Below are 72089 nucleotides of genomic sequence, written 5' to 3' on the forward strand. Positions count from 1 at the left end.
CAAGAGTTGGATGCTTAACTGACTGAGACACCCAGGCGGCCCTATATTGCTTCTTTATTAACACTTTAAGTAAGATCTAGTGGAGGCTTTTATAGCCACTATTATTTCAAAATAGTGATGAGTATAAATGATATTTTGAGATATTTGTAACAACCAAATGTGCTGTAAAAATATATGTGCTTTCTATTGGTAACAAAATCACAGGTGTTGCTCTAAGTACTGTAATTTGTGCTTGTATTCAAAATGGACAAAAATGCTAAAGTTTAGTTAGAGACTAGGGAAACTAAAAATATAATTTTCCCCTTCTAAGTTCAAAGACCTCCTGAATTTTATGCAGGGCCTCTTATTTATGAATCCCTCCCTTAGAGTAAAAGCTCTTTCAGGTGTGGCAGACTGCCTGTTCCTGAGAAGGTGGCAGCAGTGTTCCCACGCCTACAATGCTCTTTCAGTATATGACTTTGGCATTCCCCCATCAAGAGGTAGACTCTTTCTCCATTCCCTTGAGTCTGCCTGTGACAGCTTTGACCAACCGAATATGTTAGAAGTGATGCTATACCAGTCTGAGCATGGGCCTTAAATGATCTGTCAGCTTCTACTTTATTCCTCATAGAAGCAAGACACCATGTAAGAAGTGCAATTAACCTAGACCACCATGCTGTAAAAAACCTAACTAAGCTCTATGAAGAGGACCTGGAGGATGAAATGCCATATGGAGAGAAAAGGTCACCAAGGAACACTGAAGTACTGGACACTTGGGTGAAGAAGCCATATTGAAAGTGGATCCTTCAGTCTTAGCCATCTTACTTGATGCCATGTGGATCAGAGGTGAGTTTCTCCCCTGAACTGTTCCAGAATCCCTGACCTATAAAATTGTGGGCAAAATAAAATGGCTGTTTCAAGCCACTGAAATTTGGGGAAGGTCATTAGAGAGTAACAGAACTGAGGACCATGACCATGTTCCACATGTCTTTTGTATCCTTCACATTAATTCGCAAATTAACAGGCAGAGAAGGGGAACTCTGGAATTCTTGACATAATGAGGTTTGCATGGCATTTTGTTGTCATTAAAGAACTATGGGGAGTAACATCATAGAATCAAAGTATATTGTCCAATAAATGCCCTATGATTCTTTTTTTTAAAGATTTATTTATAGGGGTGCCTGGTTGGTACAGTCAGTTGATCATCTACCTTCAGCTCAGGTCATGATCCCAGGGTCCTGGGATCGAGCCCCGTGTCGGGCTCCCTGCTCAGTGGGGGAGTCTGCTTCTCCCTCTGCCTCTGTCCCTTCCCTTAGCCCATGCTCATGCTCTCTCTTGCTCTCAATAAATAAATAAAATCTTTTAAAAAATATTTATTTATTTACTTCAGAAAGAGAGAGAGAGGGATAGAGCATGTGAGTGCACGAGTGGGGGGAGGGGCAGAGGGAGAGAATTTTCAAGCAGTCTCCCCTCTGAGAGAGGAGCCCACCACAGGACCCATGAGATTATGACCTCCACAGAAACCAAGAGTCAGATGCTTAACCCACTGAGCCACCCAGTCTCCCCTGGCCTATGATTCTTAAGGTACCCAGCCTGCTTCCCAAGATCTCAGATTAGCCCAGGACCCTGAGATCATGATGTGAGCTGAAATCAAGAGTTGGTGACTTAACCAACTGAGCCCCCAGATGCCCCCAAATGGATCTCTCTTGAAATATTTTCAGTGACTGCTGAATTATTTAAGTGGTTCCTAAAATACATATGTGCCGCATGTGATTTTAGATAGTGAGCAAATCAACTCTTTATGGTTATAGTAGTTTATATTTGGCTTGTATATTAGAATATTTATGGCAAACATTTCTGGGTTCACACATAGTATCGTATAATATTTTAAAAGGGGTCAATTAAAAGCTACATTAGGCCGTGAATGCTATACCTATGGCCCAAATGGTGAAGATGAAGCTAAAATGCTTGAAATTGGCATGTAGAGGTTGCAAATACAAAGGAGAGAGGAATACAGAAATGGAGTCATTTAAGTGCACCTGGATGGCTCAGTGGGTTAAGCTTCTGACTCTTGATTTCAGCTCAAGTCATGATCTCAGGGTTGTGAGATTGAGGCCCGAGTCAGGCTCCGAGCTGGACATGTGGAGCCACCTTAAGACCTCTCTCCCTCTCCCTCTGCCCCTCCCCACCCTCTCTTTCTAAAAAAAAAAAAAAAAAGAAAAAAGAAATAGAGTCACTTATTCACAGTCACTTGACCAGCATCCAGGGCTAGCAGTTCTTTGCATTAATTTATTTTATGTTAGACCGCTCTAAAATAGGCAACACTATTTAGAGTCTATATCTGCCTTCCAAAAGGACAATGTATCTTTAATGGGGCAGCAGTAATATTTTCATTTCAGCGTGTTTCCCCAAAAAGGATCATTAATTATGGTCTACAAAACACTGGTCTCCAAAGTTATTGTGTTAATTTGGTAAAAGTAAATTCTCATCAGGTTGACTAACTATTGTCATGTGCTCTGGTTCATGTGCTCTGGTTTCTGGAAACTTGCCCTTATTTATTTATTTATTTATTTATTTGGTGTCAAGGTTTAGCACTCTTTGAGGGGCTTATAATGGCCTTGCAATACTAATCAGCTGTTCAGTTGTGAAGATACGATTTGGCAGTGTTTTTGCAGCCTGGAAATGAGGGGGAGATCTAACAACTCGGAGTTCTCAGCACTAATTTTTTGTTAAGTGGAGCTAAGGGAGAGCTGAGTTATTAACACGTATCTGATTATTTCATCAACATATTAGATCGTTAACTTGAATATCTTAGCCCCAAAATGTCATTCATAAAATCGTGAGAGTATCTGATCTTATCTTCATATCCTATTGCACTTTAAGGTCATGTCTATGTGATTGTGGCAGGTCAGATTGAATCAGGAGAATAACATATTTTGTGAGTATAGATAGAGCTCCTTCCTAAATCTTTCAGGGATTTTGAAATGGCCAGATAGGAATGTTATTATCCTAAATAAAGTTAAAAAAATTAAAAAACACCCAACTCAATTTCATTAAAAGACATCAAGTTTGAAATTACTAAAATAAAACGACATTCTACTTGAATGGGACTCACATATCATCTTAGCGGTCATTTTCTTTAGGCATTAACATCGCACAAGTGAGACATTTTGGACAGAAGAAACACAACAAAAATAAAATAAGAATGTGATGTGATTTTCTGAGAATCTTACCTGAGTACTTTTCCTCAAAGGAAGGTAGTATGGTTTAGCAGTTTAAAAACGTGCTGTCTAGAAGAGGACATCTTGGGCTCAGATCCCATCCTTGCCACATTCCAGCTCTGTGACAGTAGGCAGATCACTTAGCTTCAGTCTCCCCATCTGTAAAATGGGCATGATATTACTATTGTACCTACCTCACAGGACTAGCACATAGTAAGTGCCATATAAGTGTTCGTTAAACGAATGTACAAAATTTCTTTTTTGACCACAGGAATGTTTCAGGAATGTTTCATCAATTACTTTAGTGAAACTAGGGTGTTCCCAGTTCACAAATTCCCATTCATACGGGTACTTTTCCACATTTTAACAAAGAGTAACTTCTTAGGAATTGCATATATATAAAGGTAAAATGTTTAAATTATGAAAATAACAGCTTCTTAATGTCTTATGTTTGGAAACTTCATTGCATTAAAAGCATTATAAATGCTTTTCTCATCTCCATTTGTCCCCGTCAGTCTTTTGGAAAACCAAGGGAGGTAATTTTGTACATGATGAATGATATGAACTGAATGTCACCCTCGAGAGGCCAGGAATATGATCTGTGTAGAAAGGAAAAAGAAGATGAACAAAGTGACTGTTTGAGTAACTTGGTAGCCTACTCTACCCAGGATTTCCATGCTGTGAGAAAGGACCATTCATGATTTTCTGCGGACTCACTGGAGAGAGAACACAAACGCTGCCTGGAAAAGCTGCTTCACCGTCTGATCGTGGGGTTGACTAGATCCTGCCTGAAATCACCAAGTTACTGAAGGGCCCCCATTCACCAGCAGTCTGTTCAATTTTGGAGACATTGTCATGTCTGCTTCATTGAGGTCATTGAAGCCTGGGCACAGAGGAGGTAATTCACATCTATAATTATAAGAAAGAAGTTAACCTATAGCAAGAGATTAAAGAAAGAAAGCTATTTACCACCTATATTCAATATTAGTCTACTTGAAATTATTCTATCATTAACAAGATAACAGATCTTTAGAAAACCACTCATTTGCTTGTTTTTGGTTTGTTTGCAGTATCTACCTTCCCACTGAATTGGTAATAACTTAAGCTGGCCTCACTGTGGAATCTTCATGTTTTAATGACTTTTATTTTCTATGCATTCTATTACAGTTCACCTTGTGCTAAAATCTAGTTGCTTTGAGGGCGCCTGGGTGGCTCAGTTGGTTAAGCAACTGCCTTCGGCTCAGGTCATGATCCTGGAGTCCCTGGATCGAGTCCCTGGATCGAGTCCCGCATCGGGCTCCCTGCTCGGCAGGGAGCCTTCTTCTCCCTCTGACCCTCCCCCCTCTCAGGTACTCTCTGTCTCTCTCATTCTCTCTGTCTCAGATAAATAAATAAAATCTTAAAAAAAAAAAAATCTAGTTGCTTTGATTTTTCCGGAGAACATTAAGAATATTATATTCTCTCAGAAATAAATCCCCAACCAAAGTAATATTTTTAATAAGATCTCGAGTTTTCTTATTCTTCCACCAAATGAAACTTTTCATCATTTTAATAATAGTTGTCATTTCAAGATGTGGTATAAGAAGATTGGGGGAAAAAAAAACCCTGCTTTCAAGATTATACAGAGAGTTAATGAAAAATGACATCTCATGGTTATTTCTTTTAACTTTATAAAACTCAAAATCATAAATTTTTAGCTGGGAATGATAAATTCCTGTCTTTTCATTCAATATTTTATTTAACAAACCCTTATATGGTGTTTACTATGTGCCAGGCACTGTTTCTGGTGCTTTACAAATATTAACCTGTTTATTCCTATAACAATTCTCTGAGGTAGGTACTATAATTATTCCCATTTACAGATGAGGAAACTGAGGCATGGAAATGTTAAATAACTTGCCCAGGATCATATGGCTAGTAAGTGGCAGAGCATGGATTTGAACCCACGCAATTTGGCTCCACTACCTTATTCTCTTTTGTTCCCCATGTTTGATAATGCTTTTGAATAATATTCTCCTTGAGTCACTTCACGAAAAATAGTACCTTTTTTTCATTTTTAAATTTTATTGTTATTATTTTTTTAGAGGGGGGTAGGAGCAGAGAGGGAGAGAGAGAATCTTAAGCAGGCTCCACACCCAGCTCGGAACCTGACACCAGGCTTGATCTCAGGACCCTGAGATCACGACCCCAGCCAAAATCAAAAGTTGGCCACCCAACCAACTGAGCCACCCACACGCCCCAAGAATAGTAACATTTAACACATAAGTACTTGACAAAAATTTGGTTTAAAAGACTTGGCTCCTCTTCTATAAAATTTTAAAATAATTTGATTATAGGTAGATCAGACATATATGTGAATAGACATTGCCAAAAAAAAGGAAAAAATACACTTATAAAGATTGAAGAAGGGACATATGTGTTTTATTTTCCCCCATCTATCTTATTCAAGTATGATTTACTTTGTACAACGTATGTAAGGGGAATGGAAGATAGACAGGAAACGGTGGTACTAACAAGTACCACCAAGTTCTTTTAGAAGATACAACAACAAAGAGTTACATATTAAAGTTTGGCTTTAGGGGCACCTGGGTGGCTCAGTCAGTTAAGCATTTGCCTTTGGCTCAGGCCATGAGCTCAGGGTCCTGGGATCCAGCCTCCTGTCGGCCTCCCTCCCTACTTAGCGGGGAGTCTGCTTCTACCCCACTCCCCTCCCACTTTCCCCTCTTCCTCTCCCCTCCCTCTGTCTCCTCCCCAACTTCCCTCTTCCCTCTCCCCTCCTCCTCCCTCCTGCTTGTGCTCGCTATCTCAAATAATAAAATAAAATCTTTAAAAAAATAAAAAAAATAAAGTTTGGCTTTAAATTTTCTTTGGTATGTTACTTAACTTAGCTTTGGTATTGGTATATTACTTACTTAGCTTTGGTAAGGTTACTATTTGCCCCAGGTTTTTTCAGGGAAGTTACTGTTTCAAATATTTTATTGCATTGTAAGTTTATTTTTCCTATGCTTGGGCCTGGGAATATGATCACTGTAAACATATTTCTATTCATTTAATAACACAGTCAGTTATTTTGGGAACCACAAATTGTGAATGGCTGACCTTTTTGAAGAGCCATCACTCTTTGTTCTTAAAACCACAATTTTAATAGGCCTTAATTCTTTAATTTTCTCTATTCTTCAGGTGAGACTTACTAAAACTACATTTCAAAATGTGAGCTTGTTTCCAACTTCTTCTATGATTCTTTTTTTGAAAATACATTTTTGATGTCTACTTAATTAAGGCAGTTTATACCTCTGAGTTACTTCACAGACTCTTATTTTTTTTTGGACTCCATCCCAGGACCCTGAGATCATGACCTGAGTTGAATGAGCCACCCAGATGCCCTACTTCACAGACTCTTGATGGAGTAGATAAACCTAAGTAGCAGGTAAGTGTTCTGCTCAGCCTGAGGGCTTTACTGCATAGTTTAGAGCAGGGTTTCTCAAAGCAAGGTCGGGAACAGCCTATAGCAGAATCAGATGTGATAACTGCTAAAAAGGCAAATTTCTAGGTTTACTAAATCAGAATTTCTGGGATTGAGGACTGGGAATCTGAATTTTTAACAAGCATACTTGTAGATTCTTTTTAAAAAAATATTTTTAAAAAGATTTTTTATTTATTCATTTGAGTGAGAGAGTGCACGCTCCTAAGAGAGAGAGAGAAAGCACGAGCAGGGCAGAAGGGCAGAGGGAGAGGAAGAAGCAGACTCCCCGCTGAGCAGGGAACCCAATGCGGGGCTGGATTCCAGGACCCTGAAATCATGACTTGAGCCGAAGGCAGCCACTTAACCAACTGAGCCACCCAGGCGCCCGCATCCTTGTAGATTCTTATGCACACTGAAGTTTTGAGAACTACTGGTTTAGTTATAGTTTGGCAATGTCTCTGTAATCAATGAATTTGAGGTGGGGCTTCATGAAACCCCTCCAGCTTGAAACTGATCAAAAGGTGATACAGTTAGCACCAAAAGTAATATCGGTTCGGTAAATCAACAAGTATTTATAGAGAATGCAGTTTGAATCAAACCAATGTATATTCTTGAACAAGGGTGCGAAAGGAATCTTAAGAATACAGGCGTACTTCATTTTATTGTGCTTCATAGATACTCTATTTTTTAAAAATTGAAAGTCTGTGGCAACCCTGCATTGAACAAATCTATTGGTGCCATCTTTCCAACATCGGTTGCTTACTTTGTGTCTCTGTGTCACATTTTGGTAATTCTTTTTTTTTTTTTTTAAAGATTTTATTTATTTATTTGACATAGACACAGCGAAAGAGGGAACACAAGCAGGGAGAGTGGGAGAGGGAGAAGCAGGTTCCCCGCCGAGCAGGGAGCCCGAGGCGGGGCTCCATCCCAGGACCCTGGGATCATGACCTGAGCCGAAGGCAGACGCCCAACGACTGAGCCACTCAGGCGCCCCACACATTTTGGTAATTCTTGCAATATTTTGAACTTTTTCATTATTATATTTGTTATGGTGATCTGTGATCAGTGGTTATGACTTGCTGAAAGCTCAGATGATGGTTAGCATTTTTCAGCAATCAAGTGTTCTTTAAGGTATGTACATTTTTTTTAGACATAATGCTCCTGCACATTTAATAGACTACAGTACAGTATAAATATACCCTTTTTTTTTTTTTGAGAGAGAGAGAGCATGAGCAGGGAGGTGCAAAGGGAGAGAGAGAATCTTTTTTTTTTTTTTTTAAAGATTTTATTTATTCATTTGAGACACAGAGATACAGAGAGAGAGAGAGCATGAGCAGTGGGAGAGGCAGAGGGAGAGGGAGAAGCAGACTCCCGGCTGAGCCAGGAGCCCGATGTGGGGCTCGATCCCAGGACTCTGGGATCATGACCTGAGCTGAAGGCAGACGCTTAACCATCTGAGCCACCCAGGCGCCCCGAGAGAGAGAATCTTAAGTAGGCTCCACATTCAGCAGTCTGAGCCCAATGCGGCGCTCTATCTCACAACCCTGAGATCATGACCTGAGCTGAAATCAATAGTCAGATTCTCAATAAAATGAGCCACCCAGGTGCCCCAAATATAACTTTTATATACACTGGGAAACCAAAAATTTCAATTGACTCATTTAATGCAGTATTTGCTTTATTACAGTAACCGGAACTGAACCCCAATATCTCTGAGGTATGCCTGCATATGAATATGTGTTGATTAAGACTTGGAATTAGGCAGATGTCTTGTACCCCCAACAGCCCGCTCCCATGAGACTTGGCCTCTCCAGACACTTGCCCTCTTCCAGTTCTGGTCCTTGTTACTGTACATACCTCGTCAGCCTGCCTTGGGAACCCTGAGCCCTCCGGGCCTGTGGACCCCAGCCAGTCCAGAATCACCTGCATGGCCTCTAGGGTGGAGGGAGCACACCGTGCAAAATTCTTTCTGAGGGAGGCAATTTAGACTGCCCACAGGCAGTCCCCATTTGGACTGGCTGCCGGATAAGGTCTATACCAATAATCGAGGCTCCCGGGTATGTCTTAGTGAAGGATACCCCGGCTGCTCGCCAGACCCCATTCTGGAAAGGCAGTCCAGATTCCTCCAGCTTTAACTTGAGGGAGAATATGTGCACTTGTGTAGGTTAAGATTGGAATTCGGAAGATGCCGGATACCTGGAACAGCCTCTTCTTTTGACCCAGCCTACCCCTACACCTGCCCTCTTCCAGTTCGCTGGCTCCCCAGAACTGTGTGGTGTGTGCAGGCCCAAACCACACCTTGTCAGCTGGCCTTAGCCTGTGGGGCACTCCAGGCCTGTGGAGCTCCAGAATGAGCCTACAGGGAGGAGGGAGGCCAACTCCCCCAAAGCTTTCTGAGTCTGCAGCTTTAAACTGGCAACAGCCCCAGTTTGGACTAGCTGTTCGATGGGGTATTGGCTTCTCCATCCAGCAAGTGTCTCTTACTGGAGGATATCCTGTGCACCCCAACTCTGGCAAGGCAGTCCAGATTTCTCCAGCTTGGCCTTCAGGGAGAAAATGCACATTTGTGTCAGTTACGGCTTGGGTTAGGCAGATGCACGTACTCCTGTGGTCCTGCCTCTCCCTATAGGTGCTCTGTTCTAGGTCCCTGGCTCCACTGGAACATATCTTGTCAGCTGTCTCCAGGCCTGCAGAGTTTCAATCAGTCCTGAACCAGCTGCAGAACCCCCGGGGTGGAGGGAATCCACCTCCCAAAACTCTTTCTGAGACAGTAACTTTAAGCTGGTGACATCAGTCCCCATTTGGAGCAGTTGCCTATGGGGTCCTGTGTTCGTTCACCAGTCATCAAGGCTCCCAGGTTTCTCGTATTGGGGGATACCCTGGCAGCCCACCAGGCCCCTTCTTGGTAAGACAGTCCAGACTTCTACAGCGACCTTCAGGGGGAATATGTACGTTTTGTGCAAAATTAACTGGAAGGACGAGGAGGCCATGTGGTTTAAAACCAGACATATACTGAAGGGTAAAATTTGGTGACAGCACTACAAAGGAAGGGCCAAGTCCTTGAGGCACCGTGAAGGAAAAATAATATAAGCTAGTAAAAACAGAAAACCCACTTAAAGAAATTATGTATCTGTGAGCTTTATGAAGGCAGGGTCTACAAATAATTTAGTACTGTATTCCTTATATCAAATAATGGCACAATGGTACTTAACCTTTCCTTGAGCTAGATTCTCTTTGAAAAATATGAGAGAGGGATGCCTGGGTGGCTCAGTCGGTTAAGCATCTGCCTTCGGCTCAGGTCATGATCCTGGGGTCCTGGGATGGAGGCCCCGCATCAGGTTCCCTGCTCAACGGGGAGTCTGCTTCTCCCTCTGCCTGCCACTCCCCTGCTTGTGCTCTCTCTCTCTGACAAATAAATAAAATCTTAAAAAAAAAAAAAAGAAAAATATGAGAGAAACTAGGTACCCTACTTCATTCTAAGAGTGGGCACTTAGCAAATGTTGGTGAGATTAAATTAAATTGTGTACATAGCGTTATGTCTTTTTTTCTTTTTCCTTCACTGAATGGCATGGCTAACTTTCTTAACTTTGATGGACACAGTTATAGACCTCTTTGCTAGAAAAACAAACTCAGGGTTTCCTGTTTAGGGAAAAAAAAAAAAAGACCTATTGCACCTAACTTCCCTTCCTCCCAATGTTTTCCTGCAGTAATATAAAAGATGTTAAAAATAAGAATGAAATCTTAACAGTGCTACAGAGAGTGGCAGTGGCAGATCAGATATCTTGTGAAATTCTTCAAAGATAAGCAGATAAGATTGAACTGATGAAGAAGTCAAAATGGGGAAACTGTAGTCAGACCCGCAAGAGATGAACGTGATTCATTCTGAGGGAGCCACAGATAAGGTTGGAGCTTCGCTCATCACATTGTAAGTAATATTCCAAGCAAACGAGAATCTTAATGCAGTTATTCAAGAAGATATTTGTTGGGAAAACAGATATACATGACTAAAAGGGAAATTAAGACCAGCCATCCCTACTAATCCATAGAATTCTTCATTTGTGGATTATGATTCCTGAATATTTGAGAAAAACCCAGAGCATGAAAGAGAAAGTCCAAGATTAATAAATTAAAACTGAGCCCTGAGAAACAGAGGTAATTTAGGGAGCAGAGGAGAACTTGAAAAAAATTCCAAGTAGGATTTTTTTTAAGATTTTATTTATTTATTTGAGAGAAAGCATGCACAAGCGGGGGTGGGGGGCGGGTGGAGGGGCAGAGGGAGAGGGAGAAGCAGGCTTCCTGCTAAGCAGGGAGCCCAACATGGGGATTGATCCCAGGATCCTGAGATCATGACCTGAGCCGAAGGCAGATGCCCAACCAACTGAGCCACCCAGGCGCCCCCCAAGTAGGATTCTTAAGGATTCAAGAATAGATTACATTCATAAAATAAGTGGCCATTATGAAAAAGGAGCAATCAATAAATAGGAACGTATTCTTAGAAATAAAAAAAGAACAGAGTTGCTGAAGACTAAATTAGTGTTCTGGAAAATAAAATTTCCTAGGATGTAGAGAAATATTAAAAAGCTGGAAAACAGGTGAGAGAAGTTGAGCATGGAGGATAAATCCAGGAATTTCAAGTTCAAGAATACAATTTTCTTGAGTCAAAGACAAGTATAAGCCAGATTTAATTAGACAGGAAACAGATACACATGCCTATATACATTCTAGTGAAATTTCAGAATTCCATGGATAAAAAGAATATCTTAAAAAGATTTAGAGAAAAAAAAGAAGAGAAAGAAACAACACCAGATTACTTACTTTGGATGAGAATAATACCAATCAGACTTCTCATCAGCAGTCCTGTATGTTAGAAGACAACAGAATACTACATTCACATTCTGGGGCAAAATGGTTTTCAACCTGAGAATGTATACCTTGCTGACTGATAGGTAAGTGGAAGGGCAAAATACACACATATTTGGACATGTCAGAATCAGAAAGCTTAGTGCTCAAGTATCCTTTAAAAAATTACTTCAAGAGGGGCACCTGGGTGGCTCAGTCGTTAAGCGTTTGCCTTAGGCTCAGGTCATGATCCCAGGGTCCTGGGATCGAGCCCCGCATCGGGCTCCCTGCTCGGCGGGAAGCCTGCTTCTCCCTCTCCCACTCCCCCTGCTTATGTTCCTGCTCTTGCTGTCTCTCTCTCTGTCGAATAAATAAATAAAATCTTTAAAAAAAAAAAAAGAAAAAAATTACTTCAAGAAAATGAAAAAAAAATAGTACAAGAAAGAGGACACCATGCATTATAAGAGCAGTGAAAAATGTGAAATTTCAGAAAATCTAGGTATAAGTATAGCTCATAAAATTCATGCTAGTCACTAGAAGAACTAAAACCAGATATTGTTGACAGGATTGCCTCTGATGAATGGAAGTGGGTAGAAAGAACTTTTACCTTGTATTTTATACCCTTCTGTATTAATGATTTTATTTTTGTTTTAAATACAATTTCTTGTAACAAAAAATTTGATAAAAAATTTAAAAGGCACTCCTCCCCCAATCTAACAGTACTTATATTCTAAGTGTGTTGTCAGATTCCTTCTTTAGAAATTTTATAAGAAGATGAACTAGTTCATTTAGTATTGGATGGTTTTGGAACAAGTCTGGGGTGCTGCTGTTAAGACAGGTCTGCAAATAAAACATTTCAGAAAAATCCTTGATCAATTCAGCACACATACAAAAACAGTCAGATGTATACATATAAGAAAGATGACTTTCTTTTCTTCACAATAACCGGAAAGTGAATCTTGCAAATTAAAAAAAAACTAAAAAAAAAAAAACAATCCAAAACTTTCTGTTTCAAAAAGTTTGTCATCTTGTGGTCTAAAGTGTAATTGTCTAATATGGTAGCCACTGGTCACATACGGCTGTTGAAACTTGACATGTATCTAGTTCAAACTGAGATGTGCTGTAAGGGTAAAATACACATCAGATTTCAAATACTTTAAAAAAAAAAACTGAAAAATATCTCAATAATTTTTAAAAGACTAATTACATGTTGAAGTGTTTTTTTTTTTTTCAGAGCACTGGGTTAAATAAATTTTATTAGAATTAATTTTATGTTTATTTTAAAACCCATATGTGGTCCTTATTTGTGGCTTGCATTGTGTTTCTATTATTCAGCCCTGGTCTAAAGCATCAATATGTAGCACACATCCATTACTACTCAAAGGGGGTTTCTATAAAGAGAGTTTTGAAGGAGAAAACTCACATTTTGGCTTTCACTTGCCAAGAAACTCCCCTGGCAATGAAGAAAGGATCAATGCTAGCAATATTAGAACAAGACAGAGTGAGAACAGGAAGTTGGGAGAATAGGGAACATGACTGAATTCAGGGAGAAGAAATGCCATTTCTAATATAAAAAAGTTTGTTGGTTGAATGACTTCCAATAAAATGTTTGCTTCTAAGGCTTGTACTCTTTTAATACCATAAATTATTCTTTTTATAATCATATTCTCTTAATAATTTCTTTATGCAATGCCATTCTAGCTAGGAATTCTCTACCTACAATTTCCTTAGAACTTTACTACATGTATATTGATATTTTTTATGTTAGGTCATTTTCCTACATTGATGTGGTAATTACTACATTATTCTAATCCTGTACAAAGGCCTCTATACTGATTCAAATTGCCCAAAGTGGGCAATACATTGCAGAGCAGAAGTTATCTCATTCCTAGTAGTTATCTTTCAAACAATATTTATCCTCGCGTCAACAGAGCTTCTCTGACCCATCTGAAAAGATCACTTTTATCAGTAGAGGGAATTTGCATATTTTTCTGCAAAAGATGGATGATTAGCTTATTTCCTGAGGAATGTTACAGTGCATTTGTGTTCTCTTCTTTGTCACTATGGATCATTTCTCACTTGTGATTTTTATTCTGTCATGGACTATGAAAAACAATTACAGTGTTTACCAACAGAGCAGCTCTGTGGAAGGTAAAAGAAACAATTAAGTTGGGAGTGAGAGCTTTCTTTACAATAATCAAGAGATGGTAAAGGAAGAGAAATGGGGGATATTAAAAAAAAATCCAGGGGCTCCTGGGTGGCTCCGTCGTTAGGCGTCTGCCTTTTGCTGGGGTCGTGGTCCTGGGGTCCTGGGATGGAGCCCCGCATTGCATCGGGCTCCCTGCTCAGCGGGAAGCCTGCTTCTCCCTCTCCCACTCCCCCTGCTTGTGTTCCCTCTCTCGCTGTGTCTCTGTGTCAAATAAATAAATAAAATCTTAAAAAAAATTCCAGAAACAATAGAAAGTAGGGGTCCTTTTAGCCATTGCCAGTATTAAAAGATGATATCAGGGAAAGGTTGTGAATGCTTTTACATTCTATCAACCCTGTATAAGGCTGTTGTTGGGGTCAAACACCTTAATAATCACATTAGGTATGGACAATTTAGCATTTAGGTCAGTGATTAGCAAATAGGTCCTCTATCAATGTTAAGTAAGTAAGAAAATCCATGACTTATGGTTCTATTTTCTACTATTTTCAAATCTCATGACTTATTAGCATAAGATGTTATGGTCTCGTTACTAAAATGGCTGGCTACTTTACAGAGAGAGTAATTTGTCCTTTGTTCTTGCTGCTATAGATGTTTTTCCCCTTCTCAGGTTGAGAATGAAGCCAGATCTTGCATTTCTTTGCCTACGTGCCTTTTGTGTTGCAGGAGGAAGCAGCAGTTGCCAGGCAAGAGAACACAACTTCCTCCTTCGCAGGCTTTTTTTTTTTTTTTTGCAATAGCCTTGGCTCAGGGAGAATTATATAGAAAGTGATAGAGGTAAGTGCTTGAAGTTTACAGGAGAAAGCTGTGGAATCCAAGGGGAGAGGAAGATTCCTGAGACTAAGAGATGGGGCAGGGTTCTAGGAGGGTTTCTGGTTTATAGGCATCACCCCAGGAAGGGGACTGGACAATGTCAGGATGGTGAAGTCCAAGTGTGTGGCCTTGGAAGCCATGCACAGATGTCCTGTGCCTACCTTCAGGAGACCATGTGGGAATGGACAGTGTGTTTACTGGAGACCAGTGTGGACAGCAGCCTAGACTAGGACCCTTATCCAACTCTTCCTACCAATTACGTTCTGGGACCTTTAGTAATACCTGAGAAGGTAAAGAACCTACCAATGAATGAGACTGAATTTCCCACCAGCTGGATGGTTAAAGGCTCAGCGTGGGATAAGATTGTTTAGAATACATTTCAGGCTAAATGCAATGGTATCATTCATGAAAGTGCTTGCTTGGACAATGACCAGTCCATAGCATGAAATGAACAGGTATTCACCAAACATGAGAACTAGATGTGACTTCTATGTTCATCTAGTCCAGACTCTTCATTTTTAGATTACGAAACCAAGGTTTAAGACTTAAAATAGGGCGCCTGGGTGGCTCAGTTGGTTGAGCGACTGCCTTCGGCTCAGGTCGTGATCCTGGAGTCCCGGGATCGAGTCCCGCATCGGGCTCCCTGCTCGGCGGGGAGTCTGCTTCTCCCTCTGACCCTCCTCCCTCTCATGCTCTCTGTCTCTCATTCTCTCTGTCTCAAATAAATAAATAAAAAATAAAATCTTTAAAAAAAAAAAAAAGACTTAAAATAGCTTGTTCCAAGTTGTTGGTCTGAAGCCAGGGCAGAGCTGAGGCAGGGTGTCATCAACCTTCAGCTCACTTTTCTTTCTAGTTTGTCACTTGAGAAATTCAGATCTATTTGTGGTGATCAAATACATTATTATTTCATCATGGCCATGAAGAGTTCTCATCAAAGTAAATCTCTTACTTTTAAGATAAAATAAAGAAATCGGAACTATAAAAGTATCTAGGTCTGATGATGGTAGAGGTAAAAAAGAAGAAACGTGGCTGCCTGGAATTTCTAGTTATTTCCCATTATAGAAGTTGTGGGGAAAATGACCCGAGCTACCATTACAGTAGTTGATATTACAGGTTCTGAGAATGAAATACCTCTAAGGCAGTTTCAATACAGCTATGTGCATGTATGTGTCTTAGCACATATATGCACATACAGAAATCTGTTAGCTACCAAACACTGGGTAGGAGTTTCTTTTCAGGAGTGTGTACATGTTTGTATTAAATCTACTTAACAGCTAAAGAAATGATTTATTTATACCTTCTAACTGGGTCTTACTTCTTAAGAATCATCCTACATGATACTACTTCTAGTTTAATTGTCCTCATTTTCCAGTCTTCTTTAATCTATGTCTTTGTCACACATTGTAAGCTTTTGCTCTTTGCAGGAAAAAGGCTGATTGGAGTTCGATTTCTTCTTTCTTTCTAGAAATCCATGCCAGAGAGTGTAACTATCCTTTGCAGAAGAGCCTCCTTCTAGCCAAGAATGAGAAGCCTGCACTACAATGAAGAGTGTAACCATCAGGAGACCTAACCAGGTAACCTGGGGTTCATTCTTCAGTCCCTATGAGCTCAGACCCTGCTCCAGAGAGGCTCGAAAGGAAGGGTGTGGGGAGGGTGATGTCCACGTGGTGAGAGCCTGTCCTTCGAATGAGGCATCACTGAGAGATGCTGTGTCCCAGGAGGATGGTCCGGTGTGTCCGCCCTTAGCCAGCCATCTATTCAGATGTTCCGATAGGGGTCCCTGTGCCAGCAGGGCCCGTGGCGGAGGAGGGTAAACAGCAGCACCACTAGGACACCAGACATCAGGCAAAAGGCAACGGCAAGGGTGACCCTTAGGACTGTGGAAAAATTGGAAGAGCAATAATGTAAAATTAATGGATTAGGAAAATATAAAGATTGTAAAATTAATAGGTGAGCAAAACAGGAAGAGCACACATCAGTGCCTTGATGGTAAACTTCAATGGCATTTCTGAAGCAACCTTGAAATCAGCATAGTGTTGTTTTTTTTTTTTTCAAGATTTTATTTATTTGACAGAGAGAGACACAGCAGGAGAGGGAACACAAGCAGGGGGAGGGGGAGAGGGAGAAGCAGGCTTCCCGCGGAGCAGGGAGCCCGATGCGGGGCTCGATCCCAGGACCCTGGGATCATAACCTGAGCTGAAGGCAGACGCTTAATGACTGAGTCACCCAGGTGCCCCAATTTCTTTTTTTTTTTAAGATTTATTTAGGGGTGCTTGAGTAGTTCAGTTGGTTGGGCATCTGCCTTTGGCTTGGGTCATGATCTCAGGGTCCTGCCCTTCCGCTCATGCTTTCTCTCTCTCTTAGATAAATGAATGAAATCTTTACAAAAATAGATTAAATAAATAAAAGATTTATTTATTTATGTGAGAGAGAGAGAGAGAGAGAGAAAAAGGCCACAAGCAGAGGAAGGAGCAGAGGGAGAGGGACAAGCAGATTTCCCACCGAGCAGACAGCCTGATGCAGGGCTGGATCCCAGGACCCTGAGACCATGACCTGGCCAAAGTCAGATGCTTAACTGATGAGCCACCCAGGCACTCCCCTCTCTGGCCTTTTTTTTTTTTTTTTGATTAAAGTATTTCTAAGGTCCTTTCCCAGCATTAACTTCATGCATTTTTATACAGTTAAAATGATCAATTGCTCATGGTCTCAGGGTCAAAGGAAATACTATCATTAATTGGGTCTAAAAGAAATGGGATAGCATCTTCTAGCTTCCGAATATGATTTTCAGTAAATATCTTTTAGAGAGGAAACCTTGAGTACCTGTTAACAATGGCAAGCATTTTTGGGATAACTGTGTACTATTGCTAATGTGTACCTTTATTTATACATATCCCTTTCATAGCTGACCAGTCATGGAAAGATATATGGGGTCATTTTTTATGAGATGCTATTCATTCTTTTATCTGGAAAATGACCTTACACACACACACACCTTAGTCCATGATACTGTATACATCACAAATATAAATTTGTACCATCTCTAAATGTATGTCTGATCTTCACTAAAAATAAAGGATTGCTTGTTGGCTTAAGACAGTAGGAGAGCAAACATCTCTCTGATCCTGGCAGCTCTGTCTACAGAAGCCCTAGTGCTCCACGGAACACAGTTGAAAATCACTTATTTAACCTAACCTTATCATTGCAGAGATGAAAAAAAAAAAAAGTAGAGGGATTAGATAATTTGGCTAAGGATAAGCAAATAATTGTATTTGGGTTGGAATATGTGGGCTTATCAGTCTCATGACTTAAAAAACCATCTGTTCACTAATGACTTCCAAATTTAAATCTTCCCCAAACTCAAGACTCATATATCCAACTGTGTACTTGACATATTCCCTTGGACATCTAATAGGCATTTCAATCTCAACAAGTCCAAAAACTAAACTCCTGATTCCCTTGTGTCCTCCCCTACCCCAAACTCTGTTCTTCCTGCAGCCTTCCCCATTTCAGTTGATGGAAACTTCCTTCTTCTAGCGTCTCAGCCCCAAAGTCTTGGAAACTTCCTTGACTCCTCTCTTTCTCTCACATTCTGTAATCAATCTGTCAGGAAATCCTGTTGGTTCTACCAAAAACTATATCCAGAAACCAGGGATTTCTCCTCTTCTCTGCCACCGCCCTGTTTTGAACCATAATCAACTTTTGCCAGAATTATTACAACATCCTCCTGACTTGTTCCCTAGTTTCTATCCTTTCTCCCCTACAATCTATTTTCAACACAGCAGCCAAATGACTTCAAGTCAAATCACGACACTCCTCTACTTAAAACAAAGTCTGCAATGAATGCTCATCTCACTCAGAATGAAAGCCAAAGTCCTAATGATAACAGTTTATGAGACTCTATATCATCTGGCCTGATTAACCTCTTGGCGTTCCTCTCCTACCACTCTCCTTTCACTTACTCTTTTGTCCACATGGGCCTTCTTGTTGTTCCTTAGACATGCCAGAAACACCCCCATTTACTGCCTTTGCTGTAGTTGCTACCATCGCCTAGATGCTCTGCTCATGAATCTCTGCTTAGGTAACTCCATCACCTTCTTTGCTCAAATCTCATCTTCTTCTATTTTTTAGATTTATTTATTTGAGAGAGAGAGGGAGGGAGAGAGAGTGAGTGAGCAGGGGGAAGGGCAGAAGGAAAGAATCTGAAGCAGACTCCCTGCTGAAACTGGAGCTCGATGTGGGGCTCGATCCTACAACCCCGAGATCAGGACCTGAGCTGAAATCAAAAGTCAGATGCCTAACCAACTGAGCCACCCAGGCACTCCTCAAATTTCATCTTCTCAGTGAGGGCTTTCTATTTAAAGGTGCAACCAATATGCCCCTTCCCCACGCCCACCCCCAGCTTGACACTTGGGATTCTCACCTTCCAAAGTATTTATTTATTATGTTTACTATTTATTACCCATCCCTCTCTCCCTCTAATGGAACATAAGCCTCATGAAGGCAGAAATCTTTGTCTTTTTTGTTCATGAATATATCCCAGGCACTTAGAATAGGACCTGGCACATGGCAGGTGCTCAATAAATATTTGTGGAAAGAATTAATGATCTAGAACTCACAGGTTCTCAATTCGTAGTTCAGTGCTTTTCTCATGATGTCAGGATGCCTCTTAGCATCATGAGAAGGTGAATATTAATAAAATTAGATCCTGGTGCCATTACCACTGTGAATGGAGTTATAATATAAAGGTGGAGGGAACTGAATAGACTTGAGGAAGGAAGGAAAGGAATAAATGGAAATGAGGGAAGAAGGCAGAGACTAATGAATCTTTAAAATTAATGTTCATGGGTGACTTTCTGTACTTGGAAATTTATTTTCAATTTTTTTGGCTATGTTGTCATAGTAGTCCCATGGAATATGCTTTCTCAATCTTTTTTCCTCCTTCATTCTTTCCCAGACATGCAGTGGGCACACACCATATGCTAGGCCACCTATTGGCCTAACCCAGTATTGGGTTCTGGGGTTCCATGATCCCTGCTTTTGGGATCATCAATATCTAGTGGGAGAACCAGATAGACAATTATGAGATCATGTGATAAATAGTAAAATAAAAGTGTAAAAGACTTGCCATTGGAGTAGAGAAAAAGCTGAGATTAATACAAAGCTTTCTATTTAGAAGAGAAAGAGGTTGGAAAGCCTTCTCAGAAAATGCTAAGATTTGAGCTGGACTTTGAAGTAAATAAGACTTTGCCATGAGACAGAATGAGTTGCACAAGAGTGCCAACGAGCAGCTGCACGTGGCTGGAGTATAGTTCCTGGTGAGTTGAGACCAGAGAGGTAGGTTGGGGCCTAGGTCTTTGAAGGTCTGGTTTGTCATGGGGCACGTGGAAATCATCAACAAGTATGACACATGGAAGTGACATGGCCCAATTTGTGTTTAAAACAAGAAAACAGGGCGCCTGGGTGGCTCAGTTGGTTAAGCGACTGCCTTCGGCTCAGGTCATGATCCTGGGGTCCCGGGATCGAGTCCCGCATCGGGCTCCCTGCTTGGCGGGGAGTCTGCTTCTGCCTCTGACCCTCCTCCCTCTCATGTGCTCTCTCTTTCTGTCTCAAATAAATAAATAAAATCTTAAAAAAAAAAAATAAAACAAGAAAACAACTGCAGAGAAAGATAGGATGGTGGAGACACTCTAGGCCTGCTGCCTATAGAAATGCCTTTGACAAGATACTGAGGGCTCAGTGCTGGACGTGTGGTCCTGACGATGCGGATGAGGGAATTCTAGCATACTCCTGAAGTAGAACCGATGGGCTCTGTCATGGATAAATGTACTGGTCAAAGGAAGTGGAATCACGACCACTCATGGGTTCTAGTTTGGGTGAAGAAGATGATTAGGCTATGAACTGAGATTGGAAACACATTAAAAAGGGTCAGTTTGGAGTGGAGGAGATAACATAAAATTTCATTTCAAATGTAGGCTTATTATCCTCGTAGAAAGGGTCAGTAGGCAGCTGGAAAACACAGGTCTTCTGTATGGAGACATGGAAATAAGGATTGTAGGTGTAGAAGATGAAGGCCTGGGTAATAGTGGCCCATGGGGAGGGTGGAGTGAGGGCACCAAGGACCTGATCATTTAGGGGGCTGGAGGAAGGTATGAGTCTGAGGACATAGAAAACACTCAGGAGAGATTCTCTCTCTCTCTCCTTAATTTTTTAAATTATACACTACCTTGTGCTGTGAAGGATTTTGTAAGTTTGACAGAGTAATGTTCTAGAATCTGAGAAAAAGAGGGAGTGATCCGTCGTATCTTACTGCAAAGAGACAGTGCTGGAAATGACTGAAAGCCCTCTCACCACATGGGAGCACGAGAAGGCTGCTGAAGGCAGTGTGAATCAGCACTACTTTTCTGAAAACTATTTTGGCAATAAGTATTAAAAGCCTTTTCCTCTTGCTGTTACTCCCCAAGTCCTGTCTACACTTCCTCTTTCCCCTTTGAATAAGTCTGCCCTCACTCTCATCCTTGGATGACTGCAACAGCCTCCCAGCCATGCTCCCTGCCTGCAGTCCCACTGCTCTCCAGTCCACGCTCCCCACTGAAGGCAGAGGTCTTTCTAAAACAAGAAGCCTGTCCCGTCATAGGTCCTCTGCCTAAAACCTTTCTTTCTTTTTTTTTTTTAAAGATTTTATTTACTTGAGGGAGAGTGAGGGAGAGGAAGCAGGGAGAGGGGCAGGAGAGGGAGAAGCAGACTCCCCGCTGAGCAGGAAGCCTGACTTGGGGGCTCCATCCCAGGACGCTGGGATCATGACCTTAACCGACTGAGTCACCCAGGTGCTCCTATCTGCCTAAAACCTTTTAATGGCCAGACCTACTCAACTTGACCTGAGACACTTAATGCCCACCTCCTCAGCATCTTTGCGCTCTAACCAGACATACTCCTCCTAATTCCTAAAATGCCCCATGCTGTCTCTAGCCTTTGGGCTTCTACACATTTTCTTTTGTTTGTAACATTTTCATCTTTCCTCACCTCCACTCATCCAGTTAATTCTTTCTCTCCTTCAGGCTTTGGTTTAAACATCACCCCCTTTGAAATGTCTTCTCTGACCTTTTAGACTTAAGCGAATTGCCTTTCCCATATGTCCTTTACTATAGTATTCACCATACTTAAAACCATTAGGGCTTGTTTAATTCTTTATCCCCCTGTCCTCCTTGCCTGCCTCCCTCCCCCACCTCGCCAAGGGGTCTAGGTCACATGGGGACAATTTTCTTGTCTTGTTGCTGTTTCCTCAGCAGACTTAATGCTTCCTCTATAGGCACCTATTAGGTACATAATAGGTACTCAAAAAATAGCTACTGTTTATTAAATATTCATATTCTTTGATCCACTAATTTAATTTTGGGGAATTTTGTCCCAGGGGGATGAATAGTCAACAAGCCAGTGTAGGATGGAGAAGGAAGATGATACAGTAGAACTATGGTGTTGACGAGTGTGAGGCTTGAATCCTGACCCTACCACTGGCATGTTATTTTCTGAGGCTCAGTTTTCTTCTCTGTAAAATGGGGATATGTGATATTGGTAGGAAAATGAAGACAAGTTGCTGAATTAGGCACCAGTGACTTTCAAAAGGGATGTTTCCAAAGAGAGATGGAGGGAAAAACGTCATTTTTTCGAAAAGTTCAGGAGTGAGAGAGAGATGAGGAAATACAGAATGTAAATGATTAGTTCAAGAAAATTGGGATTGAAGAGAGTGAGAGCAGGTGCTTGGAGCTGTTCTTTGATGAGAGATTTGGGCATGTTCCTAGTAGAAGGAAGCCAGTGCAGAGGAAGTAAAATGAAGCTAAGATTCAGCGAGGTCCCAGGAGATGAGGGGTGGGATCATATGCATGAGGAAAGGAGTTAGGTAACTCAAGGAGGAACATGTTTTCCTGAGGGGCAGCAGAAAAGGCAGGTTTGGGCTACTAAGATATTTTGAGGTAGTGACAGGAGAACCTAAAAGACTTTTCAATGGACTATCTTGCTCTTCTCAGGATATCTCATAAGAATTAAAGAAGCCAAGATTAAAAGTTTGGGGAAAATAACAAGGCTTTCCTGTAGAATATAGGAAAAGAGTCCAGTAAGGGTGAATACGTTTGCCAAGCAGTGTTGAAAGATCCAGCTGGGGTTGGAATAGAAATTTCAATATTCCTAATTTGCAGTGGTAACAATAGGCTTCTGCTTCACTCAGCCGGTCAGAATGCAGAAACTGTGTGGTTGGTTTAATCTAGGTTGGATATTGCTGTGGTGGGCAGGGTACGGGATGGACCACTATTGTGATATCAGAATTGCCTAGATGAGGACAGGGAGTGAGGAGTGAGTTGGTGTATACCAAAGCAAGTTCCCAATGTCATTAATGAATGATGACACATGTCCTGGGAAACTGATGATAGTGGCAACAAGAATGAGAAACAGGTGCTGTAATTGGCCTTCTCTCTGAGGGAGGGGAAGTGCTGGAAGGGGTATCATGGAACAGGGGCTCTAAATAGCAATGGGGGAACAAGAGAATGCCCAGGTAACTATGTGGAAAACAACCATATAACACAGACAAATTGGCATATACATATGTATATGTAGTCAGTGACTGGGTCTTTATAGTACAGTCACATTTGAGGCTCATTAATAGCTTTTCTCCCCTATTTATTGAACAATTAGGTTCTAGGCTTCTGATATCTGGGTCCAGCCATGAAGAGGTCAGGCTAAGTATGAAGGGCTGAACATTTATTTATTTATTTTTAAAGGTTAATTTATTTATTTTTAGAGAGAGAGAGAGAGAGAGACAGAGTGGTGGGTGAAGCAGATGGAGAGGGAGAGAGACAATCTTAAACAGATGCCCTGCTGAGCAGGCAGCCCAACTTGGGGTTGGATCTCACAGTCCTGAGATCATGACCGGAGCCGAAATCAAGAGTGGGACGCTTAACCAACTGAGCCACCCAGACAACCCAGGGCTGAACATTTATTCAATTAGTAAATTTTGACTGAAGGTACCAGATTCTAGGCATTGTCTGAAGAGTCAAGGAGGAAAAAGTTCTGGATCTTGCCTTGGGCATGTGCATATTTAATGTGCAGAGTCTCAGCTTTACAAAGATTATAAGGGGAAACTAGAGCTTCCCACCAGTAATTCTCCTTCCCACTAAATATGTGATGTTGGAGATTGAGAGAGGGTTTGGGAGACGGCTAGCAAAGAAAGTCTGACAGTATCAGTAAAATTTTGGAATTAAGGAAGTATTTTCTAAATTTTTAAAAAGATTTTATTTAATTATTTGAGAGAGAGAGAGAAGCAGGAGAAGTGGCAGAGGGAGAGGGAGAAGCAGACTCCACACTGAGCAGGGAGCCCAATGCGGGGCTTGATCCCAGCACCCTGGAATCATGACCTGACCTGAAGGCAAATGCTTAACGATAGAGCCACCCAAGAAAGTCCCAAGGACGTATTTTCTAAAGAAAGAATTTTATCATTTTCAAGTAACGTAGTATGGAACTTAGACTTATGAATTTCCCAGCAAAGATTCTGCTTAATTTAGTTGATAGGAGAATGAAATTGATTGGGTCTACTAGAACTGGTGAATAACACTGCTTACAGGTATGGGTAGGATTTCATGGGTGGCGCCGTTGCCAGGCATTCTGCATGTCCAAGATTTGTCCTGTATTTAATGGTCTGTCCTGCTTTCTGTATTGGCTTTCTCAGGACACCCGAAATGTTCTGTAACCATCTTTTTCCCCCCCCAACATATAAAAATCCAGCAGTTAAAGCTATTATTCAAATGTATCTGAGCACCCTATACTTTTATTTGCTAAATTTTGTGGCCCTACTAAGGAATCATTCAATGTCTATAACCTTGTGTACTTTGGCCTGCTTAATGGTGTCTCTGTCAAGGCAAATAGGACTGCCTGTTCCAGGAATTTCCCAACACTGATCACAGTCTGTCTTTCTGAAATTTTTACCCAACACTGATCACAGTCTTTCTGAAATTTTTACCTGCTGCCCCAAGCATCACTCTTTGAGACCACGGAACAAATCTAATCCTTTTTCCTTAAAGGAGTTCAGTTATTGAATTCACTTTGTTGGAGACCACCTCATGTTATAGACTCTTTTTTTTTTTTATGATTTTATTTATTTGTTTGACAGAGAGAGACACAGCTAGAGAGGGAACACAAGCAGGGGGAGTGGGAGAGGGAGAAGTAGGCTTCCCGCTGAGCAGGGAGCCGGATGTGGGGCTCGATCCCAGGACCCCAGGATCATGACCTGAGCCAAAGGCAGCCGCTTAACGACTGAGCCACCCAGGCGCCCCTCATGTTATAGACTCTTAATAAGCTCCCTATGAGCTAAAACCAGTGGTGTGCTAGTAAACTGGATCAAAAACACACACAAAAAAACTTTGATTTGTGGCATATGCTGATTTCTGTGGTGAAAATGCTCCTGCTCTGACACCATGACCAATTTCACACAGCTGAAGTCAAGTCTTTGAATTCAGAGTTGGGAAGGGATGTGCACATTCCACTCTTGAGGTTGGTAAGCACTAGCTCCAGCACAATCCCTAAGTTTTCTTTTTATTGACATATTTTGTAATTAGTTTCACTCTTTTTGAATACTGAGTTGTTGATACTGGTATCTTTTTTTTTTTTTTGAAGGTTTTATTTATTTATTTGAGAGAGAGTGCACACGAGAGAAAGCACGAGTGGGGTGAGGGGTAGAGGGAGAAGCAGGCTCCCCACTGAGCAAGGAGCCCAATGTGGGGCTCGATCCCAGGACCCTGGGCTCATGACCTGAGCTGAAGGCAGATGCTTAACCATCTGAGCCACCCAGGCGCCCCGACCCAGAATCTTCTGCTGAGTAACTCCCCTATCCTTTCCAGGTTCAAGCCACTAAGACATTTGATAAATGGCTTTCTAGTACCTTGTACCACACCATTAGAAACCACCATCCAAACTGATTTCAGATGGTGCAGCTCTTACCTCTTACAGGTAGCCTTTTGTGCCATTCCTTACTGACTCCCTCCCTCTGAATCCAGTTAACTCTTGTCCCCTAGCAACCCTTGTAGTAAGATATAAGCCTTGTTATTCTGTGTAATCTGTATCTTTTTGCTTCCCCGCTACATTGTACATTTTCCAAGGGTGTTTTCTTACAAGTTCCCCATTAATAGATGAAGTAGAGCCATCCATCAGCTTAGCCTTTTTCTGAAGCAGTAAAGTCCAAACTAAATACATTTTCAATGTAAAATATTCATCTAAGCCAGTCAAAATCATTTTTACTTTACATTAATATTTTCCCTCTGGTTACATTAAAATAAAATCCCCAAACAAAACTAGAACCCCTCAAATCTGTCCTTCCGGGATTTTATTCTAATTAAACACACACACATTTTTCACAATTCATTATAAAAGTAATGTTTTTGAACTCCCTACTAGTGATTTTATTCACTCTTTTACATTTGGCTTACTGCTGGAGGAAAGGTACATGCACAGGGGAGGAAGGGTAATTAGATGGTAGCGCTGGGGCAAATATTTACTTGGGAAAAAAATAATACAAATAAATATATGAATCACTGTCTAATGTCAGTCATCCCATAACCCACTAGGCAAGGGAATGGCTTTGCTCTGGACTCTGGCATCCAGTAGAAACCATCTCTAGAAACCATTTCATCTTTATCTGTAACAGTAACGTGGCACAGTGTTCTCTAGACGTGTTGCATCTGCCACCCGGCAAATCTACAGGACTCTAAAGAGTGTCATTTGCACACGATTTCTTCTCGTACAGTGAGTCGTTTCCGCAGGACCTGTGAGCTTGCTTAGGTTTTCTGAAGGTATCAGGATCAAAGCCTTACACATCCCTTTTGTCCCCAGAAAAGCTATCACACAGCCATACCTTTGACATTCCAGTGAGTTTTGATCTTGGAGGCATTTAGAACATTCTTACATTTCTAATTTTGTTCCAGTCTGATACATGTCATTGTACTTTCTCTCTTAAATCAACTCCAGAGTCAACATCTCTTACCATCTTCAAGAGAAACCACTGACGTAGGGCTCTCATCTCTGATGTGTTGTGCACCTAAATAAAATTACTTATTCGCTAGGATGTTTGTGCTCCAAGAGCTGTCGTATATATTATAGACAGCAAAGTTTTCTGGCAAGTTTGCTTTTGGTTTCTTCAAAAGTAACGTGGATTTTCCAGGGCTAAAGGACACAAAGAGGTATTTACTTTTCAGATTTCCTACCCAATACGTTTTAACATAAATAGAAAAAGATAGTACCAGTTTCCCAGTGTAGATGATTTCTCTGGATCGCTCCACTGTATCCATTTCTCTGCCTCTCCTTGTGAGAAGGCTGGAACTAATAGATAAGCTGGTCCTTTGCCCATCTGCCTAGGATTAACTTCTTCCCTTCCTTGCTCTCACTCTAGATTGTGGATTTTGTTTGAAATCTGTTTCACTTCCGACACTTAAAGAACGACCTCATTTAATCCTGCTCAAGTGATAGCTGGGAGTTCTTAAAAAAAAATAAACAAACCCAAAACATTCTATGTGGCCAATCATATAGCTCATGGCAGCCCCATGAAATTTGATCTAAACTTTATCTCTGATTCTCTTTTGACACGTCCTTTTCTATTAACACTGAAAAAACCAAGTCAAAGTTTAGGCCAAGTGGGGGCAGGACCTGGTGGAGAGGTAGGAGTTGACTGAAATTGGGGGTCCCTGAAACAGACAATTATCACCCCAAACCCATTTCCTTCAAAGCTGGGGGTGATGGCCGAGTTATATTCTCAAAGCCACCATCTGCCTGGAGAAAGGGTACTCTGCCTTTCTAATCCATAACATCCCCAGTACCTTGGTCATTGCTGGTGGGCATACACTCCGTGGACCAGTCTTGGGGAATCACAGGGGCAACCAGCTCAGCAAACTCCGTCAGAGAACAGCTGGGAGTGCAGCCTGGCAACGTGAGGGGGTATGGTTCATGCTGGGTCTCATTCCGGTAGTACATCTCTACGAAGTACTCCCTGGTGGAGGAAGGTAGAAGACGGAGCTGTTAGTTCTGTGTTGTTGAACTGCCATTGAATTATTTTCCACCTGGCCTATGTCAGCTGTAGTTAGAAGTTAAGAAGTTAGGGGCATCTGGGTGGCTCAGTCGGTTAAGCATTTGCCTTCAACTCAGGTCATGATCCCAGGGTTCTGGGATCAAGCCCCGCATTGGGCTCCCTGCTCCACGGGAAGCCTGCTTCTTCCTCTGCTCCTTCCGCCCATGCACGCACTCTCTCTCTCAAATAAATAAAATCTTAAAAAAAAGAAGTTAAGAAGACACAAGTTAAGAGGAGAAGAATTTACAGGAGTGAGTAGATATTAGCTAACTTAAGTGTGGGAGTGGGGAGATTGGGGCAGGTTGACCAGATCCAGAGGGTGGAAATGGGAGGGCTGGTTTGTTAGATAACCAGGGGCAAAAGAGGTGGGGACCAGGATACTTAATTGGAGAGGGAGCTGAGAGGCGATGGTTGGGGGAATTGGGGTGATCTGATGAGCCTCTGAGTAAGAAGTGGGGGGCAGGTAGGGTATTGGGTTTTCCTTCTCTTATTCTCTCCCCTTCATGATTCTCATTTGCTTCATTTTCTCTTTTCCTCTCTCAGGATTTCTTTTAGGTTTTCCTCTGAATGAAAGTATCTCTGCTTTCCTTATCCAGGCAATAAACCTGGAACTGAGCAATATTTAACACATGTGCTTAAATATACATCCAGACTTTGTCAAAATTACACCTCAGAAAGAGAGTGTGGGTGTATACCTAAGTTCTTATACTCCCTCATTATTTGATACTTTATTTGAAAAAACAAGGTGTATGCCAACCTTATAAAACTAGTATGAGGGCCTTATGGACTCATTTGCCAAAGAGGCAGGAGAGAAACGGTAGTAGGATTTAGTGATCATTCTTGGGGTAGTAACCTCACAACTGCAAACAAGCCTTCTAAAATGTCACTTTCAGGGGCGCCTGGGTGGTGCAGTTGTTTAGGCATCCGACTCTTGGTTTCGGCTCAGGTCATGATCTCGTGGTCATGGGATTGGAGCCCCCATTCGGGCTCGGCGCTAGATGCAAAGTCTGCTTGAGATTCTCTCCCTCTCTCTCTGCCCCTCTTGCTTGTGCTCTGTCTCTGTCTCTAAAATGAATAAATAAATCTTTAAAAAAAACTTCACTTTTGGGGTGCCTGGTGGCTCAGTGATTAAGCATGTGCCTTCGGCTTGGGTCATGATCCCAGAGTCCTGGGATCGAGCCCCGCTTCGGGCTCCCTGCTCAGTGGGAAGCCTGCTTCTCCCTCTCCCTTTCCTCCTGCTTGTGTTCCCTCTCTCGCTGTCTCCCTCTCTCTCAAATAAATAAAATCTTTAAAAAAATAAAAATAAAAAAACTTTGCTTTTAAAAGCCACATACACAGTAGTAACCACAAATGTTCATTTAGAGATATGTTTTTAAAAACTTCCGAATATTATGTGAATGACTACTTATACCCTGGGATGACTTTCCCAGTAATAGCATCGTTTATCTCAAGATGATACGGCAAAGATGACTAATAGTTGATCAAAATTCATGATTCTCTTTCCATATAATAGAGTTATGGCTGAAAAGTGACATTTCCCAGATTCCCTTGCATGTAGGTGGGACCAAGTGACTACACACATTTCTTGGAGATATTGTGGGTTTTGTTTCAGACCACCACAATAAAGCAAATATCAGAATAAAGTGAATCAAATGAATTATTTGGTTTCCCAGTGCATATAAAAGTTATGTTTATCCTATATAGTAGTCTATTAAGTGTACAATAGTGTTACGTCTATAATTAAGAATACTTTGTTGCTAAAAAAAATGCTAACCATCATCTGAGCTTTCAGCAAGTGGTAATCTTTTTGCTGGGAGGGTCTTGCCTCAGTGTTGATGGCTGCTTACTGACCAGGGTGGTGGTTGCTGAAGGCTGGGGCGGCTGGGGCAATTTCTTAAAATAAGGCAACAGTGAAGTTTGCCATATTGACTGACTCTTACTTCCACAAATGATTTCTCTGTAGCATGTGATGCTGTTTGATAGCATTTTACCTATAGTAGAACTTCTTTCAAAATTAGAGTCAATCCCCTCAAACCCTGCTGCTGCTTTAACAATTAAGTTTATGTGATATTATCAGTCCTTTGTTGTCATTTCAACAATGTTCCCAGCATCTTCACCAGGAGTAGTTTCCATCTCAAGAGACCACTTTCTTTGCTCATCCATAAGAAGCAACTCCTCATCCATTAGTTTTATCATGAGATCGCAACAAGTCAGTCCCATCCTCAGGCTCCACTTCTAGTTCTAGTTGTCTCACTATTTCTACCACATCTGCACTGAAGTCTTAAATCCCTCTAAGTCATCCACGAGGGCTTTGGAATCAACTTCTTCCAAACTTCTGTTAATGTTGATATTTTGACTTCTTCCCCTGAATCATGAATGTTCTTATGGATTTAAAATTGTGAATCCTTTCAATATACTTTGCCCAAATCCATCAGAGAGGAATCACTAGGGGCGCCTGGGTGGCTCAGTCAGTTAAGCATCTGCCTTCGGCTCCGGTCATGATCCCAGGATCCTGGGATCAAGCCCCGCATCGGGCTCCCTGCTCAGCGGGGAGCCTGCTTCTCCCTCTCCCCCTCCCCTGGCTCATGTTCTCTCTCTCTCTCAAAAAAATCAATAAAATCTTTAAAAAAAGAGGACTCACTAGTGTATCTATGGCAGTTAAAGCCTTACTATAGACCTTAAAAAGATGGAACCTTGGTCCCCAAATTACATCATGGGTGAGTCACCTCCTAATGGCCGGGGACATCCTCTCTCCTTTTTTTTTTTAGGGGGGGAGGGGCAGAGGAAAAGGAAAAGAGAGAATCTAAAGCAGGCTCCATGGCCAGTGCTGAGCCTGATGTCGGGTTTTATCTCACAACCCTGAGATCATGACTTAAACCAAAATCAAGAGTTGGACGCTTAACCAACTGAGCCACCAGGCGCCACAAGTGAGGGACATCCCTATTGGAGTATTAGATGAATGGGAAAGAAATGTCCATTGGGATAAGCCACTGAGAACCTGAGGTTCATTTGTACAGCAGCCAAAATTACCCTTATTAGTTAATATATCTGGAAAACAGTTTTAGGGGACTCAAAATTGGCCCTAATGGTGAAGACACAAATTAAGATTCATACAAAGAGTTTGGATAAATTGTTTCATGAAATTTGAAAGTGGAAAAGTAGCAATATTTTTAACTTAGGGAATTACTTTACATAGTATATGATTTTATTTATTTATTTTTTATTATGTTCAGTTTATGATTTTAAATTTATGTACCTAACTGAAAATTAAATATTTTTAAAAAATTTAAGCTAATAATAATAACAAAACCTGGGGGCCAGTGGTATTAATTGTGAAAAACACCTCTTAGAGGGGCTCCTGGGTGGCTCAGTCATTAAGTGTTTGCCTTCAGCTCAGGTCATGATCCCAAGGTCCTGGGATTGAGCCCCGCATCGGGCTCCTTGGTCAGCAGGGAGTCTGCTTCTCCCTCTCCCACTCCCCCTGCTTGTGTTCCCTCTCTGGCTGTCTTTCTCTCTGTCAAATAAATGAAACCTTAAAAAAAAAAAAAAAGAAAGAAAAGCACCTCTTAGATACTTACCCCTTCTCAAGATACAATTCCATTATGTGGCAGGAAGCATAGGGAGGAAGGAGTCCATTGTAAACATCTAGTGCCATCTGTAGGCCACTCACGGTAGTGTCATGCTGTGGGGATTTGAAATAAATCATTTTTGATCTTTACCTCTGGTTCAGATGTACATTCCACGGGTAGTATTAAGCACTTGTAGAGAACTATGGTTTCTGATTCACTTAAATTTGCCATACCCCCATGTTAGAAGGGAAGAACTAATTTTGGTGGAGCATCTGTTGTGTGCGAGGCAGTACGCTTTTTTTTTACATATCATTATTCCCATTAAAAAGATGAACAAACCCAGATAAATTAAGTAACTTGCTTAATGTCATATAACCCCAAAATGGAGGAAAGTAAATTTGAGTCTAGTGTTCGGGTTTTGTACCATGCTTTTTCCCAGTGGAACATCTCTGTTTTAGCTTGTTTCATTGATTTTCATTATGTTTTAAAATATTTTGGAACATATTAATGCTAGATTATATTTCTTCTGCAGATTAGAATAATGTGTGATTTTAAAGTTGGGGAAAAGGGGTGCCTGGGTGGCTCAGCCGGTTAAGCATCTGCCTTTGGCTCAGGTCATGATCCCAGGGTCCTGGGATCGAGCCCCGTGTCAGTCTCCCTGCTCCGTGGGGAGTCTGCTTCTCCCTCTTCCTCTACCTCTCCCTGATTGTGTTGTCTCTCTTTCTCAAAGAAATGAATTAAAAAATCTTAAAAAAGTAAAGTTGGGGAAGAACATATAAGATTATAAATGACAGAGAGGTTAAAATGTGAGGAGATAGAGCGCATAGCTGAAAAATAATTGTTAATTGTTTATCCCAGAGTGGCTGGAAGGCATAGGGCTGGTTTTCAGTCCCAGTTTGGCCACTAATTAATTACATAATCTTTGAAAGTCCTCAGCTTCTGTATCTACAAAATGGGCATAACATCTGGTTGCCTAAACTATATGGCAGTATACACATATTAAAAAGGGCTCAGAACTGATTTACTGGAGAAAGAACTAGACTTACAGATTTATAACTTGCCAGAAATCATACAAGTTAGAACGGGAAACCAGATGAGAAACTAAAGAAACTGGCAGAACGGACTGGTTTCCGGAAGCCCCTCTCCAGGAAGGACCACACTCTGTTCCGTCCATGAGCTCTTTGTCTTATACCATTCAGAACCTCTGCTGATAAACAAACGTCCCTGTATCTGGAGTCACCCCTTCCATCTTCCTGCAGAATGAAAACATGGCTTTCTCCAGCCAAACCACATCCGAGAAATCCTCTGTCCTAGAGAAGTGGGTGGGAAACCGAGTTCCCATACTGTGTGTCCGGGTTCCCTGCTCATTGCAGACTCCACGGACAGCCATTTCAGTGCTCAATGCACCCCTTGAATCTCCGTGCCCCCCAATCTCCCTGGCCCCCCTGAACAGTGCCTCTTTCCCTGGCTTCTGCTCCCAAGGCTGAAGTCTTCTCTGAGACCTCCCTTTTTCTTTCTGCACCCAGTTTGGCTCTAACTTCACATTGCGGCTCTTTATCCCCTTCTCTCTTCTAGTCCCTTTGCCTCCTGGAGATTTCTATTTGGAAGTTCCCTAGCATTTCAAACCCAGTTGTCTAAATCGTTACATTCCCCTGGCCCAAGAGCACCTCAGTTAATGGCTCCACTCTCTTCCTAGTCCTGGAGGCTTGAAACATGGCCTTCGTCTGTGGTTTTACCTCCACATCGTTTCTCCCTGCCTGCATCCCGTTCATGCTCTGCTTTTAGTTTGGAACAGAAGTGATGCTTCCCTTCTCTGTGTCACCAAAGCACTTGCTTGCGCTGCATTTCTATACTGCTCTGCATGGTGCTTATGACTTCTCGTCAGTCCTAGATTGTAAGCTCCTCAAGGGCCAGAATTATGTATCTAATTTTAAAATTAAAATTTAAAATAAAAACAAAACAAAATAAAATTTAAAAATGCCAACCACCTAGGTGGTCATCTATACACATATTTAGGAGAGCTGAAGAATCAATATCTAAAATGTCTACCATCTACTGGGCAATAGGGAAATGATGATGAAGAAAATGAGGCTCCTGCCTTAAAGAGATCACTGTCTGACCGAATGGATGTTGAGCGGAGGTGAAAACACTTACTGCAGAATACATGACAAGTTTTCTGCGGTTTGATGGCTGAGTTGCACTCTTCATGTGATTGAGGATCTCACTGACCAGGACACCTTAGAAAAGACAGATCAACAAAGGAGCTGAACCAAACATGGGCTTAAACTTTTTGTTAATTCCTACTTCGTGATTCTCCCTGCCATGATTCTTAAAACTTAAGAAAGGGAAAGAAATTACTTTGGTCTTGCTTTATGTTATTTTACTGAATCCCGACTTCTATCCCCCATTTACAGTGGGAAAGCTGAGGCCTGGCGACATACAGTGACTCATATACAGGCTGGGCAAGGAGAGTTGGATTGACACACGAGGACCCTACTATCCCCAGGTTTTGTCAAAGCTTGAGATAGGAGGTTGAGGAACTTGGAAGGAATTACAAATGGCATTTTTCAGACAGTTGCTAGCTAGTGCTCTTCTCCAGGGCAGCCCTGAAATGACAGCCTGGCATCTATTCTGTCTTCATCCCTCTGGCTTCTACTCTCTGGGAGTCAAACCATTGGGAGGCCATGGGAGAAAGCAGCTCTCTGGATGTCTGTATAGGTCATGGAATATTTTCTGTGGACTATTTCTCCAGGTTACTCTGGGGATCACTATTAAGGGGCAGCCAGCATCTTCCATCTGAGGGCTCCAGAGAGGAGAGCTCTTGCCCTTCATGTTGTTGTTCCTGAGGTGGTGAAGGGCAGGCACACAACTCAGAGTCTCCATCCTCTTGGCAGACACTGAAGGCTGAGTGGTATCTTGGGGTGGCAGGTGCTGGCTTGAGGACATGGTGCCCCAGGGATTTCCACAACCATCACCTGAAGACTCCTTATATTTCTGGTGGGTTTTTTTTTTTTAAGGTTTATTAATTTATTTGAGAGAGAGAGAGAGAGAGCACAGGGGGAGGGGCAGAGGGAGAGTCTGAAACAGACTCCTTGCTGAATGTGGAGCGGGATGTGGGGCTCGATCCCACGACCTGGAGATCACCACCTGAGCTGAAACCAAGAGTCAGAAGCTCAACCAACTGCGCCACCCCAGGCACCCCGGTGGTTTCTTTACTACATGTGTACTCTCCTGGCTTCAGAATGACCAGTTTGTTTTTGTAAAGAGCAGGGCATTGATGTTAACAGACTGTCATTCCCGACTCTGTGGTCCACTCAGCAAAGACACTGAGCAGCTACCATGGGTCAGATGCTATGCTAGGTGAATCAGACTCCTGCCCTCAAAAAGCTCCTAAAATAGTACAAAGAGACTGTTTTTTCATCTGTCTACCAAGAGGCACCATAAAGGGTTAATTAAGAAGGGAGGCGGTCTGCTCTCTCTGTAGATGCTGGGACTCCCTTGACTAAGAATAGAAGAACCTGAAAGCCACATCTCCAACAGGTCTACATCACTTTCCTTCAGCGAAGGTGGCTTTCTCAGCGTCCTTTAGGGACAACACCATCACCCATCAGCAACCTATCCTTCGACAGGTGCCTCTGCAGCAGCCTTCGGTGTTGATGATGGGATATGAGATCAGCTCTTGGTTCTGGGGGTGGTTGTCCACCTTGCCCCAGAAGAACCGAGGGGTAACCACCACAGTTACCCCCAGGCTCTGGCGTGCCAATAATTATGTTTTATGGGAGGGGCACGGAGGTTCAGAGATATTCAGCAACATGCCCAAGATTCCACACCCTGTGCACAGAGGGGCTGAACGTCTCTGAACCCAGCATGTCTTAATCATTTGACTAACCCGTAACACAGGCTAGTTTCTGAGTTCCCCTGTTGCATCATTTACTGACTGCATACACTAGACAAAATATCACTGACTGGAAGACAAAAACTTCCCTTCCCACACTCTTGAGCTACAGCAGGGGCTGGTATACTTTTTCTGTAAAGGGCCAGACAGTCAGTGTTTTAGGCTCTGTGGACCCTATGGTCGGCCATAACAGTTCCCTCTCGGGGTGAAGCCCCAAAACAGCCATAGCACTACCTAAATGAATGTGGCTGAGTTTCAATCATATTTTATTTATAAAAAATAGGCAGCAGGCTGGATTTGGCTTGCAGGCAGTAGCTTACACCAACCTGGTGCACACAGCAAGGAGAGGTTTGCATTAATACAGATATGACCAGCCATATATCAAAAATTCCTAAATGAACCTTAGGAATTTTTGTGATGTGTGTGTGTGTGTGTGTCTGTGTAGAAGGAGGTGGGTGAAGGAGTACAGAGTACCAAACTGTGTCATCCCTAAAACCAACTGATTGAACAAAAGTTTTGGCACAGATCGGAATGTGCCAAAATCCTGATGTTCCTGTGTGACTCTGTGTCACCCAGACTATACAGGTTTTCTCTGTAGGATTGTGTTTAGTGGCTTCATCATCCAACAAGCATGCAGTTGCCAAACCTCCCTGGCCTAGCCAGATCCAAACAATAGGCTGAACTCGGGTTTTGGCAGGGATCACTCAGGAAACAATTTCCTGGCCAGTCAATAGCCTGGACTTCTCCAGAAAATAGGACAGATGCATTCACACAAATACCTGCCTTTGGAGTCTGAGACTGAAAGAACAGCTTAGGGAAGGACTCTTAATAGACAGAATCTAGTTTAACACACTCATAAGAGAGGGAAATCGGATTGAGCGAGAAGTTACTTCCCTGAAATGCAATGTCTAGTAGTCAAAGGAAAACAAGAGGAAACATGAACAAACTGCGAGGAAATCCCCCAGTTTTTCTTCCTATGCAGACTCCTGCATCTATTATTAGACTATTCTCAGTTTCTGCCTGGCTCTCCCTGACTATTTCTTCAGCATTTCTTGCATCTAGAGAAGTGCTTCTGAACTTTCATGTTTCGTGAGGTGCCTAGGGATTTCAGGAGAATACAGATTCTGATTCAGCTCATCCGGGGTGGGGCCTGAGATTTTGCATTTCCAACCAGAGACTTGGGGATGCTCTTGCTGCTTCATGGACGGCATGTTGAGTAGTGAGGGCTGAATTGCTCAGACCATCTTGACTGGGGTGGGGGAACTCAATCAAGAGCCCTGTCTCCACCCTCTGATGTGACTTGGGATTGGGTCCTACCTCTGGTACCTGGTGGTTCAGGATTAAGACCTGGTGTATGTGTAGCCAATGGGGACCAACGTCCACCCTCTGCCTCCTTTTTTGTTTACACATCAGATTGGGCTGCTGCCTGGGCCATGTCCAGTGAACATCTGCCCAGTCTGGTCCAACAGCCAGGATGCTTTGCCTCTAAGTCTCCCCCTGGGGCTCTGCTGAACTGGTCCTGACCCCACAGTGAAGAGGGTCTGGTAATGGTTGGAGTCTTGATGTGATTGCTCTGTTTTTCTCCAACTGTCCAGAGTCTATGACTTGGAACATCTCCTGTGGCTGAGAATTTCTTCACTGTTATGTCAACCTGACATAATGGACCTCCTCTTGCTCTCCATCCTCACTTTTAATGTCTACATTAACAGCCCCTAGAGGTGATGCCCCCTTTGGTGTCTTGGCCTACAGTGCAATTGACCTCAGAGGCATCAGCGTCTCTTGCTGTTCTGCCTGGTTCTACCTTCTCTCTTCCACCTACCTATCCTGATTAGAAGAGCTTGGCAGCCTCTTGCCCAGGTCTACTTTTATTATGATAGGATGGCCTATGCTATGAAGGGCCAAATCCAGCTGAAAGGAGGCATCACTGAGAAATAAATGCCTTTCAACACCAATGGAAAAATTTAAGCTGTGTCATAAATTTATTGATTGTAATATGTATTAATCTACATAACATAATTAGTCTGCAAAATATGTTTTACTAACTTTAACAATTGCTACCTCAGGAAAATGGGCCCCTTTTGTCATACTTCCTACTTGAAAAATTCATCCTATAGGCCGCCAGACACAATTGCTTTCCGTGGGGCTTAGATACAAAATCCTTAATCGTTTGATCTGGAAAGGATGAAAAGGATCCTTTAGCTTTATCCCAAAGCGTCCATTTCCCAGATGGGAAAACTAAGGCCCAGAGTGGGTAACGTTAATGACTATGAAAACACATAATGTTTATTGACAGTGTATTATGTACCGGGTACTGTTTGTCCCAAACTTTTGAATACACACATTTATTTTAATCCTTACAACCCGTGAGGAGGGTATCATTATCATCCCCATCTTGAAGAATGGAAACCAGTGTAGGAGCGATGAAGGGACCAGTCCAAGGTCACACAGCTGATTAGTGGTGGGACGACACTCAGGCCCCCATCACTCCACCACAAATCTAGCACAGTCCTTTTACTTTTTTATATACTTACCCCCCTGCAGTCTAGATTTCTCTTTCTGCTTGTGAATTCCATAGAGGGACAGGATGGACAACTCTGATAATTCTTTCAGCTTAGTCATGGTGTCCTCTGTGGCCCAGGAGGGTAAAGTGAAATTGTGAACACTCTGTAGCAAAGAAAAAGGGAAGAAAATGTGTATTTTTAAATGATTTTGTGTCCTCTTTGTCCCACAAGAACTACTGGGTCTAGCCTTATCCTGTTGTTTCTCTCTAGGAAAACTTTATTTTTTTATTTTTTATTTATTTTTTAAAAGATTTATTTGACAGAGAGAGAGAGCACAAGCAGTGGGAGCGGGAGAGGGAGAAACAGGCTCCCTGCTGAGCAGGGAGCCCCGATGTGGGACTTGATCCCAGGACCCTGGGATCATGACCTGAGCCGAAGGCAGACGCTTAACCCACTGAGCCACCCAGGCATCCCTAGGAAAACTATTTTGTGATAAGTAGTGGTATTGATTTTCAGAAGGGAAATTCACAGAGACTGATTTGCTCCTTCCTACCAAGTCCATAGCTTTTGGCTGAACTGTGGATGCAAAGGGGGATTCCTATTTTGAAGAGTAAGGGTGAGGTAGGGCAAGAATGTACCTCATTCCTTTATGAAAGGTTTAGAGATCTATGAACCTGGGGGGAAGGTGACACTGACAGGCTTAGATGATGTTTCTGTCAAAGCTGAGTGAGTGCCCTTAGAGGACAGCTGGGAGAGGCAATGTATTTCTGGAGCCTTCAGTACCAGACCCTCCACTCCCATCAGCTTCCAGTTTACTGCCTTCTGGGGAATGTGCCCTGTACACACAGTAGGATCTTGGTGAATATGTATTAAATGGATGAATAAGCTAGACAGCCGGACTGGTGTAGACTTCCTGCCGATATTTCTTACTTGCTATGAAAAGTTGATTAAGAATCCAGATTCAAAGGTAGGATTGAGAGAGAGAGAGAGTACTTGAGAGAGGAGATCAAAGTGGAGTGCCTAGGGAGGAAATAAGTGGGAAAGAAGTGAAAAGGAAACCACGCACCACGGCCACATCATGCAACAGCTCAGATCAACCCATAGTAAGGAAGGAAAAAAAAAAAAATTAAGACTTGAACCAAAAAATGGGCTCTTGTCTCTATTGAAGAGTTTTTTTTTTTTTTTTTTTAAGATTTGTTTTTTTGGCGGGGCGTGTGGTGGGGTGGGTAGGGGCAGAGGAAGAGGAAGAGAATCCCAAGCAGGCGCCACACCCAGGGCAGAGCCTGACATGGGGCTCAATCTCATAATCCTGAGATCATGACCTGAGCCTAAACCAAGCGTTGGATGCTTAACCGACTAGCCACCCAGGTGCCCCTCAAGAGTCTTTTATAAGGTTAATAAGTCTTCCTTGAAACAGATGTTAATGATAAAGTGAAAATATCAGGAAGGTCATGTGAAGGTCAATAAACTGTTATGGAGGGGGGCAAATTGTGTCGTTTGTTACTGACACGGAACCGTGAAAATAATTGCTGGCCCCCAGGCCCTTATGATGACCTCAAGATCAGAGGTGGATATAAGTCCTGTGGGTGGTCAGAATTTTGCCCCAGGATTCAGTGAACCCAGTCAGGAAAACAGGATTACAGAGTACTCCTTTTGGCCAGTAGGTGGTGCATAGTGAGTGAAAAATACCAAGTTAGCCTTGAAAACCCCAATGGTAAGTGAGTTTCAGAGGTTATTTCATATGCATGTATAGCAAGGAAGAGATTCCCAATAAACCAATTTCAATAGCCTGGCTTAAAGTTGTCTTGCTTATTTCTATATCCAGAAATCAGGTACCCCCCCTTTTTTTTTTGCTCTGTCTATATAATAACATTGCTTTTTTTCATTAAAATCCGTAACAGGAGCCCAGCATTCCTGAGTGACTGAAAAATAAGTAAACGGCAAGACATAGAAGAAAAGCAATTTTGCCTGCAATTTTTGAAAGTGTGAAAACATAAATAATGGAGAGAAAAAGTCAGTTTTCAATTTAATGTAAAGAAGTCTTGAATTATGTTTCAATGTCAAAGGAAGCATAATTAATATATCTGCCAAAAAGTGTAAGAAAGTGTATTCATCTGTTTCAAAATAGGCATAAGTCAAAAAATCAGATTGCAAGTTAATTTTTGATATTTTTTTCTTTTACCTCACAAAATAAAGGGTCATAGACTTTAGTCCACATTCCAAAAAGGTCCTGGGTATGGTATCCTGTAAATGTTGGCAAGGTTTCTATAAAATCCTGAAACACACACGGACAGAGAAAACATTTCCACATTAGAGTCACTCCATTTCAGCATTACTGATATTTGGGGCTGGATAATTTTGTTGTGGAGGGTGCCCCGTACTTTGTAGCGTGTTTGGCTGTATCTGCGGTCTCTACCCACCAGATGATGAGCATCATCCCTAATCCCTCAGTTGTGACAACCCAAAGTGTCTCCAAACATTGCCTGTGTTCTCTGTGGGGCAAATCTGCCCCCACTGAGAACACTGTTCTTCACATAAAAGTGCACCGGGAATATTGGCTGTGGTAATATGAACCCAAAGAATTTCACAAACACTAATTGATCATTTTTCATGATTACAGTAAAAATGTGGGTGCATGCTGGCTTACTGCCCCATGTTCCTGGTTTGTCCTGGAATCAGGCCAAGTGTACTACCTCAAAATTTTGGGGGAAGTAGGTGAAGTAGAACTCACACATAAATGACTGATCAAGATGAGAAGGGAAACCATGTCTTAGGCCAAAGCACCTCAGGAATATACCACAGAAATTGGACCTGCTATCTAGCTATACATTTGAAATTTGGGTGGGATGCAAACATTTCTCTAGGTTCTGTGTTATTCTTGGATTGTCATGGTAATGAGACCCACTATTCAGCTATCTGCCTGATGAATTTGGCAGCAATTTCTGGGAATCCTTGTGGAAGATATTATTTAATGGATAAATTTTCTAGGAAAATATAATTTGCCAATTTAACCTAAACAGATATCCACAAAATAAATATAATTGTTGAAGATCTTCCCCCAAACCAAGCCTAACCAAGCCAAAGGCCCAGGGCCAGATGACTTTATGGAGAAATTCGACCAAGATTTTCAAGAGTAAATTATTCTAATGCTATTTTAACTGTTATAGAGTATAGGGAAAAAAAAAATTTCCAAAATATTTTTATGAACTAAGGGCAACACAGACACTGACAAAATACTGGCCAGAAAACTATAGTCCAATGATACTTTGAATATGAATGCAAAAGGTCTGAGTAAAATATTAACAAATAATTCAATATCCAAAAAAAGGGGCCTGAGTCTAGACATGTAAAGATGGCTCATTAGTAGCAAATCTACGAATATAATTAACCTTAGTAATTGATCCAAGGAGAAAAATAACTTGATTATATATATATTTTTAAAGACTTATTTATTTGAGAGAGAGAGAGAAAGAGAGCACTCACACATTGGGGGAAGGGGCAGAGGGGGAGAGAGAGAGAGAGAGAAGCAGACTCCCTGCCGAGCAGGGAGCCCGATGCGGGACTCGATCCAGGGACTCCAGGATCATGACCTGAGCTGAAGGCAGTCGCTTAACCAACTGAGCCACCCAGGCGCCCACCTTAAAAAAATTCTTGAAGAACAAATAGGATAATGTACCAAGAAAGGAATACTCAACATCATAGAGTTGTGCATTCTCCAAGTTAATTATTATTATATTATTCCACAGATATTCTTGTGAAATTATTTAGATGCACAAGATACTCATACAGACTGTAAATGATTGGAAATGACTCACTTGTCCATCAATATAGACTGGTTAAAGAAAGTATGGTACATCCACGAATTCCAATGCAGTTATAAAAAATGAGGAAACTCTTTACGTACAGATTGAGTAATATTTCTAAGATATACTGTTAAATGAAAAAAACCCAAGGTGTCCAACTCTGTGAATACAGTATACTACTTTTGTGTAGCAAAGGGGATACTACCAGAATATATTCATATTTATTTGCATATGCATAAAGAAACTGCAAGACTATATAAGAAAATGCTGCCATCAGTTACCTGTGGGGTCATTAAGAGACTTTCCACTGTATTCCTTTTTATATTTTTTAAATTTTTGAACCATGGAAATGTGTTAGAGATTCAAAATTTTGTTTTTTAAAAACACAAAGCATTATATTTACCTTTTATTTTTTATTTTTTTAAATTTTATTTATTTATTTGAGAGAGAGAGAATGAGAGAGAGAGAACATATGAGAGGGGATAGGGTCAGAGGACGAAGCAGACTCCCTGCCGAGCAGGAAGCCCGATGCGGGACTCGATCCAGGGACTCCAGGATCATGACCTGAGCCGAAGGCAGTCGCTTAACCAACTGAGCCACCCAGGCACCCTATATTTACCTTTTAAGCATCGTCTTTTAAAAAGGGGTATTTTGCAAAGTGGAAACAAAATAAAAAAGACTATCCTTTATATATGAAATCAATGGTCCCAGCCCCTCAGTGTCATTAGGGCAGATCATTTTAGCCTTGCATTTATTCTGACCCAGCCATGCACTTTCGTCTGGTTCCTTCTGGCACATGGGTATAGGATTAGAAAGGGACTGGCTTCTTTACTGGCTTGTGGCTCCACGCAGGGAAGGGGACCAGACAGTGATGACTGACTGTCATTAAATTTTTTTTTTTTAAAGATTTTTTATTTATTTATTTGACAGAGAGAAACACAGCGAGAGGGAACACAAGCAGGGGGAGTGGGAGAGGGAGAAGCAGGCTCCCCGCAGAGCAGGGAGCCCGATGCGGGACTCGATCCCAGGACCCTGGGATCATGACCTGAGCTGAAGGCAGTCGCCTAACCAACTGAGCCACCCAGGCGCCCTGTCATTAAATGTTTTAACCCACTGCTCTAACTGGCCACCGGCAGACACATTCCTCCCACACTTTTTAAGAAGCTGGAGCTTCATCCTTTTTCTTGACCCTCACCCTCCTGTGCAACACTAAATGACATGATTTTTAACCTTGTAAGGATGCAACCTCTTCTGGAATTCCGTTGATTTGAGAGTCTCCTCCTTAAGTTCTGTAAAATGAGGGCAGTCCTGGAAAGGCAGGTATAGCAACTGAGGACAAAAGAAAAACCACAAATTCTTTATTAGTCAGAAGAACTTTGCTAAAGAAGCTGCAGCCATATTTTAAGCCTCATTAGGTGCAAAGTGATCTGAATAAAAGATTCAAATGTGTTTGAGCTGAATGGAAATTCTAAAATTGAGGAAAAAGAGATAAATGGTCTGTAAGTCTTACATAGTAGGATATGCACCCAGAACTGAAAAGCTTTTTTCTCCCCCCCTTTCATGAATTTGCCTAAATAGGACTTTGTTAGTAAATATTCACACTTCCTGGTTTTCCATGTTGATATAACTATTATCTCAATTCCTACTGGACCTCTTATATTTCTAGCATGAGATACACATGTGTGTGCAAAGGCATCCTGCCCCTCCACCCCATGCACACGACTATAGAGAAATGAATAAGAGGGGGTGCCTGGGTGGCTCAGTCATTAAGTGTCTGCCTTCGGCTCAGGTCATGATTCCAGGGTCCTGGGATCAAGTCCCGCACTGGGCTCCCTGCTCTGCAGGAGGCCTGCTTCTCCCTCTCCCACTCCCCCTGCTTGTGTTCCCTCTCTCACTGTGTCTCTCTCTCTGTCAAATAAATAAAATCTTAAAAAAAAAAAAAAAAGAAATGAAAAAGAGGTTCTGGATAGAGATTGATTAACCATTCATTGACTTAAGTTCCAGTCCAAATAAGGGCATTATTATTAATAATATTATTATTAAAACCCATTATGAGGACAAAGGGGTGAGTTTAAATTGGACAATCCTCATCCTCTGTAACCTCATCTCTAGGCTGGTGACTCCTCAGCTTATTTTGTTGCTCTGACTTTCCATTTGTGGCTGGTCTTCTCTTTCCAGCCCTTAGTGGACATCACTTCTTGGATGTTTCTTTGCTTCATCAAGTTTAACATGTACAAAACTGAAGTCAACTTCATTTTTAACCATTTTGCCTTTGTAATCTATCTACTTTGGCCAATGGTAAAATTTATCATCCTGTTTCATAGACTAATCAGTTTTGCTTGTTTACTTTCAAGATATATCCAAAATAGACTCCTCTTCATCATATTCATTGTTCCCTCCCAGTCCAAACCACCATAACCTGTGTTTCGACTAATGCAAGAGCCTCCTATCTGGTCAGTAGGCATCCATCCATTCTTTCCATCTTTACAATTCATTCTCCATACCATAGCTACCCTAATCCTTTTTGTTTTATTTTTATAAATACAGATCTTTTTAAAGCATTAATCAGATCATGCCATTTTGTAGTTTATAACCTTCACAGGCTTTCGTCTTACTTGGAATAAAATCCAAACTCAGTTAACCCTAGAGATCTCTGTCCTGCTTTCCTGCTACTGCCCCCTTATTCTTCTCCAGCAACACTGGGGCCTCCTTGTTGTCCCCTGAACTCACAGGCTTGGGGGCTCTGCAGACTGTTCCCTGCCCGAGACCTTGCCCCTGGTGACTCCCACCAGGCTCTTCTAACTCAGGCCCAGCCATGATCACATTACCTTGCTTTATTTCCTTTGGGGAACTCATCGCCATTTGAGATTATTACTATTTTTTACTTTATCATCTATTTCCTATAAAATGTCATCTCAAGGACAGCCAGAATCTTGTCTGTCTTGTCCATTGCTGTGTTGTCAGTGCCTAGAACAGAGCCTGGCATATTTGTAGCTGCTCTGAAAACTTTTTCAAAATAAGTTGCTTCCTGAGGCACCTGGGTGGCTCAGTGGGTTAAGCGTCTGCCTTTGGCTCGGATCATGATCCTGAGGTCCTGGGATCAAGCCCTGCATCCGGCTCCCTGCTCAGTGGGGAGTCTGCTTCTCCCTCTGCCCCTTCCCCCCCCACTCATACTCTCTCTCAAATAAATAAAATCTTAAAAAAATAAAAATAAGTTGCTTCCTGATTCTATCATTTGCCTTACTTTTCTTTCCTTCCTCTCATGTCTTTACCATCTAATTTCAAACCTTCGTTTCCTCATTCCTGAATGGCTTCAACAGGTGTTCTCCGAGGCTCCAGTATCCTTTCCTTCCAAACCGTGGTCAGACAGATGCCTCGGAGCACGGCTCATCATGTGTGCACAGGACTGAAGAACGAACGTGCACAGGTTCTTTTTATGTCCGCGGCTTTACAGCTCAATTTCCCTGCATGGCCTTCCAACTTTCCCACCGAAGGAACGGCACTGCGGAGGAATGGGCACAGGACTCTCCATTTAAAGGTCTAGGTTTTAGTGAATTACTCAGCCTTCCTAGACTTTTGTTTTCCCATCCCACATCTTGAAAGAGGCTGAAAATAAGTGGGATAATCATCTAAATATTTGACCAGCATTTTGCAATTCACAAAAGCTCTTCCATTTCTTAACCAGGTTTTCACAAGTCGTCCTGAAATATTTAGTTTCTCCTGTCTGTGCCCAACATGGTCAGACATTTTCATTCCTTCTAAATAAGAACTCCGGACACAGAAGGGCAAGCCCTCTGTATATTCACCCACTGCCATGCTTTTGGGCTGCCTTCTTCTCCTTTCCTTCCCTCCTCCGAGGTCTGGTTCAAGCTCTCACTCTCTCCGTGAAGACTGGAATGGCTGCCCTGTGGTAGAGCCACGGGCGTCCTTTTGTGAGCTCCTCGAGCAGGTGCAGCTTGTCCTTGCTTCATCGCCCACCACTTGGTATCTTGGTCTACACGTGTCACACATGCAAATCTGTTTTCATCAAATGGGTGATAAATTAGGGAAGAAACCTGGCCTCATGTTTCTCTACAGCACTTAGCACAGCTCTGGGAATAACTGTGTGTTGACTCATGGATGTTTGTTAGGTTTCTTAGTTGATGTTAGAACTGTTTTTATCTTAGTGAGGACATAGCTGGAAGCCATGGGTAGATAATCTTGCTTCTCTTCCTCATTCCCCTTTGTTTCTCTTTTCCTTTTTTTTTTTTTAAGATTTTATTGATTTGACAGAGAGCCTGCACGAACAGGGGGGAGGAGCAGAAGCAGAGAGGGAGCAGGCTCGACCCCAGGACCCCGAGATCATGACCTGACCCGAAGGCAGATGCTTAACTGACTGAGCCACGCAGGCGCCCCTCTCTTTTCCTCTTCTGATAGCTCCTATAGTCTCTTTCCTACATAATTTTATTACTATCTTTCGGGATTAAGGATTAAACATCTACCTTGGTCTACACTGGCTAAATTTGGTGCTGCTGTCCATGTCTATCTATGCAGAAAAGGCTGTGGCAAAGGTGATTTTTTTTTCTTTTGGAAGAAAATATTCACAAACTCCTAAGAATACTGATCATCATAATACTTCTCTCTTGATTCTGTGAAGGAAAGAGGTACAAACAAATCATCCTGTCTTGTCAGGAAACCAGAAAAAGTGGTTGGAGTAGACTTACCTTGAGTGAGGTTGACAGGGTCAGGCTGTTTCTACAAAGTATTTGGGAAAGATTCTTACGTCATCAGATGCAACAGTTAAGTCAAATGTCTAGGAGTACTGGCAGGGCAAAGAGGTTGGAAGCCTACCCCAGGGGCCCCTGGGCAACAGTCCAGGTGCAGAAGTCATGCTAAACCTCAGCTACCAAGAGATGACATGGTCATGCTTACAGTGGGACTGCAGGGGAATCAGCACGGATTCCTTGTCCCAAAACTTTCCCTTCAAATAGTCTTTTTTTTTATTTTTTAGAAGGGGGAGGAGCAGAGGGAGAGGGAGAGAGAGAAACTTAAGCAGTCTTCACGCCCAGCATCAGAGCCTGAAGCGGGGCTCGATCTCACCACCCTGAGATCATGAGCCAAGCCGAAATCAAGAGTCGGACACCCAACCGACTGAGTCACCCAGGTGCCCCTCCTTCATATAGTCTTAAATTCCACACCTGGGAGATTAGTTAGATTTATTTTATACTATTTAAAACCAAAAGCAATTCCTCTGAAAATATTGAAGAGCTTTTGGTGCATCCTACCCAGTGCAAAATAAATTTGAGAGTTTCTCTCAAATAGCCTCATTCAGGCAGCTTGGTTTAAGGTACTGGTTCTCACACATGGCTGTCCACTAGAATCATCCAGGGGGATTATTTTAAAAGTACTATGCCTGCATCCCACCCTCAGAGATCCCGATTTGTTATAGAGACTGCCCTAGGTGCCAGGATTTGAAAAAATTTTTTTCAGGTAATTCTAATATAATAACTTTGAGAACCACCAGTTTATAGGGAAGGAAATTGCTCTGGAATGAGATAGGCCTGGTTCTAGTCCCAGTAGCGATGCTTACCAGCTTTGCGGCACTGGGCCTATTTTGTTTCTTTCTCTGAGCACATATTTCCCCGGCTATAAAAGGAGAACAGTAATATTGCCCATTGAAGGTTGTTATGAAAGGTAAATATGGTGGCACATATCAAAGTGCTGGTCACTGACTATGCCCTCAACTCTTCTCTTTTTTCCCCTACCTCAGAATGGGGGTTTTCATGTGGGGAGGGGTATTTTGTAGGTAGAGAGGTCTTAGAATATTCTGGAGGGAGGAGAACCCTATGTGGGGCACCAAAAGCTTGGGAATTGAAAGTAGAACAAGGCGAACTCTGTGTGTGTGTGTGTGTGTGTGTGAAGATGGAGAGGGGCAAACTGCCATTTTTTAAAAAAGATTATTTATTTTAGAGAGAGAGAGTGAGCACGTGGTGGGGAAGGGCAGAGGGACAAGGAGAGGGAAACTCAAGCAGACTTGGCATTGAGTGTGGAGCAAAAGAGCCCAATGTGGGGCTCGATCCCATGACTGGGAGATCACGGCCTGAGCCAAAACCAAGAGTTGGCCACTTAATTGACTGTACCACCTAGGTGCCCCCATGTTGCCATTTGTTGAAAGGGTGGCAAAACAAAGTGGATGATAAAGGTCCAAACTGAAATTCTGTTCCTACTCTCTCTTCCTGGGGCTTCCTATGTCCTACTTTGTCCTTAGCAGCTTTATTTAGAAAAGGATTAAGATTGCACAGACCAAGCAGTGTCTAGACCTCCAAACCCACTGGGCAACCTGCCTTCCTCCTCCTAGGCCAAATAGGAGGTTTTTCCAGAATACTCACCCGATCTTCAGAAAGAGAGAGTGTGTGCACTGGGATGGGCTGCCAGGGTAGGCTGGGATTCCAGACGCTGATACCCTCTGGGGGAAATAGGCCTGCAAGGTTTGTCATAGCACTCATCAAAGTCCGATCAATGTCCGTACTTTGAATATAAACCTAGAGTGGGAAAATCAAAGGAGATTCCAACTGATTGGAACTGTGCATTTTCCCCCGTGGAGCAAAGAGTACATTTGAGAAAGGCCAGGACCCTCACATGAAAACATTAGCAAACATTGTGGTAGCATCATGATCATAATATCTACTGTAGAAGAAACAGCATTATGAGAATGCCACCTGGTATGTCAATAGTTGAATTGACAAAGAGACCAATTAAGTGGTGGCTAATTGCCAAGCCAATAGGTGTCCATAAAATTTTGCACTTAGTCATGTTCATAAATTTCTTAGGAACAAAGTATTTGTATAGAGAGGAGTACATTTAGGGTGCCTGGGTGGCTCAGTTGGTTAAATTACTGCCTTCAGCTCAGGTCATGATCCCAGGGTCCTTGGATAGAGCCCTGCATCAGGCTTCCTGCTTGGCGGGGAGTCTACTTCTCCCTCTCCCTCTGCCCCTCCCCCCTGACTCATGCTCTCATTCTCTCTCTCTCTCTCTCAAATAAATAAACAAAATCTTTAAAAAAAGAGGAGTACATTTGTAAATAAGATCTCTGACTTGTGTAAGTTCTTTGGGAAACTGGAAAAGCACTTTTATAAATGCAACATTATGTTAAATTCTTTCAAGGAAATAGGTTCCCACTCTTGGCTCCCCAACTTGCCTGTTCACGTTTGTAGGACTCATTCAAAAATTTTCTATATCTTTTCCTTATGTACTGTCCAAGTTCATAATGCTGTTCCATGCCCAGCTATGGGAACAAATAAAAGCAAAAATCAGTGAAAGTAAATTCTGTGTATTTCATGTATGAGTCTCATCTCTCCTTATTGAATGTGTAGAACAAACCATGGTGTAATTTAATAGTTCAACAACGACATATTTTTAAATGAAAACAAGAAAAAACAGTTGTAATAAATCTTTAGCCATGACTCCTTGAGAAAACTCATGCACCTTCATTAGCACTTAACATAGAGCTTTGCACAGTTAATAGCTGGTGATTGATCTGATTTAAGTAAATCGTTCATCTCTGGTGTGGTAGAACACCACTGGCTCATCTTTGTTGGTGAAACATTCAAGAGAGCTGGTTGACCACTTGGTGGAGGTTTTGTGGAAGAAACTCAACCATCTGATAACGGGTTGGACTTGAGGAATCTGAAGATCACTTTCAACCTCTGGGTATAATGATTTATTATCTGCACAGTTTATTTATACCTGGTTCCTGAAAAACTAGAATCTGTTACCCAAAGTGTGGTCTGGGGATCAGCAGTATTAGCATCACTTGGGAGTATGTTAGAAACCAAAGTCTTAGGCCCCACCTTGACCTTCTGAGCCAGAATTTTTGGCAGGGAGTGGAGCTCAGGAACCCCTTTTTAACAAGCTTATTAAAATTCTGATGGCCAGTAATCACTGAGAAATATTGCTTTAGTTCAGTGATCCTCAAGCATTACTGTGCATCAGAAGCAAAATTACCTAGGGATGCTTGTTGAAACGCAGATGCCTCAGCATTTCCCCCAGAGATTTCCTGCTTGTTAGATCCCAGGGTGGCCCTGGAATCTGCATTTTAACAAGTGCCCCGAGTGATTCAGATCCGTGCAGCAGAGTGCCATGCTTTGAGAAACACTACCTTCAAGTCTGTCTTTAATCCCGAGTTTTATTAGAACTTCAGGAGTCAGAGAGGATGTGGTCCCTATAACCTCTGCTTGGTCCGACTCCTTCCTTTGCTTGTATTCCTGGCTACCATGATCATCACCACCCCCCTAGGATGGGGAAGGAGGTGGGGAAAGAGTAATGTGTGCTCTGAGTTTTGCTAGTTTCCTGGATGACGTGGGTAGCTAAAGAAGCAGGTACTTTGGGCCTAATTTGTTGTACTAACTTACAGCTGAATTTTGAAGAGTCATCTTCTATAGCGCAGTGGTTTTCAAATGTCAGCATGCACAGAATCACCTGGAGGATTCATTAAAATAAGGTTCCCAGAAATGAAGCCCAGAGTTTCTGGTTCAGTGGGGAGGGCCAGACAATTTACATTTCTGACAAGTTTCCAAGTAATGGTGATGTTGCCTGTCCAGGGACCACACTTTGAGAACCACTGACTTAGAAAGCCATCACCTTGTCATTATGTAGATTGCAAGTACCTGGCCAAGGGCAGGAATTTGAGCTCTAGAACCTTGCGACTTCAAGAGTGGCCATATACCAGCATCACTGGCTTCACCTTGGAGTATATTAGAAATAAAGACTCTTAGGCCTATGTCAGACCTGCTGAATTAGAATTTGCATTTTTTCTTTTTTCCCCAAGTCTTATTGAGATATAATTGACATACATCACTGTATAAGTTCAAGATATACAGCATACAGTTTGGTAGACACACACACACACACACACACACACACACACACACACACACCCCTCATAATGGAATATTATTTAGCCATAAAAAATGATAAAATCCTGCTGTTTATGACAACATCGATAAACATTGAGGACTTTATGCTAAATAATATAAATAATATAAGCCAGACAGAGAAAGACAAATACTATATGATCTCATTTATATGTGAAATCTAAAAAAAATTTTTAAAACCAAACTCCTAGAAAAAGGGATCAGATTTGTGGTTACCAGAGGCAGGGGATGCGGGGGGGAGAGGATTGGGGAAAAGGTGGTCAAAAGGTACAAACTTCCAGTTACAAGGTAATAAGTAGTAGGGATTTAATGTACAGCGTAACGACTATGGATAAAATAGCTCTATAATACATATGAAAGTTGTTAAGAAGGTAAATCCCAAGAGTTCTCATCACAAGGAAAAATATTTTTTTTTTTTGCTTTCTCATTTTATTGTATCTCTATGAAATGACAGATGTTGACTAAATTTATAACAGTGATCATTTCATAATATATGTTCTCTCGTTTAAGGAGCCGAAAGCTGGGTAGGAGTGAGGTATGGTGCGAGGAGCTCTGACCGGGGAGCCAAAAGATGCTGACCTCAAACAGCCTCTGTGGGATTTCTCCTCTATGAAACATTGTGGTCGAATTAGGGAAGTGATTCTCAGACTTGGCTGCACATTAGAGTCAACTGATCAACTAAGGAGTTTCTAAAAATCCCAATGTCCAGGTCATACCCTAGATGAATTAAATAAGAATCTCTGTCTGGGAGGCAGACAGACATCGATATTTTTTAAAGCTCTCCAAATAATTTCAATGTTTAGCCAAGACTGAGACCCATTGGTTTAAATGCTTAGTTACATATTTGGTTAAATGTTTAGAGACATTCAACTCTAAACATTCTATGACATTTTCTTAATGTATTTAAACATTGCTTTGGTCGGGACAGAAGCAACACACGTGGTCTCTGGCTCCAAACAGAAGAGCCATCCACTCTTGCAAGAGAAGGGAGTGGGTCACGGGGGCAGTGACTACAGATGCCTCTGTCCCCCACCAACCCCGCCTTCACCTTCTCCTTTGGTGCTCTTTAGGAAGTAGGGCTCCCTATGTTTAAGACCATTTATAAGAAGGCCTCGGGGCGCCTGGGTGGCTCAGTTGGTTAAGCGACTGCCTTCGGCTCAGGTCATGATCCCGGAGTCCCGGGATCGAGTCCCACATCGGGCTCCCTGCTCAGCAGGGAGTCTGCTTCTCCCTCTGACCCTCCTCCCTCTCATGCTCTCTGTCTCTCATTCTCTCTCTCGCAAATAGATAAAATCTTAAAAAAAAAAAAAAAAGAAGGCCTCAATCCCAGTATATCTAGCTGATTAAAAATAAAATTTGATATCAGCACTTCCAGAGGAATCCTGTCTTCCCAACCCTGCCGATTCAGTTTATCGATTATAATATTATTTTCTACTTCCTCAGGAAGAGGCTGAGAAACTCAGGGGGCAGCCTTCCAAGTATCTCTTGGCTCTCCTCAGCATCTTTAAGCTAATGTATTCATCTGTTGCCATGCACAGCTCTTAGGCTTTAATAAACCCAAACAGGGCAAAAAAAGATCAAAACGAGCAATTTTATACAATTTTCCTACAGTTACTAGTCACTAGGGGTGACTTGGTCATGATCAGAGATTGTCGAAGTTAAACATTAGTGCCTCGCCTTTCACAATCAAAACACATTTTTGACTTTTAGTTCCTAGGTAATTGTGCAAAATAATCTCCCAGATCTGAGTAACTGAAGTGGTTATATGGTTTCAATGTATTACAAACTCCACATAGTTTCCCTTAAGACTCATCAGCAAACTTTAGTTGAAAATCCAACCAACCTGAGTGAGTTGGCCAAATCCTTGTGGCCATGAGGATTCCTTAATGGCGTCGTTAGGAAAGGTTTCAATGGGACTTCGGTCTCCATGCCTAAATACCTGAAAATAGATCAAGACAGTAACATTACAAATTTCACTTAGGTGTTTTGCCTCGCTCATCCTAATAGATTTTCTTCTAAACCACTGGTTCTTAACCTTGGCATGTGGCCAGGGCATCAGGATTTTAAAGACATCTCCAGGTAAGGGGCGCCTGGGTGGCTCATTCGGTTAAGGGTCTGCCTTCAGCTCAGGTCATGATCTCAGGATCCTGGGATCGAGTCCTGCATTGGGTTCCCTGCTCAGCAGGGAGTGTGCTTCTCCCTCTCCATCCGCCATCCCCCCTGCTCATGCTCTCTCGCTCTCACTCTCTCAAATAAATAAAGAATCTTAAAAAAAAACAAAAAAAGACCTCCCCGGGTAAATCTCAGGTTAAGAAGCGCTGTTTTAAGCTCACTAACACTTTCTTGTGTTTCAGGTAATGTAAGTAACAAGACGGTCAGTCATTAGAAAGCAGGTGAGTCACTCATGGAGACTGGTTTGTATATTGGGGCAAGAAGGAACACAAAGCTTAGCAAGATCACTTTATTGCAGACAGACTGATGAGAAGTATTCTTCCTCAATTATGGTGTTAAAATTTTTACATATGTTAAAATAGTAGATTTAAATGCCACATATAATTTGTGACCATCTTGAGCCAATGATTAGTTTTTAGATTAGAGATAAAGGATTTATGGAGAGGGAGATTAGAAAAGCTAATTCTTAATATTTTAAGAGCATACTTCTGAATTTGTATGCATGTCATGCTATTTTGATTGCACATTTTCCTCTGTGGGGACAGTAGTCTGGACTTCCAAAACCTTGGTATTTCATGACTCCCATGTGCTTTCTGAATAAAATACCAAACTAAATACAAAGCTATTTTGTAAGCGAAAGATAAGACATGAAAAGCACTCAAGAAATCCAAGATGACGTCTATCCTGATGCCATGATGCCAGCAAACATTTTTTTTTTAAAGATTTTATTTATTTATTTGAGACAGAATGAGAGAGAGAGAGAGCACATGAGACGGGGGAGGGTCAGAGGGAGAAGCAGGCTCCCCGCCGAGCAGGGAGCCCGATGTGGGACTCGATCCCGGGACTCCGGGATCATGACCTGAGCCGAAGGCAGTCGCTTAACCGACTGAGCCACCCAGGCGCCCCACTAGCAAACATTTTTAATACAAAGGAGGGCCACGTAACACGTTGCATTATTTGGGATTTCCTGCACTTGTCATTGACACCACCTGGCTAAGATGCTCCGGTAGACACGGAATAAGGAACAGTCCTAAATGTTGGCCATCTTCCAGATGGGATTCCAAGGAAGTGAGAGAGGCTTATAGGACCTGGGCTGTGTCTCTGGTGTCTAAAGAAAACTTATCTTTTGGTCCCCTGGTGAGAAATAAAAATCGCAGTAGAACAGGCTACAGCAAACAGAGACCATGGTGTAGTGGATTTTTTTTTTTAAAGATTTTATTTATTTATTTGAGAGAGAGAATGAGACAGAGAGCATGAGAGAGGGGAGGGTCAGAGGGAGAAGCAGACTCCCTGCTGAGCAGGGAGCCCGATGCGGGACTTGATCCCAGGACTCCAGGATCATGACCTGAGCCGAAGGCAGCCGCTTAACCAACTGAGCCACGCAGGCGCCCCGGTGTAGTGGATCTTAAGAAATCATTTTGGTCAGGTAAGAAACTGCTGTTATGAATGGTCCCTTCATAGCTGGAAGAAAGGCTGCATAATCTCAGAAATTATCAAGGCTAATCATTAGTGCTCTTTTTTTTTTTAAGATTTTTATTTATTTATTAGAGAGAGCATGAGTGTGTGTGTGGGGGGGGCAGACGGAGAGGGAGAAGCAGGCTCCCCACTGAGCAGGGAGCCTGATGTGGGGGCTCGATCCCAGGACCCTGGGATTATGACCTGAGCCGAAGGCAGACACCAACTGAGCCACCCAGGCGCCCCTCATTAGTGCTCTTTCTATAATCCAAACATATTTTTGACTTTTTAGATCCCAGGTAATTGTGCAAAATACTTTCCTAGATCTGAGTAACTAAAACTGTTACGTGGTTTCAGTAGATTATAAATCCTACAATGTTTAGTTTCCAGGGCTTCTCAACCTCAGCACTGTTGACATTTTGGGCTGGATAATTCCTTGTGAGGGGCCATCCTGTCCAGTGAAGAATGTTTAGCAGCGTGCCTGGCCTTTGCACACTAGATGCCAGGAGCAGTCCCTAATTGTGACAACCAAAAAGTTCTCCAGACACTGACAAATATGCCATTGGGGGCAAAATCATCTCTGGTTGAGAACTCCTGAGTTAGCCAAAGGGAAGTCAGATGAGAGACATTGTAGCAAAATAATTTACAACACTTCCTACCAGCCTATGACCACAATAACTCCTCAAGGTTTTTTGAATGCTTGCTGTGTCCCAGAAACTGTGCTAAATGCTTCTCATGATTTAATCCATTCATCAGTTCTCCAAAGCATTTATGATTATTATCTTCATTTCACAAACAAGGAAATCAGCCCTAGGTAAGTGACCTCCCCAAGGTCACACAGCGTGTAAGTGGCACAGCAGAGAGCCAAACACAAACCGTGTGCCTTCAAAGCCAGCATTCTTAACCCGTGTAAGGGGCTCATTTCTCTGCTAAAACGCACCCCTCAGCATCCCACCACCAGTGGGTGATCTGGGATCTGGGGCTTCTTTATAAACTCTGGTCTTTTCCTCTGAGATTGGAAGCTCTGTGTGTTGCGGGGGGGAGGGGGAGGTGTTGCACTAGAGGAAAACCTTGATGTAAGAAACAATCCCAAATCCTATTTAAAAAATAAAACTGAGATTATGCATCTAAATGACAGTATAGGCTGGGGAGAAAAATAAGCATGGTTCCCTTAGAGGAGGGTTAAACAGCAGAGCCCTGGAACATAATCACAGGTTTGAACAAGTTTTCTTACTCTGTCCTTACAGGTCAGGAATAATTGTACTCCCTTATACTGTAGTAGGTTTTAAGGGTTTTTGAGGTAGTGACTCACACATGCTGTGAGCTCTTCAGAAGGGGTGTCTCCCAGAGACAATTAATAAACCATCCCTTTCCTGCCCCCAGATGCTGGAAATCACTATGTGTGCGGGTGCATGCGCCCGCATGCATATGTTAGTACCCTCAAGTGCACACGTGCATTCTTGAGCTCCTGGAGTTTCAGCTGGAGCCTCTGGACTGTGCCTCGGTGCTCTTTTTTTTTTTTTCTTTCTAAAGATTTTATTTATTTATTTGACAGAGAGAGAGACAGCGAGAGCAGGAACACAAGCAGGGGGAGTGGGAGAGGGAGAAAGCAGGCTTCCCGCCGAGCAGGGAGCCCGATGCGGGGCTCGATCCCAGGACCCCGGAATCATGGCCTGAGCCAAAGGCAGACGCTTAACGACTGAGCCACCCAGGCGCCCCGCCTCGGTGCTCTTTTAAGCCTGTGGTAAGGCAAACTTCTTAAATGCAGCTCTGCCGAATTTATAACTTCTGTTCTCAGTCCAGCAATCATACTCTATGAAATCCTTTAGAAACCTAAACATATAGGGTCAGCCCTAGGACTATTTTGCAGTCCTAGTGGTAATTGCAATAGGAAGACATCCAGGAGAACAACCCCTTACGTGGTTGCAACCCTCCACATTTTGTACAGTCTTTTCCCTGCTCTCTCTTTCAATTCTCACAACTCCGGTGAGGCCAGGCTGGCCCTATTGCTGTCCTGAACAAAGAAGGAAACTGATGTTCAAAGACATTGAATGAGCCGTCCAGATCTCCTAGTTTTCATGATTGCTACCCACTGTTTTCCTCACCACATCACATTCACTTCATCCTTTTATTTATTTATTTATTTATTTATTTATTTATTTATTTATTTATTAAAGATTTTATTTATTTATTTGACAGAGAGAGACACAGCGAGAGAGGGAACACAAGCAGGGGGAGTGGGAGAGGGAGAAGCAGGCTCCCCACGGAGCAGGGAGCCTGATGCGGGGCTCGATCCCAGGACCCTGGGATCGCGACCTGAGCCGAAGGCAGACGCTTAACGACTGAGCCACCCAGGCGCCCCTCACTTCATTCTTTTAGATCACAGGTAACTTTTTTAAAAAAAGAGCTATGGTTTGGTACCCCCATGAATGATCCTTCTCCATCAAGTCGGCTGAGCAGATTCTGTGTGTTACGTCATCCTACCTGATCTGGCTCTGCCCACCTCGATGTTACTACCTTACGCTCTTGCTAAAAACACTTAGCCACAGAGACCCTGCTCTTCCATCAATACATTGTTCTAGCCTCAGGGCGGTGATGTTCTACCTGCCTGGAATGTCCTACTTCTACTTCTAATCCTGGCGGTCACTAAATTCAGGTCCCTCCTGAAAAAGGCAACCAAGAGACGTCTCCCTTGACCTCCCATACTCACCATACTTATTAGTCTCTCTCTAAAAAGTTAGAAATAATGATTCTCTAAGGGTTTTCTAATGGGACACTCTGGAAAAAGAAGAAGGTGGATTCTGTGGTCAAAGTTTAGGAAATATAGTTTACTACTAGATCCTTTCCTTTAAAGCTATAGCACATATTAAAATATTATTATTTTTTTAAAGATTTTATTTATTTATTTGAGAGAGAGCGAGAGAGTGAGAGAGAGAGAGAGCATGAACGGAGGGGCAGAGGGAGAGGGAGAAGCAGACTCCCCACTGAGCAGGGAGCCCAATATGGGACTTGATCCCAGGACCCCGGGATCATGACCTGAGCCAAAGACAGACACTTAACCAACTGAGCCACCCAGGTGCCCACACATATTAGAATATTAAAGACTGAGGAGTCTTGCCCTTTAGAGACCTGAAATACAGTGTAACCCTTGTTCTGTTCCCAAAACGGATTTGACTATTGAAACCCACTTTTTTAGCCAAGCAACTCCTGTTAACAACTTGTCAAACTAGTATCCCGTGGGACACATGTTGATAAACCTGTTTTAAAAGATTGTGTGATAACTCTGTTCATGAGACAGAACAAGAACCAAGGACAGTTTCCTCCTCTTTCTGCCAAGAACAGCTTTACAGAAGTGGGAAAGATTTATTATTCTTGGATCACAGAGAAACAGCGAGGAAACTACCTACTGATGATGTGTTAAGTCTGTACATCTAACCTCCAGGGGGAGATCTCAAACTCCATATGCTGGCTTAAATGCACACAGCAGGAATGGAATATGTGTAGTGATTAGGGGCATAGCCTCCTCGATCGTACAGCCTGGATTCAAATCCTGACTACACCACGGTTACCGTGTAACTATGGCCAAGTTGTTTAACCTCTTTGTGTCTCAATTTCTTTATCTATAAAATAGAGATAGTAAGCTTTTTTTTTTAAAAGATTTTATTTATTTATTCATAAGAGACAGAGGGAGAAGCAGGCTCCCCGCTGAGCAGGGAGCCCGATGCGGGGCTCGATCCCAGGACCCTGGGATCATGACCCGAGCCGAAGGCAGATGCTTAACCATCTGAGCCACCGAGGCGCCCGAGATAGTAAGGTTTTTATAAAACTTTATAGAACAGTTGCCAGATGTAGCAAACCAAACTACAGGATGCCCAAATATTGCACGAAACATACTTTATACTATAAAATTATTTGTTTACCCGAAATTCAAATGTAACTGGGTATCCTGTGTTTTCCTAGCAACCCTACTTTACAGGGTTGTTGGGAGGATAATGTGACATCTTCCATATCGAACTCTCAGAACAATGCGTGGCATATAATAAGCATTGAGTAATGATTGGTTATTGTTACAAAGGTTACCACTTTGAGCAGAGGCACCTTTCTTTTATTCCGGTTCTAATGATTTTCTAAGGATTTGCCTGGGCATATAATTTAACCATTTATAGTCATATATTCTCCATAATCAATAAAAAGAAGAAAGTAGTATCTCATTGCTTAAGTCCTTAGATATTGTTTTGTAAGGGCCAAGAAATTTGTATTAAGTCGCCCTTCATCTACCATTAATGGAAGAAAGTCTTGGTAGGAAAAATTAACATTAGCCTTGTGTGATAAATATGATTTATTCCTTTTAGCTCCAGGAGAGCTATCTTTGTAAGGTTTTCTTTTCTTTTTTTTAAAGATACTATTTATTTATTTGTCAGAGAGAGAAAGCAAGCAGGGGGAGTGGCAGGCAGAGGGAGAAGCAGGCTCCCCGATAAGCAGGGAGCCCCATGCGGGGCTCGATCCCAAGACTCCAGGATCATGACCTGAGCCGAAGGCAGATGTTTAACCGGCTGAGCCACCCAGGCACCCCTGTCAGGTTTTTCTTAGGGAAGAATTAACTTGTAGTCCCTGAACACATGGTAACTGAGCATGAAGGGGGAGAAAGGAAGCCCACAACAGTTTGGTAGTCGAGGGAAGTGAGCCTGCGCTGGAGTAAAACAGAGAGTGAATCGACCACATGCGGTTAACTGCAAGTTCATGGTAGTATCTCAGAGAGGATTACCTCCCAACCAACTTGCCACAGGCTGACAGTGTTGACAGTGCCATTTCCGCGGCGTCCCCACACTTGCTTAATGCACGTGTTGGCCAGGAACCCATGAATATAAGTAAAAGTCCAACTTGCACGGATTTCTCTACAGAAGGTACATGATATGACACATTTTTTTTTTTTCAGCACCGAAGTGTGACAGCTGGTAAATCATTTGTAAATAAATTGATGATATGTTTCTCTGATTCTCTCTCATGTGTTGACTTAGGACCTAGTAAAGATAATTTGCATAATCATATGGTCAGAAATTTGTTTCTGTAGAAGGGAAAGAAAGGAGTTCTGAATACACTAAGCTGAGGAAATAGGAACTTCGTGTTTGATTTTTAGGTAAAAGATGACCTCCCTGCAAATTATAGAAATAAATTGAGTATTCTTACAGTAAGAAAATTTACTTATTTGTCAACATATTTTCAGACTATCAAATAAAAAAAGGTGAGGAAGAGAAAGAGATGGAGAGAGCGGGTGTGAAAGACAAAGAGAGGGTCAGAGGCGGAGGAGACTGAGTGAAACAGCTCAAGAGAAGTAGAGAAACAGAGAAAATCTCAGACGGAGAAACCGAGGGATTAATCCCAGGACTCATACAGATAAAGTGATAAATCCCCTTCACTTGGCAAACCCCCTTCCTACCTATTTTGAAGGCAACATCAACAGTATATTTTCTTTCCTTAACCTCTCGCACCAGCCACCCCTCTTTTCCCATAACTTGTCACACGTGCCCCGGGTGGAGAAAACGTTATTTTAATGATCAACCAAATCTACATATCAGGAAGTCCTCCTCGAAATCTCGAATTTAGTTTCACTTTTATGCTTCAAAATCTGTTTACAAATATAGTTTCCAATTTCCTGATAAAGAAAAGGGGAAGGGGCTACTTCATGCAGAAGATGACTGTTTTTAAATAATCATTACACTGAATGAAGCCTGGTTAGCTCCTGGTGCTAACGTGGCTAGCTGAGGCTTCCCCCGCAGCATCGTGTGGCTATCAGAAGGAAATGCACTCAAGGCAGCTGTGAGGTAAGTGAATAAATAAATAATAGCAGCAAAGGCACAAATAACCAAAGCAAACACTTTTTGTCAGGACACGTTAAGTATTCGTTAGGAGGAACTTGCGAAACTTGATGATTCACTTTCTGAGTTTGGTCTCTGGGAGACAGCAGTAGGGGTAAAGTGAAACCTGATACTTGGGTATCAGACCCTGCTGGTAACAGTTTTAAGGGAAAAACAATGAGAAAAGCCTACTCACCAACGTCACCAACTTCAGCTCCTTAGCTACCGCACCTCGGCCTACCCAGGAGAGCAGAAGCAAGCAGCTAAGGCAAAGGTTTGTTACCCTGGCCACGGGGAGCAGGGCAGCCCTCATGCTGGGGAGTGCTGTCTCGGGCAGGAGTTCGGAGGTGCTGTTTCCAGAGCAAAAGCCATTAGAGGGGAAGCTACTTAACAAAGGGATAGAAAGGGAAGGAGTCACTGGGAGGAGTCAGAAGTAGTAAGATCACCAGGTAGTTTGGGGCGGGGTTTGGCAAGTGTCTGGTCAGATAATTTGGGGGCTGGGTGTGAGAGAGCACAGTCTTCTGGATTTAAGGTAGAACACTGAGCTCCAGGGAGGGGAAAGCTGTTGCTGAAGGTCACGGAGCATGTTAGGAGATTTTTTTTTTTTAAGTTTACCATTCTCTTTAGATAGGGTGTGATAGAGTGTTTGGTCTGTGCCTGTCACTTGGGAAAGGGATCTACCTTGACTTTGGAAACCTTAGGCCAGTGATTCCTAATCTTTTGGGAATCCAGGAATATAGGCACAGTAATATGGAAGGAATTGCGGGTACTGGCATATTTTGGCCTCCTTTTGTAAAACTCTCATGTAGTCTAGAGAGGTGTTTTTATTTATTTTTACTTATTTTTTTTTTGAGAGGTGTTTTTAAATTGAAGAAAAGTAAGAGAAATTTTATTTTGAAAGTTTTTAATGACAACCTTAAGGTATTTGGGGTTCATCCGTGGCATCTCAAAATTAGGATTAGAAGTACCTTTCCTAACCTGACACAATTGAAAAACAATGACAGGGCGCCTGGGTGGCTCAGTTGGTTGAGCGCCTGCCTTTGGCTCAGGTCATGATCCTGGAGTCCCTGGATCGAGTCCCGCATCGGGCTCCCTGCTCCGCAGGGAGCCTGCTTCTCCCTCTGACCCTCCCCCCTCTCATGTGCTCTCTCTCTCTCTCTCATTCTCTCTGTCTCAAATAAATAAATAAAATCTTAAAAAAAAAAAAAAGAAAAACAATGACAACAACAACAAACTGACCTATAACTCTATGTCACCATCTTGGCCCAGGAGCCCTATGTTCTGCATTCTGGGTGAGTCACACCCTTGCTTCTCCAGCCCTGATCTCATCAGGGACGCTACAAAAGAGGATAATCCGGACTGAGTAGCTTTCCATTTTTATCTCAACCCACCAGCCCCATTGTAGGTTGAACTGTCATGATGCTCCCACTCCATCAGCTGAGGGACAACAATGGTTTGTCCCATAAGCTGTTCTCTGGTACATTGCACATACCTGTGGCAGGAGGGTTCTGTGGTCATGGGATCATAGGATGCCCTAGAATGTGGTGTGTGGGGGACTGGTTGCTTCTTTTGGTGTGGGAAAACAGTGTGTGAAGAATGAATGAATGTGTGGTAGGGTTAGACATTTGAGGGGTCTTGGGACCCTCTCTTTGCTATCACATGCTTCATCTGCTAGTCCCCACTGTCATTTTCAGTGGGTGACATTTTGAGGAGATGGGTTCAGGGAAAAGGGGATGAAGACTGAGAGATCGTGCAGGGCAGATTTGAAATTGCCACATCGATGATCCCTGCCGTATGCACCAGGCAACCTGACCAAGGAAGCTCCAGAACCCGTTTACCTTTCACTTGACCCACACGCCTTAAATTGTGCCAGATACATGATTGTGTTCAGTGTTTTTTCAAGGATCAGCCTGGCTCCTCATTCTCTTGTCTTCTTTCTTTTTTTTTTTTCTTTTAATTTTGTTTTATTTATTTGACAGACACAGCGAGAGAGGGAACACAAGCAGGGGGAGTGGGAGGGAGAAGCAGGCTTCCCGCTGAGCAGGGAGCCCGATGCGGGGCTCGATCCCAGGACCCTGGGATCATGACCTGAGCCGAAGGCAGACGCTTAACGACTGAGCCACCCAGGCGCCCCCTCTTGTCTTCTTTCTTATCTGCCTCTGGATTGATGCCTGGCTATAGACTTAGTGCTTCCAGGTAATGGCTCTGGTTCTCTAACCCACCTATGCCATGTTCTGCTAGGTTGGATAGAACCCTCTTCTGACCCAGATCCTACTTTCTCTGCGTCACCTCCTCTGGGCTCCTTGTAGCCCTCCCAGTAGGAACAACAGCAGCAGAAGCGGCCAACAACTCTTAGAGAGAGAACCAGAAAAATGCTGATTAAGTTGAAGACATCTCCATTTAAACTGATTCAAGTTGGAATAAGTGGTTTATACTTCTATTTTCCACCCTAGTCACCACGCTAATTTCTACTTTGATTATTAAATTATAAGGGGAGGAGAAGATCATAAATATAGATCTGAACACCATGAAGTTGAGTCTGAAAGAACCTCAACTCAGATAAAATTCATTTAAAAATCTTCTTTGGTCTCTTGAACCTTGAACTCCTAGGCCCTTGCAAAGATTTAAAAGAGTCATCTGGAATAAACATATGGATATGGTAGCATTAAAGGTGAGACTTCAGGGCACCTGGGTGGCTCAGTCGGTTAAGCGTCTGCCTTTGGCTCAGGTCATGATCCCAGAGTCCTGGGATCCAGGGTCCTGGGATCCCGTCCCCCAGCGGGCTCCCTGCTCAGTGGGAGTCTGCTTCTCCCTCTCCCTCCCCTCCCTCCCTCCCCCGCTCATGCTCACTCTCTTTCTCTTGTGTGAGCGTGTGTGCAAAAATAAGTAAATAAAGTCTTAAATAAAAGGAAAAAAAAAGTGAGACTTGAGAAAATATTGGGATGTCTTTATTGCTATCCCAATACCGGGTGCCAATAATTTTCATGTCGATGATTAGCAGAACTTAGTGTCTGAATCACTTTTGTTTCCTTGTATAGCAAGTGTTCCACCTCTATGTAACTAAGACAGCATAATGTTAGGAAGTCCCGTAAGTGGAGCAGGTTGGGTTCATTGGAAAGCCAACTCCCAGATGGAGATTTGCATGCAGGAAATTTATTTAGGAATGTTCTCAGGATCAACAACAGAAGGAGGAAGAGAAATAAGCAGGGTTGGGCAGAGGGAGAAGGCCTCAGCTGACCCTGCTAAGAGTGTGGAAGCTGGTATAGCCTTTTGGAGTTGTCCTGAACTGGGGTGAGGGCACTGGGTGTTTTTTTACCCCTGCCTCAGCCAGTCTTCGGAGGTAGGCTGCTCCCAGCTGGGAGTGTGACTGTGGGTAAGGTGGCTTTCTTCTGCCACGGCAATTCTGAAAGGAATTGACAGCTGAGTAATGTCAGACAACTAAGTCCCAAGAGCTGGAGGGAATTAATCCTTCAGCTAATGAAGGGAGATTTGGGTGATATTACACAGAATCCTTGACAATGAACAATTATTCATAGGGAAAGAATTCACGACTCTGGGTAGATCAAGGGCTATAAAAGCACTAAGTGAGCCTTTGATAGCAAGAGTCTGGGTTGGAGTTAAGATCCATCAGTAGATATATTGGTTGCTCACCAAGTAGAAAGGCTGTGTTTAAACCCCCTGACCTTCACAATTGCATTATTTGACTCTCAGTGACTTATGGATTATTGGGCACTAACTAGTAATGATTGATCAATAGTTAGCATCAGGGCAAACTGTTGCGTCAGAACTTGGTTACAAAATTAGCTGCTCTGAGGCAAATTTAATCTAAGAGGGGCTTAGAATAGAAGTGTTTCTCCCCTCAACTGATCATTTTAGGTGTTTAGTGTCTGTCTGTAAGTCTATTTGCCCTTGGTATGTTTATTTTATTTTGAATATTTAGGTAAATGTCCAATATCAATGTCATTGGTGGTATGGGGAGGGGGTGTATTTGTGTAAGATCAGTGACAATGCCCTGCCAAACTTGATGGGAGCCTGAAGCAAAAGGAAAATTGGTAATGCTGATCCTGTCTTTATTTTAAACTTTGACATCTTTTTATTTTTTATTTATTTATTTTTAAAAAGATTTTATTTATTTATTTGAGAGAGAGAGAGAATGAGAGAGAGAGCACGAGAGGGGGGGAGGGTCAGAGGGAGAAGCAGGTCCCCCGCTGAGCAGGGAGCACAATGAGGGACTTGATCCTGGGACTCCAGGATCATGACCTGAGCCCAAGGCAGTCGCTTAACCAACTGAGCCACCCAGGCACCCCTAAACTTTGACATCTTTTTAAATGATAGATTGCTTTACATTAATTTTTGTTTTTCAAAATACTGTGTTAAAATATGGGTGCCTGGGTGGCTCAGTCGGTTAGGCATCTGCCTTTGGCGCAGGTCATGATCTCAGGGTCCTGGGATTGAGCCCCGCTTTGGGTTCCCTGCTCGGCGGGGAGTCTGCTTCTCCCTCTGCCTGCCACTTCCCCTGCTTGTGCTCTCTCTCTCTCTCTCTGTCAAATAAATAAATAAAATCTTTAAAAAAATTACTGTGTTAAAATATTATTGACCATCATTAGGAAGTTTTGGGCATCCCCTTATGTTATGAGCCCAAGGTGAATGCCTCACTCTCCTCACCCTAGTTCCCAGACTTGACTCTACGAATTGGAACATGGGAGAGAACAACTTCTTTTTTCTTTTGAGATGAAATAATCTGACTTCCTTTCATTCTGTCTCCAGGGAATTGAAGGCTTGGGCAGGGTAAGGACATCAAGAACTGAAAGGAACAGAGGACTTTTATCTGTTAGGCCGAACCAAGCTGACCTTCAGCTACTCCTCAGACTGTAGTTACCTGCATTGGGCTGGCTTACTCCTTCATCCCTGTGATAACACTGCTTTCCTCACATTCAGAACTAACTCACCTGAGAGAAGATGTGACAGTGACTCATGCCTGAGAAGGAGCTCTGAAGAACAGGGATGGGGTCTGAAACGATCCCTCAGGAGCGAGTCTCAATTGTTCAGGCTCTGCTAGGAGAGACAGTTGTGTCGTCGTCCATCTTGAGAGTCATTCCAAGGCTCTGGTCACGGGGATAACCAGGCAAATATTGTCCTACCACTGTCTCACCTCTAATACAGCCCTCCAGACTGACCATCATATTGGTTCTACTGTATTTAACATGGAAGGGAAAGAACTCACCACTTATAAAAATATTATCCTATCTCATTTTGTGTAATGTGTTGAAGAAACGTGCACATTTTGATGGTGCTTTTTTTTCTGGGTGATGTGATTGTGAGTGGTTTTACTTTCTTCTTTCTGCTCTTCTCTACTTTCCAAATTTCTCACAATGAACAGATATTTTTATTAAAATCAGAATAGGAATTTTAAAATGTCTACTATGAACGGTATGCTATTTCTCACTTGATTACCAGGTACCCTCAGAGTTATAGAAGGTGGGTCTGAAAGGTCATTGAGTTTATAGCATAGTTCACCTGACGATTCCTATTATAGGGCCAATTCTTAAGCTGCCGAAGAGAGAAAAACTTCTCTTTCCTGTCCCAATTTCTGTCTTGTCTTTTGATGTATCTTGTATTAAAAAGATCCCACAACTTCCTGTAGTATCGTGAAAATCCCAGGATAATGCAATAGCCATTTAGAAAGTCCTCAGTCTGTCCTTAAGAATTCCCTGAATCACATCATGTCAGTGGCCCATTAAAAATCCTCCACTGGCTTCCCACCATACTTAGAATAAAATCCCAAATCCCTCCATGACATACAAGGAGCCTGCTACCTCTTCAACTTATCTCTTCTCACTCTTCCCTTGTTCACTCCGTTCTGGTCACATCAACCACATCGATCGCCCAGCAGGCCAGGAAAGGTTCCACTCCACGCACCTTGCATTTTACAGCACCCTCTCTCCGGTACAGTCTTCTCTCACATGTGGCTATCTCTCACTTTACTTCTTCACACAGGCCTTCCTTGACACCCCAGTCAAACTGGCAGCTTCCCAACAACCTCCGTCACACCATCCTGCTTTACTTCTGCTATGGCCCTTTTCATACCTGTCATTATGTTACACATTTATTTGTTCATTTATTGTCTGTCTCCTCCATTCGAATGTAAACTCCGTGAGAGTGGAGGAGTTTACTGCTGGGTCCTCATTGGATAGAACAAGACCTGGGACATAGTAGGGGTTTAGTGAATATTTGTTGAATGAATGAATGAATGAATGAATCCTAACTAACAATTCCTTTATCTAAAAAAAAAATTTCCCAACACGTTTCACACTTTCTTATAATATCTCTAAACTGGTATTCTGTTTCTTCCATTACCAGAACGGTTTTTTTTTTTTTTAAGATTTTATTTATTTGAGAGAGAGAGAATGAGAGAGAAAGAACACATGAGAGGGGATAGGGTCAGAGGGCGAAGCAGACTCCCTGCCAAGCAGGGAGCCCGATACGGGACTCGATCCAGGGACTCCAGGATCATGACCTGAGCCGAAGGCAGTCGCTTAACCAACTGAGCCACCCAGGCGCCCCCAGAAGGGTTTTTCTTTGGATAAATAAAGTCATGTCAATCTTTATCTCTTGATTCTGAGACTTTCAAAGTTTTATGATTTTCTAAGTCCTCTTCTTCAGTATTTGACTGCTGACTTGAGGCTCTCTGTTAATTTCTGTCCAGTGGGATGTGTTTTGGGGGAAACAGTCAGATGAAGGAGACATATTTTTGAATTCCATATTTGACGTGAAAAATTAATATAACTTCATTTTATGTGATAATGTTTGTGTTTTATTTTAATAAAAATATTTTAAATTACTTATCACCTCAAAAAGTTAAAAATAGAACTAACCTATGATCCAGGAATTGCACTACTGGGTATTTATGCAAAAAATACAAAAACACTAATTCGAAGGCATATATGCACCCCTATATCTATTGCAGCCTACTTAAACAATAGCTAAACTATGGAAGCAACCCAAGTGTCTATCAAAAGATGAATGGATAAAGAAGATGTCGTATATACACACAATGGAGTATTATTCAGCCATAAAAAGAATGGAATCTTGCCATTTGCAATGACATGGATGGAGTTAGAGAGTACAATGCTAAGCGACAGAAGTCAGTCAGAGAAGGACAAACACCACATGATCTCACTCATATGTGGAATTTAAGAAACAAAACAAATGAGCAAAGGAAAAAAAGAGAGAGAGAGAGCGGCAAACCAAGAAACAGACTCTTAACTATAGAGAACAAACTGATGGTTACCAGAGGGGAGGCAGGTGGGAAGATGGGTAAAGAAAAAGAAAAAAATAATTACTTATCATGAGGCACACACTCCATGATGATTTTACCCTCTTCAGTCCTGTCTCTTTCTCTCTCTCTCTCTCTCTCTCTCACACACACACACACACACACACGAATCCATACCCCAGGATAAATATACCTCCCTCTGGAAGTGTGGCATTAATCATCCTTAAAGGGGTATTCATGCAAGAAAACATGAGGACCCCTTGTAATACTTGATGGGGAAGCTTTGTGGCAGGCAGTAAGATGACCCCTGTTATATAATAGTGAGATTGAGAGTCGGCTTCCTAAAACATTCTAAATATATCCACTTTACCCTATTTCATCCTTCTTCACTTCTCAATAAATTTATTAGGTTACATTTGTTCAAATATAATTGAGTAACATGGGGTTCATATTCTTGACATTGGTCATTAGAAATAATGTTGAATACAGAAATATTACTCTTAGCATGAGAAAAATTCAATATAATTATAATTTTGGATATCATGTAGATATAGGAAACAAAAATATTTTTATTGTCCCAATTTTGGATGACACAGTAAATTTTTTTTTTTTAAAGATATTCTTTTTTTTTTTAAAGATTTATTTATTTATTTATTTGAGAGAGAGAATGAGAGAGAGAGAGAGAGCATGAGAGGGGGAGGGTCAGAGGGAGAAGCAGACTCCCTGCCAAGCAGGGAGCCCGATGCGGGACTCGATCCAGGGACTCTAGGATCATGACCTGAGCCGAAGGCAGTCCCTTAACCAACTGAGCCACCCAGGCGCCCTCTTTTTTTTTTTTTTAAGATTTTATTTATTTATTTGACAGACAGACACAGTGAGAGACGGAACACAAGCGTGGGCTGTGGGAGAGGGAGAAGCAGGCTTCCTGTGGAGCAGGGAGCCCGATGTGGGGCTCGATCCCAGGACCCTGGGATCACAACCTGAGCTGAAGGCAGATGCTTAACAACAGAGCCACCCAGGCGCCCCGACACAGTAAATTCTTAAAGGAAATTACTGCAGTAATGTATAGATATTAGTGGATTAGACCAGATTATACATGATTGTTTCAATCAGAAGAGTCTTATAATTCAAAGGAAAGTCACAAGAGTCTCCATTCATGTGCCCCTTCTTTTTGTTGTCAAAAAGCCTAACAGAAGGGTAGGGTCCTTGTAGCTCAAGGATTTTAGAGTTAGCGCTGCTACTGGCGTTATGGAAAAGTAGTGTAAGGAGTCACAAAATATATCCCAACATAACAGTTGCTCAAAAATACAAATTGTCTGTATGACAAAAAGTACCTTAGCTTAGAGAAGTCCTATCAAAAAGTATATTTTATTGATGTGTTTAACACCATGTTATGGCTTTATAAAATTCCATCTTTTAATCCACTAAACAATAATTCACATCAAATGGTTGCCAATTCCACCTCTTCTCAAAGATCCCACTGGGCCATAGCTGCTATGCTCCATCCTAAATCATCATCTCTTTTGTCAAGTCCACAGCACCCAATCTGGGACAGAGTATTTTTTTCTTATTTTTATTTTTTTACTTTATTTTTTTAAAAGATTTTATTTATTTATTTGACAGAGAGAGACATAGTGAGAGAGGGAACACAAACAGGAGGAGTGGGAAGGGGAGAAGCAGGCTTCCCGCCGAGCTGGGAGCCTGATGCGGGGCTCGATCGCAGGACTCTGGGATCATGACCTGAGCCTAAGGCAGACGCTTAACGACTGAGCCACCCAGGTGCCCCAGAGAGTATTTTTTTCTGAATCAGTTTGTTCAGGTGAATATTTACCATAAGGCAGTAGGCAGTGGTACTCAAAGTGTAAGTTGGGGACTCTGAGACCCTTCAGGGGATCCCTGAGATCCTTCCAGAAGATTTCTGAGATCTTTTCTGAGGGTCCGTGGAGTCAAACCTATTTTTATAGCAATGCTAAAATATTGTTTTCTTTTTCATTCTTTGTCTCTCATGAGTACTCACTGGAATTTTCCAAAGTCTACATAACATGTAATGACAGCATTGCTCTGCTGGCAAGTCGAATGCGTGCTTGTGTATTCTTGTGTTTTAAAATGTCCTCAGTTTTAATTTTGAATACAGTAAATATCAGTAGATACAAACCACACAAACAAAAGCTCTTAAGCACCTTCAATTATTTTTAAGCGTATAAAGGGGTCCTGAGACCCTCAAATGTTTGGGAATTGTTGCTACTGGCAGGCTAATGATTCAAAAAATTTGTTGAGTATCTATTATGAACAGGCCCTGGGAAGACCAAGTTTGGGCAGGCACAACCCCACCCTCAGAGAGCATACCATCTTGTGGGGGAGGACAAACAATAGTAACGTGATGAAGCCAGTGAAACATGCACAGAATGTCATGGATGCTAAGAAGAGGAACATTGACTTAAACAATTATTATTATTATTATTATTTTTTAAAGATTTTATTTATTTGACAGAGAGAGACACAGCGAGAGAGGGAACACAAGCAGGGGGAGTGGGAGAGGGAGAAGCAGGCTTCCCACTGAGCAGGGAGCCCGATGTAGGGCTCGTTCCCAGGACCCTGGGATCATGACCCGAGCCGAAGGCAGATGCTTAACGACTGAGCCACCCAGGCACCCCTTGACTTAAACTTAAATTATTAACCTAGTATTTAGGTCAGTAGAAAAGATATGAAGGAATCAGAGAACATGATGCATTCTGGGGAACTGCAAGTAGTTGGACTGGGATATCTTGAGGGTAAAAACATCTTTTCAAAACTTACCTTATGTCTTTAGCTACTTTTGTATATTTGGTGATTATTGCTGGACCATATTCCAAATGATCCATTGAATATGTTGTAAATGTTTAGCAACTGGATCTGAAAAAAAAAATCTGATTTGTAGCATTTGCCAATTTCCATGGTGTAAATATTCCCACCACGGCCCATTTCAAGCTACCAACATGCTATCACTGAATATGCAGCTGGGAAGAGCTAAGCACACCATTGTATAGTATTTCCACCATAGTTAGTACACTCACCATTAGTGTAAGTAACCTCAAGAGAATGGATAATAATACAGTGTAGTAAAATAATTTGGAAGTGATGAATTTTGAGTATTTCTTAACTTTTTTTTTTTAACATTTTATTTATTTATTTGACAGAGAGAGACAGAACACAGGCAGGGGGAGTGGGAGAGGGAGAAGCAGGCTTCCTGCCGAACAGGGAGCCTGATGTGGGGCTTGATCCCAGGACCCTGGGATCATGACCTGAGCCGAAGGCAGACGCTTAACGACTGAGCCACCCAGGTGCCTTTAACTTTGTTTTTATTTATTTATTTTATTTTATTTTTTAAAAGATTTTATTTATTCATTTGACAGAGAGAGAGACAGCGAGAGAGGGAACACTAGCAGGGGGAGTGGGAGAGGGAGAAGCAGGCTTCCTGCCGAGCAGGGAGCCTAATGCAGGGCTTGATCCCAGGACCCTGGGATCATGACCTGAGCTGAAGGCAGACGCCAACGACTGAGCCACCCAGGCGCCCCTTTAACTTTGTTTTTAATATAACTTACTTAATTTTAAGCTTATATAGTTTAATTTTTAATGATGGCTGAGCTTAGCAACCAGCTTACAAAATTCCTGAAAAGTCAACATTTGGTTCTCACAAGCCAGTATAAGCTGGCTCCAGCACACCACTGGGTCCACCATTGTATTAGTACTACATTGTTAAGTATGGCGTCACTACAATTTCCTCATTTTGGAGGAGGAGGAATATGGGACATCCTGACTGAGAGACAGGTGGGAGATTGTAAAACTCCAGTTATGGGTGTAGTTATGGGAAAGCGTGGGTTGGCCAGGGAAATTGTGCAAGAGCTCAAACAGAAGGGTAAAGAATGGTAATTATAAAGTCAAGGTCAGAGAGTGAACACTAGATGTTGGAAATAGAAGTGCCCCTTAGAGAAAAAAGAGAGGAAGAGAGGTCAATAACATTTATGGAGTGCCTACTGTATGCTGTGAACTCTGCCAGTCACAAGGCACCTCTTATTTCATTGAATCCCCACAACACACTTGAAAGGCAGATAGCTAAAGGGTATAGTGTAAGAATGTGAACTCAGGTCTGTCTAACTTCAAAATCCCTACTCTTTTCATTTCATCAGGAAGGACAGAAAATTTACAGGGTAGTGGACTAGGGATAACTGGAAGCAAAAAGTAAGCAGACAGATCCTGAGGCCAGGGCAGCGTCAGTGTGAAAGCAAGACCAGAGGTGCTGGACCTGGAAAGGTTAGGGCCTGACCAGGCAGCTTCCTAAGGGGAATGTCTGTGGTGTCCAAAAGACAGAACACACTCTTGTGATGAAAGAAAATTATTCTCTTCCTTTCCAAGAAATGCCAAGAGCTCTGTGCCCATAGCGCCAGCAGCATGAGAATCAGTGTGATAGTTAAAGGAATGTGTTATAGGCAAAATGCAGGAATCCAGAATTAAAAACATCTGAATCATGGCTATCCATACACAGCCCCAACAAGGGAAGAGGAGGGAAAGATCCCAGGGAGATGGTGGTGCTGAGCTCTGCTTTATTTCCACCCCTGCTTCTACTGATGATCTTTTGCTCCTTCTCTCTCTATCCTTCCTTCAACAGAGGCTCTCAGCTGCCTGCCAAACATAAGCAGCTTGTTGCCCTGCAACTATTAAGGTGTGGATCCTCCAGGAGCCTCCCCTCCTTCCATCCTGCCTACTTCTCATGCTTACTTCCATATATTGGCCCTCAGATAGCATAAGGGCTGTTCGCCTTGCCTTGCATTTGGTTAATGTGTTGGTTACGTCCTCCAGGAAGCAGAGGCCAAGACAGAGTTAGAAGCACAGGCTCTTTATTGGGGATAATGCCTATTAGAGGGGAGACGAAGAAGAGTAGGCAGGGAAGGACTTCACACTGTGATGCAGGTCCAATACCTGGGACAAGGAGTGATGGATGGAAGGATTAGGTAGAAGGAGCATCAAACTGTGGCTCAGACTGCAGACACTCAGACT

General features: G+C 42.3%; 1 protein-coding gene across 4 annotated transcripts; it reads right to left on the reverse strand.

The window, feature by feature from the left end:
* Positions 1-15219: 15219 nt before the first annotated feature.
* On the reverse strand, positions 15220-60179 carry ACP3 (acid phosphatase 3). Of its 4 annotated transcripts, none has more exons than XM_021678893.1 (11): positions 59976-60179; positions 52141-52236; positions 48563-48649; positions 47754-47906; positions 42616-42714; positions 39765-39857; positions 37613-37745; positions 33341-33423; positions 31196-31299; positions 27370-27539; positions 15221-16398 (listed from the first exon to the last, which is right to left on the reverse strand). In XM_021678893.1, exons 1-11 carry the CDS (start codon positions 60090-60092, stop codon positions 16280-16282), a joined length of 1254 nt encoding a protein of 417 aa, XP_021534568.1. In that variant the 5' UTR covers positions 60093-60179; the 3' UTR covers positions 15221-16279. The 4 variants fall into 4 exon arrangements, with proteins under 4 accessions (XP_021534570.1, XP_021534568.1, XP_021534569.1 ...); XM_021678894.1 differs by lacking the exon at positions 15221-16398 and adding an exon at positions 25604-26719; XM_021678895.1 differs by lacking the exon at positions 47754-47906 and having other exon boundaries at positions 15220-16398.
* Positions 60180-72089: the final 11910 nt, after the last annotated feature.

The sequence above is a fragment of the Neomonachus schauinslandi genome, chromosome 1 (genome assembly GCF_002201575.2).
Source record: "Neomonachus schauinslandi chromosome 1, ASM220157v2, whole genome shotgun sequence".
In the NCBI taxonomy this organism is placed as follows: Eukaryota; Metazoa; Chordata; class Mammalia; order Carnivora; family Phocidae; genus Neomonachus; species Neomonachus schauinslandi.

What these genes read in the sequence shown, in the direction of transcription:
- ACP3 (XM_021678893.1), bottom strand. Translation starts at nt 60,092, where the DNA reads ATGAGGGCTGCCCTGCTCCCCGTGGCCAGGGTAACAAACCTTTGCCTT. An exon ending in GATTTGGCCAACTCACTCAG is followed by an intron (nt 48,650 to 52,140) that starts GTTGGTTGGATT and finishes TTGTTCCCATAG; the next exon opens with CTGGGCATGGAACAGCATTA. An exon ending in ATGACCCTTTATTTTGTGAG is followed by an intron (nt 37,746 to 39,764) that starts GTAAAAGAAAAA and finishes TCTTTGCTACAG; the next exon opens with AGTGTTCACAATTTCACTTT.